Source organism: Miniopterus natalensis, chromosome 16, assembly GCF_054644295.1.
Source record: "Miniopterus natalensis isolate mMinNat1 chromosome 16, mMinNat1.hap1, whole genome shotgun sequence".
Classification (NCBI taxonomy): Eukaryota; Metazoa; Chordata; class Mammalia; order Chiroptera; family Miniopteridae; genus Miniopterus; species Miniopterus natalensis.
Window position 1 is genome coordinate 15193545 of NC_142096.1, and position 72089 is coordinate 15265633.

General features: G+C 42.7%; 1 protein-coding gene across 1 annotated transcript; it reads left to right on the forward strand.

The window, feature by feature from the left end:
* The first annotated feature begins 10478 nt into the window (after positions 1-10478).
* Positions 10479-32865, forward strand: MAL2 (mal, T cell differentiation protein 2). The gene is made up of 4 exons (XM_087825372.1): positions 10479-10622; positions 23387-23557; positions 27686-27841; positions 30587-32865. The coding sequence occupies exons 1-4, from the start codon at positions 10491-10493 to the stop codon at positions 30656-30658; spliced, it is 531 nt and encodes a 176-aa protein (XP_087681498.1). The 5' UTR covers positions 10479-10490; the 3' UTR covers positions 30659-32865.
* Positions 32866-72089: the final 39224 nt, after the last annotated feature.

Sequence of the window (72089 nt, forward strand, 5' to 3'; positions counted from 1 at the left end):
TAAAAACTAAATGAAATTTCTAGAAATGAAAGCTACAAATGAAAAATTGACTGAATGAGATTAACAGCACATATATATCCAAGAGAATTAAAAAAATATACACATAAAATCCTGTGTATGAATTTCCATAGGAACGTTATAATAGACAAAAAGTGGAAACAACTCAGATGTCTATCAATTGATGAATGGATAAACAAAATGTGTTATGTCCATACAATGAGTAGTATTTAGTCATATAAACAAATACAGTATTGACACAATATGCTACCCATGACTGAACCTTTAAAACATTGTGCTATATTCTAACCACAAAGCTATGTTATATGATTCCATTTTTATTAAATGTCCAGAATAGTTCATCTATAGAGACAGAAAATGGAATAGTGATGGTCTGGAGCTGGCCAGGGAAGCTTGTGGGGAAATGGAGAATGTTTGTTAATGGATATGGAATTTCTTTTTGGGGCCATGAAAATGGTCTAAAAGTAATTGTGGTGATGATTAGATAACTCTTTGAATATACTAAAAACCATTGCTTTGTATACTTTAAATAGGTCAAACATGTGATATATGACTTATATCTTAATGAAGTTGTTATATTAAAAGTTAGAAAAGAAAAATATTAGCATTGGATCTCACACCTAGGAAATCATTAGTGACCTTGGCTTGAACAATTTCAGTCTAAGATGAGAGAGAAAATAGAAGCTGAACTATGTTGTGTGTTGCGAAATAAAGAGGAGGCGGGGAGAGGAAGTGGTAATATGCAAACAATGGAAATGGATCTCCCTCTAAAGTCTCGCTGTAGAGGAAAGGGAACACAGTGTAATTTCGAGGAATTTGTGTGATAGGGAATAATATCCTAGGAGTGGGGAAAAGAAAGATACGGAGAGTGGGAGTGGGAAAGAGAGCTGACTGAGCTGGTGTGAGGAGAGGTCTAATCTAGGGGAATAAAAGGGATTCACCTTCCATAGGAGGCTACTCTTCAATTGATAAAGGAAGGAAGACATAAAGAACAAACGCTCTGCTATTGAGTTTTGCACCTGGGGCAGCAGCTTGCCTGTCTGGCTGAGAAGATATGGCTCAGAGATCTCTAAACCTCCCCAGCATTCCCGTACTATCCCTCCTGAGCCCTGGGGTGGTGGCGGTGGTGGTGGTGATGTGTGTATATGTGGAAAGAGGAGAGAGACCATCTTTCTCAATGACAAAGTGACAATTCCCACAAGGAAACCTGATCGTTCTGAAGGCACAACATCTATGGAGGATGATTTAAAGCTAAATTTAGAGATTCTAAAGCAAGAGCTGCAAACTCAACTGTCTGTAAGGTCCAGGGAGTTAATAATAATGCCCAAGGTTTATTGAGCACGTATTATGTGCAGGCATCAGTCTAAACATTTTACATTCATCAACTTGCCTAATTCTCACAACAGCCTACTGAGGTAGGTATTCTTAACCCTACTTGACAGGTAGAAAGAACATTGAGGCACGTGAAGGTAAAGGAACTCGCCAAGGACACCTGCTTAGGAAGCTGGTAGAGCTGACTTGTGCAACCTGGCAGTCTGACTGAGAGCACATGCTCTGAACATGCTACCTACCGTCCTTCTTAAAGAGATATAAACAACAGAAGGGGGTGGGCCTCTGGGGACAGAAGAGCACATGACCACACAGAAGGGGGCAGCCTTATGTCCAACCCATTCCTAACATGCAAAAATGTGGGCTCAGCGTTCCCAGATCATAAGACTTTTTTGAAGTGGAAGATAAAATCTGAACGTAAATAAAATCTAACAATTTTCAAACATGGGCAATTTACTTTTAAAAGTTTATATATTTTATGGCAAGCATGTGTGCAGGCCAGTTGTGGCTCATGATGAGCCAGTGTGTGTCCTCTGTGTTAAAGAGACCTATAGGTGCCCTGGCCAGTTTGGCTCAGTGGTTAGAGCATCGGCCTACAGACTGAAGGGTCTGGAGTTCGATTCCAGTCAAGGGCACGTACCTCTCTTCCTGAATCACAAAACTGAATCTCACAGGACTGGTTTGAATTGTGATTGGAATATAAAGATCATCTGTGGCCCTGCCATGTTCTTACCCTAGGAGCCAAGAATGGAGTTATCCCCACCCAAGCTACATGAACTGAGATTGGGGAGTTGTGGCTTATTAAAGGAAATGTAAAGTTTTAAGAAAGCCAGAAAAGATGGACTTTGTGAACGTTCCAATATCTCTGTGCCAGAGACTAAGGTACCACTCATTCCCTGATTTACATGTAAGAGCCTACCTTAATGCAGTTAAATGGGTAGACACTTGAGAAATCAGAAATAAAACATATACACCAGGCAAGCATTTGTGAGAAATGCATTGTTATCTATGCACACCTGGGATCTTGGTTAAATGCGGATTCTGATTCCGTAGAGTTGAGGTGAGGCCAGCGATTCTGCATTTCTCGTAAGCTCCCAGGCAATACTGAGGCTGCTGGCCATGCTGGTAGCAAGGACCTAGGAGGCAGAAATGTGCAATGGTCTAGGCACAGCTTCACAAGTGGTGTGAGTCAAATCCTGCTTTTTTCATTGTTGTTGGTTTTGGTCTCTATGCCAAGGAGCACAATCTAATTGGTCAAGCTTGGGTCATACGGTCACCCCTAAGCCAAGGTACATTGACTTTTGCATCGCTGGCAGAAAGCAATTCCCCAAAAGCAAAATTAGGCTGCTGGTATCATGAGAAGGGGCCATGGATGCCATATGGTCCTGCAAGGACAGGGGTAGTAAGATTTGCAGCTGGAATCTAAAAATAGATCGCCGAATCAGGTCTCTTCACCGCAGTCCAGGAATACGCCGCCTAGAGCGATGTATCTACAACAGTGCTATACAACTACTCACAACCCATTTTCAAACACTTCTGTCTGCACCGAAAAGATGAAAGGCACAAAGAGAGAAAGAAGGGAGGGAGAGAGGGAGGAGGGAGGGGGGGAGGGGGGAGGGGGGAGGGGGGAGGGAGGGAGGGAGGGAGGGAGGGAGAGAGAGAGAGAGAGAAAGAAAGAAGAAAGAAAGAAAGAAAGAAAGAAGGAAGGAAGGAAGGAAGGAAGGAAGGAAGGAAGGAAGGAAGGAAGGAAGGAAGGAAGGAAGGAAGGAAGGAAGGAAGGAAGGAAGGAAGGAAGAAGAAAGGAAGAAGAAAGGAAGAAAGAAAGCTAGCTCATCAATGTTTGAATGAGAAAGCGTTTGAACAGAGAATGTTGACAGGTTCTCTGTGTGGGAGGGTTCCCGAGACAGTTTAAGGCTGTGAAACAAATTCAATGTTTAGAAGAAAATGATAGATAATTCCACTTAATGAGTGCACAGTGGACTAATTATCGTAATAAAATATGTTTAATTAAAGAGAAGTCTGCTTACTAATGATTGTACTGCCTGTAAACCAGTTTGGAAAACCCCAAAGACAGCTGAAGATAGTACGCAAAGGCTGCAGGGAAGCCTGCACCAGGAGGACAAATGGCCTCATCACGGGTTTAGGGGCAGCATTCCAGCAGCCTTAGGCCCCCGATAAAATGGTCCCTGTTTCCTTAAGGCAATGCCCAGGGCCAGAGGGGAGAAAGTCCTTGGAAATAAAAGAAAGTCTTAAGAGAATCATTTAAATATATTTAAATATAATTTTGGAAAAAGCACATTTTAACATAAATTTGTAGAAAAATGTGAAATTATAACAAGTCTATTCAGATAATTGGTCCTCAACTCCATTCATGTAATCAAAATACCCAGCAAGCCCGTCCAGCGCCGCTCGCAGAGGGATTCGGGAATGACTTATAAAGCCCATTCTCAGGTTCCACCTCAGCCACGCAGCCACTGGTGGCTCGGTGGACAGGGAGTAGAATTGGGAGTTTCAATCCGGGGCCGCAAACGCGTGAGCCTTCCTGCCTCTGACTCCTGTGAGTGTGTAATACAGTGCGTGTGTGAGTTTTGAGGGTGGGGGGTATTATGAGACATATCTTCAAGGAAATTTTAACCTGGGGGAAAACCCATAATGATTCCTTTTCTGGGCATATTCTGTCCTAGAACCATCTACTTCGCTTGCCTCTTACTGGACAAGGGGAGGAAGGAGGCAGTGGTGCTCTGGGCCAGCCGGGGCCAGCTCCTGAGAGCGCACTGTCAGGTTTTTGAGAAACCTTGAGGATGCTTATTAAACCGTCATTATTAAAATTTAAATTACGTAAGTAGGTAAAGTATACTATGATAAAGGTAACAGCTACTGGACAATTCCTAATTCTTTTACTATTTTCTTTTCATCTGTGCTCTTGAGGTGATCTGCATCTGTCACATCTGCCCGGTGGGAAAGACTATGTATTGCTGCACACTCTTCACACCTCCGCTTTCAGTGACTTCACGTTGATAGTTCTAAATTGATCACGGTGGAAATATCTGCACCGTGGAAATCAGCATGTGCTACAAATGAGAGCTGGCCTCTGCCCCCAGTGGTTGTTAAGCATTTACCAGCGTCCCCCTGGATAGAGGCCACGGTGGGAACTGAGTCAGGATCCTCGGTGTGGAGGGTGGCCCTGGAGCTCTGGCTGCTGTGCGGAGCAGAGGGAAGTGATAACAGGTGACTCTGCAGAAGAAACCACACAGATGTGACCTAAATAGGTTGTCATTCTGCGGAAGCTAGACCGACCGAAATTGAGATCCTGGCCAGAAGCGATTGAGATAAGATTTTAGAAAAGCAAACAAAAACAAGGAAGGTCTAAATAACTGGTGGGTGGTAAAACCACAAAAAGTTATTGAACTAAGTAGATTCGCAGGTTTTATAAGGTGGGTCCTAGGCATGAACAGGGAAGAAGCACTTAAAGGCAGGGACACTGATTTTCCACATTTACCCTACGTCACTTCACCTAAAACCCTATTTTTTGAAATTATTTATTTTCCCTCTATTCAAAGCTATTAAGTCTTCAATGTCTGATGTCACACTGAGAAGGAAAGAAGCCAGTCCTGGCTGGGTGGCTCGCTTGGTTGGAGCATTGTCCCATACACCAAAAAAGGTTGTGGAATTGAGTCCTGGTCAGGGCTCACAGCACCTAAGTTACGGGCTCCATTCCTGGTCGGGGCATGTAGGAGGCAACCAATGGATGTTTCTCTCTCTCATTGATGCCCTCCCCTCTCTCCCTTCCTCTCTCCCTAAAAGTTAATAAAAACATGTCCTCAGGTGAGAATTAAAAATAATAATAATAAAAAGGAAAGAAGCCAGGTTAAAACAATTTAAACAAAGGTATGATTGACATTCTTTAATACTAAAATTATTACACCCCCACATGCAGGAACACAGACACACAGGCACACATGCACGCACACACACACACACCCCACAGACAGGTCAGCTAGAATAGTATTCACTGGGGAAAAACAATTGGAGATTGAATTAGCGACAGATGCGCGGGCTCCCAGTTGCCCATTCATTGTAGCAGGCCCAGACCTAAGGTTCAGATGACCTTAACCTTGAGCTGTGAACTTTAAGCTCCATGATTAAAGAAGCACTGGCTCCACCCTGGCACGATTCCCTACTGTGATGTGTTAGAAACTTGCCTTCAACTGTATCCAGCCCCTTTAGTCGTCATAAGTGGTAGGACTTGGTCTCCGCCCGGGACCCTAGGGTCCTGACCTTATAGTTGCAGTTACAGTTATAGTTGCACCAAACTAGCAGTAGGAATGGCAACATCAGGGTTTACGCTCGGGGAAGCATCAGTCCTTCATCAAGGGCTGGAGAGCAACCCTTGCATTTGGCCAGGCTTGCCCATCCTAAGGGTCGGATATAGCCAGCTGCCACAGAGCTTGCAGAAGGCCAGCTCCTGTTTGGAGACGAGCCTGAATCCTCCAAGAGACTCAGGGAATGTTACAGATGAGTTCATCAGCACACTGATTAGCCTCTATTAGATAGAAAGTTCAAGGATTTTCTTTTTTAAGCAGAAAGGTCTGCTGCCTGTTTCCCAGTCTTCTGGAATATTTCATCCTCCTAGTAGAACAATTATTAACAAATTAATACCCCTTTTATGAACACCTGAAACAAGAATAAAACATTTCTTTTTTTTTTTGTTCCCACTGTTTTTGATAAGGGAATCTTGACTATATTCATGGAGGGGGAAGAGATTGAGTGTAAAGTGGAAATGAAAAATGGAAGAGAGAGAAGGGAAAACTAATGGATTAATTTCCGAAGGAGAGTACAAAGGGGAAATAATGAAACGCTGAGATGGGGCCCCACTTTGGGTAAAGAAAGAAACCCTTTCTTACGAAACAGGAAGAAAGGAGGAGAGTAATGGTGACGAAGCAGGGAATTCAAACGTGGAGGTTATTTGGTCAGCTGATAGTACTGGAGCTCCTAATTGTGTCATTCGAATAACTCTCAGCTACTCCCTGCAATGTTGGGGAGGGAATGGAAGAGGGGAGAGTAAAGCGTGAGTCCCAGCACAGCTTTCCCCCAGGTTGCCTTCTTTCCAAACCCTCATTCCTGAGCTTTTCATATTCTTGACAGAGTGAAGGGTTTACAGATTACCTGATTGGTTCTGAATTAGGCCACTTTAAAACTTCTGATTCACAGCTCACTTTGGTACCCGCTGTCTGTCATCTCTTGGTGCCTCCGCTGAACTTTTCAATTTCATATCCCATTGCACAGCACTAGCTAAGGGATAGGAGACAAGTGAAAATACAATCTCAACTTCGTGAAATAGATGTCCTGTGTGGAGTACGCACTCAGGTTGTGGAAACACACTGGGTGGGGGAGGACCCTGCATAATCTTCAATGGCCAGAGAAAAGCTCCCATACGGAAATGCCCTCAGGACCCAAAGGAATGATCTAGGAAACAGATGTGGGATCAACAGTGGTAAGAAGAACGAACGTTCAGTTAGTGAGAGGGGAATGCGTAAAGGCCTGGAGGCAGGGGAGCTATTGGAATTGTAGATGGGTTAATAGGACTTTCGAGGTCAGAGAGTTCATTGGAAGCTACACCCAGAAATACCTTAAACGCATTCTGGGGTGTTTGGAATTGATCCTGAGAACAGTAGTGAATTTCAGAGGAACTGTAAGTAGAAGAGTGACTGTGATCAGTTTTGTGTTTCGAAATCATTCTGATGGCAGCCTAGAGCATACGAGGGCGGGGAAACAAGACTTGGGGTATTCACTGTGAGAAGGGATGGTGCCCTGAGACAGAGTGAGAACAGCGGGAATGGAGAGAAGTGGATATATCCTGGACAATAAGACGGTAGAACTGCCAGATAATGCAACTAATTAAATATATGGCATGAGAGGAGCGACCGAGGGCAACGCCCACACGTTTGTTTTGGATGACTGGATTGATGGTCCTGTTTTCAGTGAAACAAGTATTACGAGTTAGATGTCCTAAAACCTCTCATAAAGTAAAAGACAGCAGAGAAGGTTGGAATGGTTTAGATTTGCTTTCATTCATCGGGTATATTGTCTACTTATGCCAGGCATAGAGACGGGAAAAGTGAAAGAAGCTATGAAATAATACGGGAAAGAAAGGGAGGAAGGGGTGGTGGAAGAAAGTGACAACTGGGAATCCCTAAGGGGCGATCTAGGTCAGATAATATGAATTAATAGTGGAAACAAGGGTCTTGATTATGACATTCTTATAGGAACCCTGGACAAAGTGAGAGCAGAATTAAAGAGGACACACGTAGATGGTGGGTTGAACCCAAGCTGGGGAACATATGGGACAGTGTGGGTAAGTTTATAGTAAAGTACAAGATACCTGGGACTAATATAAGCCTCTCTAAAACGCCTTCCCGTGAGCACAGGGCGAATAGGGAAGTCAGAAAGGCCAGAATGGGGCCAACGAGAGAGCAAGGCACGACTAAGAGCGTGGAGGCTGAGGGGCTGAGAATGAGGGAGAGCTAGGTGACAGGGGCGCAGTCCTCGGAGAGAATGTCAGCACTCAAGGGGGTGGCAGTAACGAAACCCCAGGTGATAAGGGGGATCCAGAAGCTGCGAGGCAAGATTGTTGAAAGTGTCATGACTATGAACATTGACCTTCCAAACAATGGGGTCTGAAGGAAGTCTGAGTCCTGCCGGAGGTCAGCAAACCGTGGAAACGGGGTGGGTGAAGGGCAGAAGGGTGAAGCTGTTAAGAGCTCGTGATGGATTGTGGAAGAAGGGGGGTTGGCGAGGAGGGCGTTTCTTCCTTTGATTCCAGGAGTGTTGCCTTTTTTTTTTTTTTTGATAGAGAGGAAGAGAGGGAGAGACATCAATTTGTTGTTCCACTTATTCACGCATTTGTTGGTTGATTCTTGCATGTGCCCTGACCGACGATGGAACCTGCAACCCTGGAGCACCGGGACAGCGTCTAACCAACTGAGCTACCCGGCCAGGGCCAGAGATGTTGCCTTTATTAGAAGGAAACTGGTATTATTAAGAGAAAACAGGTTTGGGTAGTGGTCATAAGAGGGAGACTATACCAGGAAGGAATCAGTTTACAAGCAGAGAATATATCACAACAATAGAAGGGGGCTCAATGACACTTGTTTTCGTTCCACTGGGCATCGTGGAAGCACGCAGCAGGGGAACAGCAGGGCGGTCGGGCATCTCAGGGCCACAGGGCACGCGGCAGGGACACGGTGAAAACGGGTTCCCTTAGTGGCAATTTTAAAACATGCTCAATTGAGGCTTTTCTGGGTCATTGGCACTCCCAGAAACTCCGAAGTCGCTTTCAGTGTATTCGCCAAAATCGGGGGTGGCAGCCTTACAGCTCCTGAGCAACTCCGTGAAGAATTCTTCGTCGAACTCTTCCCTTTCAACTGTCTTTAGGTGCCTGCTTGGAAATGTTAGGCAGAAAATAAAATTAAGAAGAAAGGAAGATTATTCCCTTCCCGTTGGGTTCTGAACCCAGAGAGGGTTTACTCATGAAACAAATCGGTTCAGGAAACTTTAAATTTCCTGTTAAATAAGCACCACACATTAAATACCAGAGCGGGGTGACTCAGAGGTGGAGAAGATAGGAGGCGTATCTTCAGAAGGTTTCACCCACACCCTGTCTTGCGGTTTTTACCCTGATGCTGCCACCACACCTATGAGTTTCGCTTATTAAAATAATAAGTCGAATGACTAAAATCTGCTGAACAGCGCATCGTGGTAAACACAGTCCCTCAAAAGCTAAACCCGACAGACAGGGTCGGGGTTCAGTCTGGAGAATGTCTGACGATGTTAACTCGTGTTCTTCCACCCTTGTCTCCGCGTGTGCGTCGGTGCGTGTTGTTTCATCTTCAGCTGCTCTTCGAGAATATTAATCTCATCTCCTTTATTTCACTTACAGAATGTTGACATTCAAACCAAAGGCAAAAATGGGAATAAAGTGAGACAGGGAATTCAAAACACACGTAGGCTTTTTTAAAATTTATTTTTTAATTTTTGAATTACAGTTTGCTTTCGGTATTGTTTTGGATTGGTTTCAGGTGTACGGCCTAGTGGTTAGACAATCATGTACTTTACAAAGTGTTCCCCCAACATTTTCAGGACCCACCTGGCCCCATACATAGTTATCACGATATTATTGACTATATTCCGTAGGCCGTACTTTACATCCCCATGGCTATCTCGTAACTACCAATTTGTACCGTTAAATGCCTTCACCTCTTCCACCCAGTCCCCCAACATACCTCCCCTCTGGCAATCACCAGTTTGGTTGCATACAGGCTTTTAAAAATCCCTTCTAAGTGAAATTAATGATTCAAGTTTTACATGCAAAATATAACCTCTGCAACCTCATGGGCACGCAAGAACGTGACAGGTGCATGTGTAAAAATTTAAAAACTATCCGTCATCCTATTAACTATCATTGAGGAAGCGCTTACTTACTACCTGGTAAGCTCTTTCCATGTTCTATCGCGGAACGTGGGCATCTGTCCCAGGCAGACACCCTCGCGCCCATTCCACAGACGAGCACCCCGCACCCCGGCGCGCGAGGCCGCAGGGGGCCGCGGTGCACCGTGCCCGGGGTGCGGGAGCCCAGCCCCGCGCCTCGCAGGAGCGGCGCTAACGATGTCCGAAACGTCCCGCTTCAAAAGAGCCCGCGCGGAGCGGCGCCTTCCAGTTTGGGGCGTGAGCGGTGACCTTGACTTCACCTTCCCAGCGCAGCTCTGAGGCCGGTGGCAGTTAAACCGGGGAGAGCGCGTAGGGGAGCTGGGCGCGCTGGGGGTCGGGTGGCGGGAGGCAGGTGGAAACCAGGCGGAGGGCCCAGGGACCGGACGCCGAGCTCCAGGGGCGCGGGGCGCCGGCCGGCGGCGGGGACCCGAGAGCGCGGCCGAGGGGCCCGCGCCCGGCGGCAGCCGCACCTGCGCACGGGGCGCGCGGGGCGCCGGGCGGGGCGCGCTCACCTGGGCCCACGTGACGGGGCGGGGCCAGCCGGGGAGCGCGGCCACGCCCCTTCCCGCGCGGCGCTCTGACCACGCGGCCGGGCGGCGGCGGGAGCCGGGGCGCGGAGGCGGGCGGCGGCGGAGAGGCACCAGCGGCAGCGCAGCATGTCGGCCGGCGGGGCGCCCGTCGCGCCGCCCCCGAACCCCGCCGTGTCCTTCCCGGCGCCGCGGGTCACCCTGCCCGCCGGCCCCGACATCCTGCGGACCTACTCGGGCGCCTTCGTCTGCCTGGAGATTGTAAGTGGGGCCGCCTGCGGGGCGGGACCGGCCCCCGCGCCGCCTCCGCCCCCCGCGCGCCCCGGCCGCCTTCCCGGGAACGGGGCCCTTCCCCCGCGCGGCCCGCGGCCCCCTCGGTGCCCGGCGCTGCCGCCCGGGCCTCTGGCCTGGCACCTGTTAACGCTGGCACCTGCGCGCCCGCTGGCGACAGAAATGGCCCCGAGGGAGCGGGCGGCGGCGCGGGGGGACCGAGGCTTGGGGACGCTGAGCGCGGAGGGGTGTGGGCCGGAGGGCGCGTCAGAGCCCCCCGGCGGCCGCGCTGGGCTGCGGCCGGAGCCGGCGCTCGGCCCGGCCTGTTGCTCACCTGCCATTTTGTTGGGTGGTGCAAAGGTGCGGCGGACGCGCGGTGGCCGGGAGGCCGCCACGCTGCGGGGAGCGGGGCCGGGGGCGGCGGAGACCGGGGCAGCCGCCTGCCCGCCCGCCGTGCGGGGCGCCCCGGGCCGTGGGCAGGGGAGCGGGCCCGGGAGGCGGGCGGGGAGCGGGTGCGGTGCGCGCGGCGCCCCCCGCGGTTCCCACCCGGGGGCCCCCCCCGCCGCCGCCCGGTCACCTGCGCAGCGCGGCCGCCGCGCGCTCCGTCGGGCCCAGGGGGCGCGCGGGCACCTGGCCTGTCGCGGAGCCTCCCTGGGCTGGAGACCCCTGAACTTTTTTTTTTTTAAAGGAACTTGAGGGAGTAGGGAGCTTCTGGAGCTCGTTGTGGACGGGGGAGAATTCGCAAACACACATTGGGCAACCGAGGTTTCATCATGCCCTGGGAACTACAAACAGAGGGAAATGCCAGCGCCCCTCCTGCGCGCTGCTGCTGTTTGCTCGGTTTGGGATTTTCATCTCTCCCCTCACCCCCCGCTCTGGAGTTTGCGTAACCTGGATTCGGGGCGCTGCGCCCCCGGGGCCGGACGTCTTGTGAGCCCCGGTTCTCTGCCCTGCTCTGCTCAGGTGGCTCAGCGCAGCCGAGCTCAGGTTTTTGAATCTGAAGGAGGAGGTAGGCGAGTTCCAGGCTCTGACATCAGTCATGGGGACCGTGACTGCGAGGCCGGGGGAGGCTGGTGTGAGCCCGAGCCCCGTTCAGAGGCATCTGAATGCTTCGGATGAGGCCCCCGCATCCGTGGAGAGGCGCGGGGCCAGCCGCGTGCTGTGCGCAAGGAGGGAGACGCCTGGAGGACAGTTAAGACCTGGGGAGAGGGCTGGCTTAGGTTCTGGGCTGCTTCGGTTCCGTGTTCCCCAAACTCCAGTTGTCTGCGTACCTCCTTTTAGAAGTGTTTGCCCTGTTCACGTGCCGCTGGTCCTGCCCTATGATTTACAGGATGTTCACTTAGACTGGCTTTCTGAACGTCAGTGCCTACCTTAGTCTCACCCTGAGCGAAAATATACGTAGGTTCTCAAATTTGATGTGCTGGTTAGGTTTTTCTAATATTTGTTCAAGTATATACTTATGTACTTACACGTATGTGTATACATGTAATATATAAGGCTATGTAAAGAAACGTGCATATATGGAATTATATATGTGTATCTGTGCAAAGAAGGCTTGTCCATGTGCCATCCAATCAGATCCCAGCTGAAGAATCACCTGTGGACATGTGACCCTTTCAGGAGCACCGCCTAATTCTGAGAGGAGAGAGAAAAAGAGTGGAGAGGGAGTTCATCTATTTCCTCTCCCCTACCCCCACATCCCTTTATCATCTAGCCCAGTGGTTAGTTCTCAACTCTTGCTGTACTTAATTACTTGGGCAGCTTTTAAAATACTGTTGCCAGCCCAGACTAATTAAATCAGAATCTCTGGGGGAACACCCTGAGTCCTCTAGGTTGTTTTTTGGGGGTTTTTTTTAAGCTCCCAGAGGTTCTAATGTGCAGTCATAGCTGGGAACCACTGAGGGAGGCCTTTATCAGGGCTCTGTGGACAAAACAGCTCTCTCTTGCAGATGTGAGTTTCTCTCTCTCTGCTAGAATTTCTACCACTCTTCATCCTAGGAGGGACCCCAGGCTCACAGAAGTATTCAGTTCGTTCCTCTCACGTGTTCATTTCTTCTAGCTTCTTACTCCCGAAACACATCGAGGGCCCCTGTCTAGCTGCAACAGAATTCCTTTTAAAAGCCATTTCAGTTTACTTTCACTATGGCCAAACATCTCGACAGGTTTAAATCGAAGGCCTCTGTTACCTATTTTACTTGAATATCAACCTTTCTCCTCCCGACCCTGTGCCCTCCAAAAGTAAAAGGACCATAATAGTCCAATGAAACCAGTGACTTTAGAGAAACAAGAGACCACACTGGAGCCAAACCATGGCTCCTGGACTCTCATCCATCTGCGCCACTTGGAGATACTGGGTTATAGGCTTTCAGAGAGCAGGGATAGAGGCTGCCTTGGTACCCCTCTATCCAGAGGGCCCACGCTGATCAGGGTCACAGGTAGACGCTAAATAAACATGTTTGAAGCACCTTTGGTCCCTGCTTTCTTAATTTCCCTCTACTTTTCTGATTCCTTTCGAGTGTTTCGTCTCTCGTGGTTCCCTGTCACAAAGTCCTCATCCTGTAAATTAAATGTGAGATTTGCCAGGAGCAGTTCTAAGCTCTAGGTAATCTCCTCTCTGGGGACCGATTATGTTAGCCCCTTTCCGTGTTTCTAGATGTCTCCACATTTCTTCTTAATTTTAACCTTTCCAAATTCATTTATGTGCATAATTTCTCCATTTATGTCCTGTTGCTCTCTGAAACGTCACAGGTGAAAACAGCATCTGAAAAGGATGGCCTTGGATGTCAGCGGTTTACTAAGCTAATGAAGCCATGATCTTAAAGTTCAGCTCTCACACTAACCAGTAACTCTGTTCGAAAAATTCATTCCCAGTCTCCCCTCCCTTACCCCATTCATAATCTCTCAAGTGGGAGCCATCTGTTAGGAGATATTTCAACAGATACAAAGAATGCCTGCCTGCCCTGGCCTGTGTGACTCAGTTGGGTGTTGTCCCATGCACTGAAAGGTCACCGGTTCGATTCCTGGTCAGGGCACATGCCCGGGTTGTAGGCTCGATCCCCAGTAGGGGGCATGCAGGAGGCAGCTAATGGATGTTTCCCTCTTGCATTAATGTTTCTTTCTTTCTCTCCCTTTCTCTCTCTCTAAAAATCAATTTAAAATTAAAAAAAAAAAAATAGTGCCGCCTAACAGCACAAGAAAAGCAATTTATAGTACTAGCTTCATAGCCAGAGGATATTGCAACCTCACACACATGAAGTGGTTTTCTGAAGTAGGTGTGTGTTCCACACCCAGATACCTAAGTTGTCAGCCCCCCATTTTCGTACTCAGCAGTGTTGACCAATGCATGCTTGCCATAAAGAGTTTCATACTACGTTGGTCTTACAAAGTGAAGCCTTTTAGTTTAGAATGGAAAACACCACCTTCAGAAGTTACCATGTTTAAATCAAAGAGTTTATCTCGTATAATGCCCAAGAAAGGTCAGACGTAACCGTGTTAAACATGAAAAAGAGCAAAGGTTATTATTGAATTCGGCATGTTTCACAGTTTCAGTGTTTAGGAAACCATCTACATTCCCTGAGATATTCATTAACATTTCTCTTTATAGGGGATCTTTTAGGACTCTATTTATGCGCTTCTCACTGTAGTGGTTTGGATGCCACGATAATTTGTATTTATTCAACAAATAATTAAAGATCTGGTATGCACCAGGCCTTATTTTATGCCCTGGGAATAGGATGATTAACATAGCTCCTGCCCATGAAAGAAATTCCTGTACAGTGAAGTGTAAAGTCAAGAAAGAATGGCAGTGCCGTGTTTGAAGTGATAAAAGTGAGTTATGAAAAGCACAGCTGGAAAACAGGGTAGAGAACATCTGGCCACTGGGGGCGCCAGCCCAGGCAGCTTCCACGGAAAGGTGACATTTCAGTTTAGCCTTAAATGAGGTGTAGACCTTTGATAGAAAGAGCGGGAAAGAATTCCAGGGAGAAAGAAGGGCATGTGCAGACCACAGAGGTAAGAAAGGCCATGATGGCATGAGGGTGCTGGCAATGGTTGGGGTTTTCTGTTTGTTTTTATGTGGCTTGTGGGAAGGTGGCAGAAATAGAAGGGAAAAGAGCAGATGCGGTTCCCATTGTCGGTTTGCTGAGAAATGATAGGCCAAGGCATAGAATGGATTCTGTCTGTGATGGGGAGCTGCTGCTGGACAGGGATGAACTTGACCAAACCTGTGTTTTAGAAAATCTCTGGCGAAGTTTGGTAATAAAACAGATGGAAGGCCGTGAGATTAGTCACGGGGTTTATTGCAGTGGTTTGGATGAGGGATGGTGAGACCCTGAAGCGCAGGACGAAGGAAAGAGGAAGGCGAGAGAGAGATTTGAGGCTTAGGAGGCCTAGCAGGTATGTGAAGCTTGACGTGTCCGGAAATGATACTACACCAAACTGAAACAGAAGCTGTAACTTATGCCCGAAAAGCAGATGTTAATGAAAAGATGGGGAGGGAGAGGCTGTGGAACAGGTACGTGCTGTCATGCAGGTAAATCTACCAGAGGGATTTCAGGTTCTCTTCAACCCAAAGCTTTGACTTTAGTTGGACTAACACATAAGTGGATAGATCCACAGAGTTTCCCTTTCTTGCCCCAAAATAGATTTTTGGTTGCAAAGGGAAATTGTGCGTTTGCAGTGGTAAAGAGGGGCTAGCCATGGGTATTTTCCCTCTCTAAAAGGGATTTAATGGTATAGGTAAGATTTTTCCTTTGCCTCTGAGCTTCAAATCTTCATCCCTGTGAAGAGTCTTTAAAACTTCATAAGAGAAAATAGACCAATGGCCCTGCCAGTGGTGACTTTCAGCAGTCATTGGTTCTGACTGGCAGCCCTGTAAGAAATATGAAGAACTGAAGTATGGAAAACTTTAAACCAAGTTGCTGAAAACATTGACCTTGAGCTCCCAAGTAAAAGGTCAAGGAGAGGAGATTTGTTCTGCGGAGCTCTATAGAAATGTTGTACCTGGTAGTAGGAGCTTGGTAGTGGACGTGGCTTATCTGCATTGATATGGATGAATAGAAAAGACTGGAATGACGAAGCACAAGAACCAGGCTGGCGCACCCAGTCTCGTACACCTGCAGCACTTAACAAACCCTCTTTGATTGTTCTGTAGGACAAACTGAGCAGGGTGTGGAAATAGTCTGGAGAAACTGGCCGGAGCAGAGAAGGGCAGCCCTCTTCAGTCCTGTCCAGCTCTTAAAATGTCATGATTCTTCTTGAGGAATTTGCCATTTGACCTGATTTCCTGTGTCCTATTCTATATTAAAGGACCGCCGTATATGGCATTCTTCACTTTCGTATAATAGTTTTCAGAAAGGGGGGAGATAAAAGGGCAGAAAAGAGGCCCGATGTGCACAGTTGTTGCTGATGGCAGGGCCCTGGCGTGCATTTTTAACCCAGGGGATACTAGTTACCTAAAAACACACAGAGGATTTTAAAAATCAAGGGAAATTATTGCCTGGCTGAGTGGCTCAGCCTTTGAGCATCCACCCAAGCACCAGGAGATCTCAGTTCGACTCCCGTTCAGGGCACATGCCCGGGTTGCGGGCTTGATCCTCAGTAGGGGGCGTGCAGGAGGCAGCCGATCAATGACTCTCTCTCATCATTGATGTTTCTATCTCTTTCCGTCTCCCTTCCTCTCTCCTAAATCAATAAAGATACATATTTTTTAAATAAATAAATAAATAAAAATCCAGGGAAATTATAAATCAGAAGAAATAGGAGCCGGAACATATTTCTCCCCTGTAATATGTGCTTTCCATTACAAGGTAGCATCAGCTATTTGAGAAACCAGAGGGAAGTTTGGGTCACCTGGGGAGGAAGATAGTATAATACTTTATAGCATCCTCAAACATATTTTGAAAGCTTTCAAATGTAGTACTGAAAAGCAAAACTTCTTTTGCATTAGGATATTTTATACCTCAGCCTCTTCTATATATGTCATTTCTCATTGCTTCCCAAAATGTATATTGTTTTTCTTTCCCTGATTAAAAAACAAAAACAAAAAAACCCTGCCAACTTGTACCTCTAATTCAGAGCTGTACCAGGGCTAGTCCAGGACCCGTTTGGATGAAAGTCAGCAGACGGGTGGGAGGACAGGTGGGGATTGATGGAGGAGAGCAGTAGGGCGGGGAGGGAGTGACAAGTAAACACTACCCTGGTCAAAAGTTCCAGTGGCAATTGCAGCTGACTAGGCAAACTGAACAAATTTGGGGCCTGAAGAAGATTCACAATGAGAATGAGGTGTTATGAGCTAGACTAGCCAAAGGTGCCAACTTCTCCATAACTTTCCACTCTAGCCTTCTGAGATCTTGTACCAGGTGGTGAGCATTGCCAATGATAACTTAAAAATTGAGGAGCACATGTTCCTGCTTCACTAGATTCATGCCTATTTTCTAACACCCGCCGTGTACCAGGAGGTGAACCAGGACTCGGACAGCAGTGTGTTCCTAGCATCCCCACCTGCACTTCTGGAGCATTTTCTTCCAGAACCACTCCTTATACACACTGGTTGGTTTCCGTCCATTTCAAGTCGAGTACAGAGGAGCATCTTCTGTAGAAAGCACAGTCCTGGGTTCCAAGCATTCAGAGATGCTTAAGACAAGGTCTCCCACTCTGGCTGCACAATCCAGTGGGTGGAACACACACGTGTACCCAGGATTTCAAACCAGTTGTTGTAACCATGGAGGCTCCACAGCATCAGTAACCATGGCAACGCCAAGGGATGGCACCCAGCCAGGGAAACCTTTCTGGAAGACATTGTATCTTTCTAGAATACATGGAGTTTGGTTATCCAGCAAAAATGTTGATGGCAGCATGACCAGTGTAATGGAGTCTGTGCGCAAGGGATCAGAAACAGGCCAGAGTGGAAAAAAAAAACCCAAAAAGCAAATGGTGGTAGGAAAAGGAGCATTGCAGGGGACCAGATGAGCTTGGACAGGTAGGCAGCAGCAGTGTCTAGTTCTGTTACCACTTGACTGCGGTCACATTGTGGGTGAGTTTACTTTCATGCGCTACCTTGTAAACACTTCTGTTGGTTATTGTATCTTTTGACTAAAATATTTTCCCGGTTTAAAAATGTGTATATTTTGGAATACAAGTTGCATATTAAATGGAATTAATTGTAGGTCCTCTCTTCACTAAGAGATCAATTGTCAAACATATTAACCAGTTCCTTAATCATGTTTCATTTATAGGTACCCAGTAAATAAGCATCCACTAAAATAGGAGGGCTTAGCAAGTTGATAAGGTATTCTGAACTTTTTTGGGGGAGGGGACACAGATCCCTTTGTGAAGTTGTGAACGGTGTCCTTTGAAAAATGACTGCACTTATCTACCCAATTTGATATCATTTCCAGGAATCACCCTCCTCCCCACTCCCACCGAACCAATCTGTGGCAAAAGAATAGAAGCCCTGCTCTAGAATGAACACTAAACTTTGGGGGAGGTAGAGGAGCATAATATTAAGATCATAAGCTCTGGGAGCCAATCGCCAGGTTCAAATCCCAGGGCTGACATTTGTTAACTGTGTAACTTAGGGCAAGTTATGAATGGCTCTCTACCTCAATTAACTTATCTGTAAAATGGGACTGGGAGTTATCTGTCAGCATTTGTGGGGATGAGATTGATACAAATAAAGCACAACGTTGCTTGGAACATAAGGGCTGGATAAATGCTAGCTAATGTTTATCTTCGTTAGCTTCACCCTCTCACTCCGACTGACTCCATAAGCCAGGCTGCGAGATTGTATCTTTTTCCTCTGAGGCTTGCTGGCGTGTTGATCGTCACTGCTATAAAGTGGTGAAATACCCACCATGTAAGCAGTAGGAGAATTGGAAAGAGACGCTTCTGTGTTATATACAGAATGTTCTAAATAAAGAAGTATTTCTCCTCAGGGGCAGCTGAACAGTCCTTCATACCTCCACCTTCACTTACCGTCCCCTGTTCTCATTCCAAACACTGACTGGAAGTAGGTCAGAGTCGGAATCGGCCTGTTTACGTAACGATTAATACGAGTATACCAAGACGAAGGTGTCAGATTGGTTTGAAAATTATTAGCTGAGATGTCGGAGGGCATGTGTAAAAAAGCAGGCCGTTAGGAAATAAGTGACATTTGAAAAGAAAAAGGGTATTTGCAAAGAGAATCCTTTGGGGACATAAGAAGGCCATCCAAGTAGGAGACAAGTTGAGAAGCCTGTAGTCCTCGCAGCCAGAATCACAGGAGCTGCTGTTTGCTCAATGCCCTGGGTTTCCCCTGGGCTCGTGCGTTTTTACCAGCCCACGGGTTTTAGTGAGTTCGGGTCAGTGCGATGTACAGACGAGAACTTCCACGGTTTGCTTGTGGGAAGGCCTCAGCCAAGTCTCACTCTTCTGGCCCGGGGGCGCCAAACTAAAGGGAGAAGCCACAAAGGAGAGCGTTGTTTTAGGGATGTAGCAATTTAATATCTGCTCCCAGAATATATTTGAGCACTTGAGGTGTGCCCAGGTACTTTAGAGCAGAGCTTGGTAGGTCAGGGGTGACAGCCACCGGGGAGGCTGAGAGCCACTTCCAGGAAACATTTGCCTTTGCATGACCTGCAGGTCGCGTGTCTTTCAGGTAGAGCTTGAGGTGCAGAGTCTAGCGCCCCCACTTCGTTCCTGAGAGAAATTTCAGAAGGTGATGCGTTGGACATGAGACGGCGGATGCTCACTTGCTGTGGTGTCTTTCGCAGTGTAAATCAAGTCATTATGCTGTACACTAAACTTACAGCGAGCGAGCGCTGCACGTCAGTTATATCGCAGTAAAACTGGAAAAAACAAGTTCTGAGAAATGTGATACATTGGGTGGATTTATACATAACCAGACTTTTTTGGACACCAAAGAGCAGTGGGAGGCAGTGATAGAGAAGAAGTGGGAACGTGGTCCGAATCCGGGATGAGAGCAGCGTGGGCGAGCATGGCCTTCCACCCTGCGCAGTGTGTTCCCTGCAGTCGCCGTGACGCCTGATCAGCTGGTCTCCCTCGGAGTTTAACCATGTTTGTGCTCTGCTGTTCATCTCTGAAAACAAGGCTCCCTCCAGAGTCACGTCTACTTAACAGGGTACTGACAGCGACAGTGTGTTTGGTAAATACTCTTGAGCTTAGCAATGCCCAGAATTAGATGAAGAGAATATGCCAACATTGGTAATGCTATTAAAAGGATTTTTAAAGTGGGAGCCAGGTTGGGAAACTCGGGAGAAAAGGTAGCTTTTGGCAAAAGGAAATCATGAGGTAGGGGAGAGAGAATTGTGTCAAGGCCCTGGTGACGACGGCAGTGTGACCGCGAGGCAGGCGATCTCCAGAGCAGGCTCCGTTGTGTTCTCTGACCCGTCCGCCACCTTCCAGAGCTGCTGTGGGGAGCAGGACTGAAATCCGGATTCCCCAGGGTCTCCGATCTAGGGATGCAGTGTGTTTGTTCATATGCCTTCCTTCCTGCTGACCCCATCAACACACGCACCGCAGATGGGGAGGTAAATATGTTCTTTTCACGGAAGCACTGAGTTTCCTCTCCAAGCCTTTGAGGTGTTGGAAGGGCTGTAATTTTGAGTATGACAAGAACAGTTCGTGTACAGTGCGTCACATTAGCCTCACCTGCTTCGAACCCTGCCTCCCGCCTGCCTCCCCAGGCTCCTCCCAGCGTAGTCTCCCTCTCCCAGCCTCCGGAGCACACTGTGTGGAGCTCTTTTTTTAGCGCTCTCCACAATCTGCCCCTGAATCAGGTTTACTGGTGTCTAATTCTCTCTTGTTTGGAGCTCCCGTAGACAGAGCCTTGCCTTTTTTTTTTTTTTTTGGCCTTTTTTGGAGTGTCCTCCTGTAGTGCCTGGCAGTAGATTTGAGGCTGGCCCGTGTGAGGTCCTGTCCAGGTTTATGAAATATTATATTTCATTCCAAGAGATCATCTACCCTCTTCAGAGGTGTCAGTTTATCAGTTTCTATATCCTATAATTACGCCTATCTGAGTTCTATTTGAGCCTGCCTGCCCCTAATAAACAATGGTCCATTGTTCTTTATTGCCCTTGATGCTCATACCTTCTCAATAAATAACTCTTGAATTAATAGATAGTTAATAATGTCTATTTCTTAAACAGTGTTTAAAGTAACATAGGTTATTTGTAGTGCAAGAGGAAGAAAAGGCTGAGGGAAAACACAACAAAAGGTTTGGAGATCTTATCACCATCAAATATTTATTAAACAGTGTGCAAGAGTAGAAAATATTTTACTGGGATCACTGTGTCTTTTATAGCTACTAAAAGGTTGTGGTTTAATTTTTTAATATGCATTCATATTCATGACTAAGATTTATTTCATAAAGCTTTCTGGGTTGATTGTTAATGTTTGACTTGGAATTAGACTTGAGATAAACCACCACAATTAGAAATGTATTAGGTTGGTGCTTTAGTTATCATAGCTCAAGTGATCATTTATTATGCTTTTTAAAATGTTTTTCAGAGTAGTAATGAATTATATAACTGGGCCTTTTTTTTTTAGAAAGTTGAATTAAAACGTGTGTTTTTAACTTGTTATCTAGATACAGATGATGATTGGTTTTTAATAGCTAGAGCTCCAGCTGTCCTTGTATGGGCGCTGGGTGTTTATTTGTTCACTAAGCAAATACGTGAGAGCCTTGTAGCTGCCAGATACGCACGCTTCTGTGATATCATCTGAGGCTGTGGGAGGAGACAGGTGGGGGGTGGGGTTGATCCCCACTTTCCTGTGGTGTCTTTAGGGCAGGTACATAGCCTAGGTTTTTGTGTTTCCAAGTGTAGCATAGTGCCTGACTGACGGTTTGGAGAGGAATATCAGGCAAACTAATAAATGGCTTCGGATGCAGACACGCCAGGCAGCATGCTGCCAAGCAGGCCTGATACTGCGGTGGGACTGAAAGCCAGGGACGTTCAGTTACAGTGTCTCTCATCAGTGTGCCATTGCCACAGGAAGGAGCATGCCTGGAGCACGGGCTCCTAAGCGTGCGGTGGGGCTCAGGAACGCCTTTTTGGATCGTGTGCTGTCAGAGATGAGGTGTGAATGGGAGCTTCTCAAATACACGTGGGGGAGGGAATGACACTCCTGGCCGGTATGTGTCGGGCCACTCAGACATGAAAGAGCTTTGTCTTTGGACTGTGGATTTTTTTTTTTTTTCCCTATAGTGTAAAATGTGAGAGGCTTAGTGCTAAGAGACAGGGATACAAAAGTCAGGCTAGATCGTAAAGGGCCCGGCGCGCCGTGCAAAGCATGTGTAGCTTTAGTGGCTTCAGTGGTCGTATGGAGGAGACTGACGTTAGGGTCGTGAAACTTACTGTCTTTACCCCCTGGCCATTTCTCCCCTTGTGTGTTCTCTCACTCGCTCCTAGTTGCCCCAGTCATTAATCTGGGTATTTTCCTTGTCTGATCTTTCGCTGTCATGTTCCACATCTGATCAGTCACCAACAACCATCCTGTCTACTTTTAAAATTTTTGTTTAACCTGTTCATGTCTCTCTGTGCTCAGTGCCTCGAGTCTAGTTTATACTCTGTTTCAACAGTCTCCTATGTGGTCCCCAGCTCCATCCTTTCCTCTCCAGTCTCTGTCCCACTCTGGCCAGAGAGAAACTTCTAAAGGCAAATCTGGCCCTGCTAGTTCCTGCTCCAGATGATCTGTGGCCTCCCGTTGCCCTTGGGTGAGGTTCACTCCTTGGCCTGACCTCCAGGACCTTCAGCGCAGTCTCCAGCTCTCACCAGGTCATCTAAGACTCACCTCCTACCCTGGAACAGCCTCTTCTCACCCTCCTACTCCCCCCAGCCCTGTCCTCTGGGTTGTTGCTTCCAGAGAGTATTTTCTGACTTTCCAAATCTGGATTTAGAGCCCTCATTGTGTGGACCTGCAGCAATCAGGTTTTGCCCAGTGATAACATGTATGAAGCAGCATTTTAATCACTTGCTTAATTGTCACTTTGCTATAAGAGACTGAATTCTGATGGTAGAGATCAAGTGTAGCTTGCTTACTCCTTTATTCCTAGAACCCAGCACAGTGCCTGACAGGCACCAGGTGTGCATTGAATTAGACCTATGAATATCTGAAGTACTTATTTCCATGCCTAGCACATAGGAGAGTGTCAATAGGTGATGGCAGATTTTATTGGTTACTATCATGTTCGACAGCTGAGACTTTTATTCTATATATAGGCAATAATTTCACACGTACAACTAGGTCCTGGTAAGGACTGAAACATGGCCATTAGAGGTGACAAGCTAGAAAGTCACGGCTGATCTTTGCTGATAAACTGAGGCATGTTGAGAGCAGAGCCACCGTCCAGCGGCTTGAAGAGTAACACCAAGAAGAGCTGGAGAACAAACAAAGGCGAATTTGTAAAAATGGGTGACTGAAAAGGAAAATACTTAGCGAGGGCAGTAGTTAGAGAGGTAGCGAGGTCAACGGAAATATTTTTAGGTGATGAAAGAATCCTGGGCCTGGTCACGGGCTGAGCACCAGAGGCAGCGGGAAGGCAGGTGCAGACACAGGCGTGGAGTCGGGTCGGGCTCGCGAGGGAAAGCGCTGGGGTGGCACGTGAGGGAAGAAGGCATCTCACATGATAAAGAGAAGAGAATGGGGGGTGCAGGAATGGGGGGCACCTGAGGAGAAGCAGACGTGATGGTAAGAGTGATACACACACGTTCAATTCTGTTGCCCAAACTTACCGCCCTTTTTCTTTTCACCCTTAGCTGTTTGGGGGACTCGTCTGGATTTTGGTCGCCTCCTCCAATGTTCCTCTACCTCTGCTCCAAGGATGGGTCATGTTCGTGTCCGTGACGGCTTTTACCCTTTCCCTCCTCTTCCTGGGGGTGTTCCTCTCTGGCATGGTGACTCAGATTGACGCCAACTGGAACTTCCTGGTAAGGGATTTTTAAGTCTTTTTCAGGAAAATGTGGGAAACTTAAAACTATCTCATTCTGTCCTGAAATGCCTGATCTCTGTTCTACGTTGCTTCTCGCAGGGGTGGGGAACCTTTTTTCTGCCAAGGGCTGTTTGGATATTTATAACGTCATTCATGGGCCATACAAAATTATCAGCTTAAAAGATAGCTATGAAAAAAGCTTCTAGATTTATCAAATTTTGAGTCCCACCTGCGGTCGCCTTGGCAGGGCCAGACCTATATGGCCCATGGGCCGTACATTCCCCACCCGTGTCGGGGAGAGAAGGTCACACTGCAGCATCCGGCTTTGCGGCCCTGCTGGACAGCAGGAACCCAGTTTGTGAGATTCCTGTGTTGATAGAACTGAGCAATCTTTGTGTTACTCCTTTATGAGTTAGATGACCTTTGCTCAAAGACTGTTTTTAGTTCATACAACAAATAAATTGGATCATAGTTATTGAACTATTGGACAGGTGCCTTTGATAGACCCTGTGACGTATATCTTGAAACTTTCCATTGATTTCCGTTTCTGATATTAAATACATATATTCTTTTCAGAAAACAGGTAGCTAAGTATTTTATTCTCCAAGTATTTAGAAAAGAAAGAGGGATGTTTTCTATTTACAGGCATAGCTGGGAGACACTGCAGGTTTGGTTCCAGGCCACCGCCACAAAGTGACTATCACAGGAAAGCGAGTCACACAAATCTTTTGGTTTCCCGGGGCATATAAAAGTTATGTTTACACTATACTGTAGTCTGTTTAGTGTGCAGTAGCATTATATCTAAAAAAGAACGTACATACTTTAATTAAAAATACTTTAATTGGCCTAATTTCAATATTATTGTGTCTCATGGAAAAGGGAGGCCAGAGGATGGAGAGAGCAGGGAAGAGCCAGAGCAAAGCACACATTTATTAAGTCTGCCATCTTCTACGGGTGCTGTTTACAGCACCCCGAAACGATTACAATAGTAACATCAAAAATCACCGACCTTGCCCTGGCCGGTGTGGCTCAGTTGGTTGAGCGTTGTCCCATGCACCGAAAGGTTGCCAGGTCGATACCCAGTCAGGGCACATGCCCAGATTGTGGGCTTGATCCCCGGCAGGGGGTGTGCAAGTGGCAGCCAATCCATGTTTTTCTCTATATATAATGAATATAATAATAATGAAAAAGTTTGAAATATTGTGAAAATTACCAAAATGTGACAGAGATACAAGGGGAGCAAATGCTGTTAGGAAAGTAGTGCCAAAATACTCACTCAGCTCAGGGTTGCCACAATCTCCAATTTGTAAAAAGCGCAATATCTGAGAAGCTCAATCAAGCAAAAGCACAATAAAATGAAATAGTGCCTGCATTTTCAGTTCCTGTCCTAAAAGGTCAAGAACTGGTAAGTTTTAAGAAATGAACTTGCAACCAGCACGATTCTTAGAATTATGACACCATTAAATTGGATCAACTATGCCCCTTTTTTATGTAACATGCTTGTGGTTATGAATTCTCTGGGCCTATCTCAAAATGGCCTAGTAGAGCACAATTTCCAGTTCATGGTGGACAGCGCTCTAACCAAGTTCGTGATGAGCCCCCCTTTGGTTTCCATCACACATCAGTGTTTAGAAGCATAAGTCAGGCCTTTAATCAGGCGTTGTATGTGTCCCTTTCAAGTATAATCGCATTTTACTCAGCAGCTTTAGGACAGCTGTTAGAGGAAAATTATTTGTTCTTGTCTTACTTGTAGAGCATGAGGAGGGCTGTCTTCCCAAATGTTATCAACTGTCAGGGGTTGGTGTAAAGCTCAGGGGGAAGTGGTGCAGTGGTCACAGTCACACACAGGCTTCCAGGTTAGGTCTGGTTTGCTTGGTAAGTGTGTAACCTTGGGGAAAATAGTGACCCTCTGTGAATTTCGGTTTCTTCTTCTGTAAAGTGGTGATAATCATACCTGCCTTACAGATGCTGTTAAGGACTAACGGAATTAATGTATTATACAGTGCACCACTTTGTGTCTGGCCCACAGGAAGGGATCAGTAATCATCGCCATTCCTTAGACGCGCAGAGGCTTGCAGTGGGAGTCTTTGAGAGTTCTTAGGTTGCTGGTACAGTGTGCTCTTACCTTTTGCTTTGATTTCTCACTAGTGATGAGAAAATATTTCCAGTAATTGGTCAAGTGATGGAGATCAAAGGTCCCTATTTAAGTTACAGTAGATGCCTAATCTCTTTCTAAACTCCTGGTTTTCCCATAATATGTATGAATGGATCAGTCAGTCCTAATATTGGTAAGCACCACCGGGCTATTTAGGATCGGGCTCAAAGATGGTATTTGACCAGTGTGGACCAGTAGAGCCCTACAGGATGCTTCGGTACCAGCTAATACACAGTCATTGCCTCAACCTACTGCCTTTTCCCAATGGTGGTGGCTTTCATCACCCTGGCCTGTCCTCTGGGACCTTCCTAGACCTGCTACTAGCCCAGCAATGAGAGGGTTAATTATTGGAGAAGTAGTGAGTCTCCAGGATCCTGCAGGGTCCAGCTTTCTTTCTAACTGGCTAAAGCACATTCCTCATCAATGTTTAAATATTTTTCCAGTAACATCCTTTTTATATTGAGTCTTATTTTTGGTATTGAATACAGTCAATCATATCCTTTTTAATTTATGAGGTTTCCTAAGAAATTAGAAAGATCTACCGGTCTGTTCTGTAAGTCACCTGCAAAGTTTATCCTGTTTTTTGTTTTTGGGTTTTTGTTGTTTGTTTTTTTAGCTGGATTAGTCCATACCTAAATCCTTGCCATGTTTAGAAATGGCTCTTTTTTCCCCTCCTCTTTTGAGATTTTCAACATACTCTGCATTTTTGACCACCTGGTCACTTTTGATAGGTTTTGTAATATATTATGTACACTCTTAGCCAGGGAAATTGTTGAGCCATGCATATCATAGCGTTGTCACCAGATGGTAACAATTTTGAATTGCTACCTTCTGGAACTGTTAGACATTAATTGCTGAAAAAAATAATTGTTTCCCCCTGTGATAACGGTTTAATGTTGTCTATATACCATTCATGAAAGAAACAAGAGTGCATTTTGATTAAGAATTAACTTTCTAGAAGTATGTGTTGTGGATATTAACTAAAATATTTATAGCTTCTAGCTTTTATTGATCTTGAGATAAAATTAACATGGTTGGTAGATGTCTTTAGTATTTTTCCCCAAGATTTCTCATGTTGGTAGAAATGACGAAATAAAAATATAATATGTACTAAGTAAATAAAAAGTGGACTCTGGAACCAGACAGACCTATGTAGGCTTCAGTTTTCCCTCCCAAAGTTCATCTTTGTGTGGCTTTGAGACAGTCACTTAACTAAAAAAAAAAAAAAAGAAGAAATTTCTTATTTGTAAACTGGGGATAATAAATAGAGGTAGTAAGGATGAATGACAGTGAATGTAAAGTACCTTGTGCTGGGAACTCGTAACAAAAATACAAAGCAATGTGTTGATACATTAATTCAGGTAAAATGATGTGAATTTTAATAGAGTTATGCTTTACATTAATGCCACCAGTAACCTAACAGTTGAGTTTTGTATGAAAATTTCTTATACTTTTTGTAGAAGTATATGACTTTATTACTTGTTTTTTAAGAATGTTGGGAGATATGTTATTGAATTCTGTGATTTCACAGGTGTTCTGTATCTAACTGTATAATACATCACAGTAATATAGCTTTTGTATAACTACTATAATAACAAGATGTAACTTAAATGCTATTCTACTTAAATTTTAAGGGCAGCATATGTTATTCCTTTTTATGTTATGTTCATTAATATTGATCTCTGGGGCACTTTAATATAAATGAAAATTATATGCTTTATTATAAAACTCAGTAGGTTAGAAGGTTTGCCACTTACAAGGTGCCAATTACATTGGGCCAGTTTAATTTTCATTTGGATTCTAATAGCTTGGCATTGCTAAAGCAGCCAAAAGAAATGGCTGATATAGTTCAAGATTGATTAAATGCTCTTATCTTCCTGAACCTAAACTTCATCATTTGAAATAAGGAACAGAAAAAATATATATTATTATTTTTAATTGTAGACGTCTCTTTTTTCCCTCCTCTTTCAGGATTTTGCTTACCACTTTACAGTGTTCGTCTTCTACTTTGGAGCCTTTTTACTGGAAGCAGCAGCCACCTCCCTGCACGATCTGCATTGCAATACAACCATGGTTGTGCAGCCGCTCTTGAATAATAACCAGTATAACATAAACGTAGCAGCTACAGTAAGTGTTTGAAGACTACACCTTACCCACACTTTCCTTCTACTGTCAAGGTCTCCAAGTAACTCCTCAGGCAACAATAGTTTTCTTTAATAATATCTGTTAGCATTAAACATATACTAGCCATTTATCTGTACAATAACCTTATGAGCAAAGTGCTGTTGTTACCCCTAGTGTTGTTGATGGTGAAACTGAAGCACAAAGAGGTTGACAGTCATGTAAGATTATAGTGGTCAGTGGCAGTGGTAGGCCTTACACAACAAAGTCTACTTTGTAGAAAGAATTAATTGTGCCTTTTACTTCTTGTAACTTCAGACGTGGTAAGGGAGATACGTTCTTCAGTGTCCAGTACCTATTTTTAATTCATTTGAATGCAGTGAATATTCACTGAGAGCCTACCATGAGGCAGGCCATTTGCTGGGTGTTGAGGACAGGGGTGCATTAGGCACAGTTCCTGTCACTGAGGAGAGTCCAGGTGAGTGGGGAGGTAAACATAGTAGCCATTACAATAGGCGGTATAGAGATAAAATGCCTTCCATGGGGACATTTTTTGAATTTTTTTATCCTTAATTCATATATTTAAGTGCGTTTATCATTTTATATTGACATAGATAATTTGAATAAATGATACAGTATTTCTGTTTTTATAGATAATTTTAAGGTGTCAGACATCTAAATTATTCCCTGAAATCTCTTGATAATTAATATGACTATATTGCAAATGGTTGATTGTAATATTTTTATACAGATAACATATAAACTGTCCAAGACTTCCCATATAGCCATTAAAATATGTCTGGAGCAATGCTGTCCCATAGAACTTTCTCAAATGATGGAAATGTTTTATATATACACTGTCTACTATGGTTCCTACTCGTTAATTAATTCATTTATTTTAATTAATTTAAGTTTAAATAGCTACATGTGGCTAGTAGCTGCTATATCGGGCAGCACAGGTCAAGAGTCTGGATTTTGAAGGGTAGAGGATCAGTGATTCCAAGGCCTACTGTCCTAAGTTTCCCACATTTCTGTTAGGATTGTCAGAATTTGTTCAAGGTCTACAATGACCTAGACTAAAGGTGGGATTGCAACAGAAAGAGGCATGGTTCTAGCTTTGAAAGGCTTACAGATCAGTGATTTTTATACTTTCTTTTATAAGAAATTTAACTGTTTTACTTAATGAAATCTTACATAAAGCCCAATAAGAGTGGAAGGTAAAAGCATACATGCCCTAGTTGAAGTGGGGGAAGGGGGTCTTGAAAGATGCCCATCCTTCCTTCTCGTAAAGCCGCCTCTGTGCACTTCATCATCTCTGAGATGCTTTCATAGGATACTTGTGATCCAAAGATCACAGTTAGGAAACCACTGGCTTAACAGTTTTACAAAGAGAAGTTCAAGGGCTTAGAATTGACAGCATATTTTTCCCCTACCAAGTGTTCTTCCTACTAGTCATCTATTCCCAATAGATTTTCCTTCGCTGCTCCCTTCCCCTTCTTTTCAGTGGTGCAGGCTAGATTCTCATTCTCTCTTGGATCTATGAAGTAGCCCCACATTGATTTATTTGTAGTTGCCCTAAGATCCCACTTTCATAAGAATCCTAAGTGCTCAAGTACTTGATGACAGGCGGTGGGTATCACTAACTGTTCACTAACATTCCTTTGCCCTAAGAGCTCAGTGTCCAGTGTTCTTCAGTGCGAGTCTGTTCTGTGACTGAGTTCCTGTTACCCTTCCCTTTCTCTCTCTTCCTAAGTGAAGCTGCCTTAGCAAACCTCTAAGTGCTTGAAGTGCCACCTTGAGTCCCATTTCATCCACACACTCCAGTGTACTCTGAGTTTCAATAATACTTAAATGCATGAGCCGCTCATTTGTGACATTTCTTTTTGTTTCAATATACCTGAGAGAGAAATTCCTGCTCGCTAATAACAGATATCAGAAGTGGTCATCCTCATTCAGCCGTGTCTAGTTTAGAGATGTACCAGGGAGACAACCAGCAGACGGGTGGGGAGGACAGGAGAATGGTAATCACACTGTGAATGTGTTCTGTAGGTTAATCTGGTACCCCTTCTGCGAGCTGTAGTTTCCTGGTAAAAGATCCCTGCCCTAAATAATTCTTTATTGTATTTACTTGCTTTGTCTTATAGTTTTCTATAGATCATAAACCCCCCAAATGGTCAGGACAGTATCTATTCTTTGTATGTACCAAACATACTGATGTACACATAGTTGGTGCTAAAGAAATCCTTGTCGAATATTAAGGACAGTGAATCAGAGCTCAGAGCAGACTTGAGGACTATGTCCCATGCCAATGTGAGGATTTATTCCTACAGGTTATCTTGGGTCACAGAAATGATCAGCTCCATCCTCAGGTCCTGATGGTTGCACTTCCCTTGGCTGTGAGATCACTGTATGAATAGATACTCATAATGGATTTTTGAATACTATGTGAGTGTCACAAACACTTAACAAGTGATTCCATTATGTGAACAAATGTTCAACCTAAGGCTGTCTACAAATGAGAAAATTATTAGAGACTAGAATCTTTAAAAGGTCAGTGGTGTGAGGAGATAAAACAGCAGTACGAATTACCAAAAAAAAAAGATGAATATAAACGGTTTTCATAAGTGTGGAAGTATTTTTAGGTAAGTTGGTTAGGGTACGTTGGTTAGTCTTCAGATGATTATAAGAACAAGTGTTTTCTTCAAGTCAATGTTATCAATCTGATGAGAATTTTTGTTTCTTTTTTCTTAGATTTTTGCCTTTGTGACGACAGCTTGTTATGGTTGCAGTTTGGGTCTGGCTTTACGAAGGTGGCGACCGTAACACTCCTTAGAAACTGACTGTCTGTGTGTTAGTTTTATTTGTCTACTTCCTGTGTCTGATCAATTTGGGTACCATTTTGTCCAGATATAGCAAGAGTCTGAAGTTTAGTATATGGAGAGATTCTAAATACAGTTTTGGTTTATTTCAAGGATAGAATTTTAATTTTATTATGATATTAAACATCAAAATGGCCTTTAATTTTACATCAGTCTTTTTTTCATTTTCTTCTTTAAAGAAAAATTTCTTTTATATCCATAAAATACATAGATATTGTTTATGAAGAAAAGGTATCTCTTTTGTTTAGTTGCTAAGTCATGTGAACCTTAATTTTAATAGGTAACTAAAACTCCCTAAAAAATAACATTTCAAATAGGCTTCCCACTGAACTCTATCTTTTAGTATAAAACAGAAATGGGCACCCTTTTTCTTTCATGGCCCAAATGGTAAATATTTTAGGCTTTGTGGCCCATATAGTCTCTGTCACAACTACTCACCTCTGTTGTTGCTACATGAAAGCAGCCATAAACAATATGTAAATGAATGAGTGTAGATGTGTTCCATTAAAACTTTATTTACAAAAGTAGGCAGTAGGCTGGAGTAGGCCTGTGGACTGCAAGCTATAGCTCTCCGACGCCTGGTGTGAAACCTTAGTTATGTGTTCTGTGTTTTATTGAACTGATCCCGAAAGGTATAAAGCTACTTAGACAAACCACATAATATTTAGTCTCCTTATGCAATAATCACACTGCCTTTGTGTTAATAGATACCCTTGAAGGGGCGAATAGTTTCTCAAGCTAATTCAAGCAGAGTCTTGAGTGTAGGAAAAAATGATTTATGAAGTGAACCCTAGTTGCTTAGTCCAACTTAGGGTCTCCTAATACCTGAGCAAAACTCTTATCTGGCATCCTTAAAATGAGATCTCCAGAGACCATTAACCACGACTGGGATTGGTACCCAGCTGCTTGTGTCTAACTTTGGATTTATTTATGCTTCAGAGTACAGTTGTTTGCCCTGTGCATAAATATATGAATATCTGTGTGTGGATATGTGAGGCTTTACCAAATCAAGCTCTCCAAAGAGTTAACTTTTTACTTCTAATTATTTGACATTACTTTCTAAGTTGAATCTGAACAGATTATTAAATATAACTAGAAGTTGTGGATTCTCACATGTGTTGATAATAGCCCTGAGATCTATGTTTCTGCATTGGTGACAGATGCACAGAATCCATTTTAAAACAACACTCATCACAAAAACTGTGTCTGGTTGAATAGCACAGGAAAGTGTTGTAACCTCCTGTAGAGACCCTGCTTGTGGAAAGGTGCCAATGGCTCGAGTGGGAGAAGTTAGGCCCCAGCTCCCCCCACACTGTTCAAACAAGATACTCACCTCTTGCCCAGAGAGAGCTACTTCTGGGAAAAGAGGACTCTGTGATTGTTCTGCACTTTCAACCCTTTGCTTCTTGTGGCTGTATCACCCCCTAACAGTGCCATGGACAAGCCGGGCTATTAGATTCCATGGAGCATGGAACAGCCCTGAATGAGGAGCATGATCAGTGCTCAAGGGTCAAATGCTGTTTGTGTCATAATCCCCTAGAAGGAAGAATCTTATTAGCCTGTTTGTGATGTCATTATAAAGATAAAAGACATGTTTCAATATGTGGCAAGAGGATATCAGTCATAGGACTTTATGCTCATGCCGATCTTTTCTGTCATATCGACTTCCTTGGTTTTCTAGCGCCATACCCCCCACTTACATCTGTATTATGAACTGTATATTACTAAGTCATAAATGTGCCATAAGGATATATAGTCCGTTTTGGTAGGAATTGTCTAATTAGTCTACTATGTTTAGTCGTGAGATTTATTTTGTTTCCAGAATATGAGCGATCCGTGCTTGCTGGCATTAACTTAAATGATTTCACAAAACTGCTTGATGGCACTTTGTAAATGGATTGCTTCTCGGTCATGAAGAACCAAGCCTAAAACTCGTCTAACTGTGAAGACTTCAGTTTGCAGATTAATCATGTTCTAGATTTGTGAGTTGAGTGGCAAAGCACTTGAACAAAAATTATGGCATTTGACAATTTCTATATCTTAGCTGTAAAAATGGGAAAGTGTTGGTTGGTTTTGAAATCTGGTAACTCCATGATGAAAAGAAATTTATTTTATAAGTGTTATGATGCTAATAAAGTATTCATTTGATAATCTTTTTTGGTCATCTATTTTTTTATTCAACTCACTTTGAAATTCAGTTAAAGGTTTGATGTAAACTTGACAGATTTGGAACTTCTAGTCTCATAATAGATAAAAGAGTTCTGCTTTAAACATTTCAATGTAAAAGTCTCTCAGGAAATGTCAGTAAATCTTTTTTCTTTAATAAAGGTCAAAGAGGTGAGTCATTGGAAGTAATATTACAAAGGAAGTTTCAATTGTACTGTACTTTATTTAAAAAGTGTTTATGTAATGCTTAATATATGCCTGGCAGTCTTCTCAGCAATCTTTTTCAACAATTAGCTCATTGAACCCCCATCATAGCAATTCTATGGGGTAGATACCGTCAGCTATATCTCATTTTAAAGATGGCAGAAGTAAAACACAGACCTTAAACACCCAGGGTCATGTCCCTAGCAAGTGGGAAAGCTGGACTTTAAACCCCAGCATTCTAGCTCTGAAGTCCAGGCTTAATGACTAGGTAGCCCTCAGTTTTCCCAGATTTTACATATTTCATACATCGAAAAAGATGACCCTTCTTTCCTCCCAAAGAAGTTTTTAGCAGGATGTTAACAGTCATTTATGGTAGATGTCATCGTTTAGGCCTTTGTGTGTGTTTGTATGTGTGGTAACCAAGGACTCTCCTCCTTCCACTGTGTTCCTTGGCAGTTCAGCTGGGAGTGTGTACCATCTGGGGGTAAGGGATTCTTTCTCAGCCACTCCTATGTTTTTCTTTGCTCGATCAAGCATCCTTAAAATCCAATCCCATCGGTGCTCCCTGGCTTCTGTTAATACGTGCTAGTTACATTTTACAAGTGCTTTGGGGTATTATCTCTTTCTTCTTTATTAGACCCAACATGAATTAAGCTGTTTTTCAGTTTTGGTCACTTGGTAATTGCCATTTTTATTAAATTCAGGATGGCCAAAGAGCATGCAATGTAAAACTTTCTTTCCTAACTTTTATTTTAGCTGTTCTTCCATGCAACCAGGAGAGGGCAGTCTAATTACACTTTAGATACTCGGTAAGCGGTTGCTCTGGCTGGGAGACTTCAGAAAGATATCCCATTTCACTATGATGTACTCTTGAGTCTCTTTCCTCAGGGTACCATGTAAAACCAAAGTTTAGGGCCACATGTAGCATGCCGCTCTAAGCTGAGCGCTATTGCCCCTTTTAAGGCACTAGCCAACACTTGATCTTGATCATTAAAAGCCTAGATAGCAATAATTGTAATCACAATGACTGTTTCCACTGGAGGGAGATGGGGAAACAAAACATCAGAGCCTTTCATGTCCTTGAGACACTCAACTCCATTACAATTAAAAGTCATGTTTTCAACACCTTTTAATATCTTTCACTGTTAATCAAAATACAGTTTTGGAAAATACTCACTGGGCTCCCATTGCAAACCTTGGCCGTTCCTTCTGAGGTTGGGCACCGATTTCACTTAAAACCTTGGCAGTGAGTGAATTATTAATAACATACTTTAGACCATGTGCATTTCATGCAATGATCAAAAATGTTTTATAGTGCTGCATATTGTAACGAACTATTTCTGTCTCCTTGATAAATGTCAGTTGTTCTCACAACCGGCTCGGTTGGAGGGTGCCATGGAAAGAGCACAGAGTTTGAGCTAGGTGGAATTCGTTTCATATTTCGGCTCAACCATGAGGTTTGGGGCAAGTTTATTCATCTCTGGGTCAGTTTTTTCTCCAGTCTGGGAGAAAATGCTCTGATTTTACTGAGCAATAAGAATTGAAGCAGGAGCTGCTCCTGCCATCGCTTTTGTTGCTGTTATTTTGACCAAATTACCCAATTACTAACCAGTGACTTCCCTCCAAAGGGTCGTGGAGCCCTTGACTTGCTCTGGTAACACAGTCATTAGCCCCAATAAATCTGCTTTTTTATCGAGTCACCCAGTTTTCAGTGTTAAGGAGGAAAATTCAAATTTTGTTTTCATTCGCACACACAAAAAGATATATCAAATTTCCTTTTATATAAAATCCCATTCTATATGCCTGCCTTCCCTTCAGAAATACCAACACCAAAATAGTAAGAAGCAGTAACACACTTAGTACTTCACTTCTAGTTGACTGAATGTGTATAATAGTTCCTTCTTAGGAACCTAATTTGCTCTTTAAAAAATCATGTTTGCAGCAAATACCATAAATATAATTAAAGTCTTTTAGGTGCTTTGCATACTGCACAGTTTTATATATGCAAATTGCATGCAGAAATCAAACTCAATTTAAACAAAACTCTTTCACAAATATGATGTTATTTACAACAGGCTTCTAAGAAGGCAGATATTAACATTCTACCGAGAAATCAACTGATGCTAACAGACAACACCATTTGTTCTAAACAGATCTCATAAGACAGATTTTCAGACTCCTCCTTCAGTATCTTTCTACAGAACAGCATTGTTTTTATAGCCCAATTTCAAGCAATTGAAACAACGGTACATTTATAATGGATCAAGAGGTGAACCACCCCTCTCAGCAAGTGAACCAGGGGCTGGGGTCACCCCTTTAATACTTCAGTACAATACACATCCAACCTCAGAGGTAACCAAAGCTCTTCGCAAATTCTTATGTAGAATGTGGGGTGGAGTTAGCCTCTGAGGAGACCCCAGCAGCTAAAAAAAAAACTAACGAATTCTTTGACCTTTAAGCTACTAACACCTTCAAGTGGCTGCTTCACTGTTGGAAGTCACAGTGAAACTCAGCAAGACTATTACTATATTCGTGCATGACATCACCTGGATGGTAAGACCTGGGATTAAACTTCAGTCATTGCAAAGAACTGAGGTATAACTATTGATCTAGTTTTCCAATATGGGTGGCTGACATTTATGTGTTGGTTAGCATACTCTTTTTTTTTTTTTTTTTAATCCTCAACTAAGGACATGCTTAGAGAGAGGAGGTGAGAGAGAAAGAGAGAGAGAAGAATATCCATGTGAAAGAGAAGCCCTGATCGGTTGTCTTTTGTATGCGCCCTGACAGGATCAAACCTGCAACCCCAATTATGTGCCTTGAGCAGGAATCGAACCGGCAACCTTTTGGTGCACAGGACGGCACTCCAACCAGATGGGCCACTCTGGCTGGGACAGTTAGTGTGTTCTTTATTATCTTAATCCTAAATGAAGGACGAAGCTGGCATTCTACGTAGGACCAATAGCTAGTAAGGGTTTGCTAATGAGAGTGTCAGCAGGGGGTAATATGTATTTTTTAACCTGCGCCACGATACTGAGAGCAACTGTGGGTGAGAGTGGCAGGCTAGGAGTTGTTGTATGCTGTTTCATTTGGTCTTTATGACAACCCAGTGAGATTAGGACTGTCACTGTTAAGCCAGTGCAGATGGAAAAGAAAAGACTCAAGGAGGGGCCCTGCGCTTGCACCAGAGGCTTTCACCGGGAGCTAATGAGCACATGAGGTCACAGCGAGCTCACGAACAAATCGTAACGGGCCTTGGGTGATAAGCTATGTGTTTAATATTCTAATCTGTAAGGAACTCTGAAGTGCAAAGAAGTGTTTTCATAGGATCGTTCTGGCTGCAACGTGTAGGGACAGTGGAGGGAGGGAGGGAGGAGAAGATGAGGATAGGAGGCAGAGCTGTGTGTGTGTGTGTGTGTGTGTGTGTGTGTGTGTGTGCCCACACTCGTGTGTTCATTCATTCAACAATTTTTTGAGGGGTATCAGGCGTTTTTTTTAGGCAATGAGAATATGAATTTCTTGGCTTTTTCTCACAGTCCTATGAAAGGAAGTAGACATCCTAAAGTAGGTTATGATCGGATTGTGAACAGTGCTGTGGGTGTGCCAAGGAAGACGCTGATCCCAGCCCGGCAGGATCAGGACAACTTCTTGGAAGAGCAGGTGTCTAAGCTGATCTGAACGACTATAAATTCATTAGCACTTGAGGGTTGGAGCAGTTTTAGAAACGGACCATATTATGTGCAAAGGAACAAAATGGCTTGAGCATGTGGGAAGGACTATAAATAGTTCTGGTTGGGGCTTGCATGGGTCCCGCAGCCGAGCCTGGAAACTAGAGGCCAGGTCGCTTGCAGTACAGTGTTTCTAGAAAGAAGCCGTGGACTCGGTCCTGAGGGTGAGGAAAGCCCCAGGTTGGAAGCAGAGTCATGACTTGCTGAGATTTTTGCTTGAGGAGAGTTCTCTGACTCGGACGGAAAGAATGGCCTGTAGGGAGTGGGGCCTGGAAACTGGGAGTGAGGAGGCCACAGAGGAATCGGCTGGAGGCGGTGAAGTGAGAGTGGCGGAGCACACAGTGGAGACAGAAACTCACGAGGACAAATGAGGTACAATTGATGGGACCTGGTCACTCTCAGGATTCTGTCTCAGGCTCTGGAAACTGAGTTGAGTGTTTTTGTTTTGTTTTGTTTTTCAAAAATCTGACCAGAACTAATAGGAGACTCTCTTTAATCTTTATCTCTCAATGTAAACATTCATATATTGTCCAGCAGAAATACTGATGTAAATGATTACAGGGTGCTACTTTGTACCCCACTTTTGGTAATATATGATGCATGTTCTGCATTTCTTTATAAAATAACAAAAAATTTAATTCCAAAACACTTTAAGGATTTTAGATGAGAGATTATGGACACCTAGAGTTATAGCACTTTATTAAAACACCTCAGAAAATACACGTCTTTTCCAGCTTAAGCACTGCCGATAGGAGCCATATATAACATTTATTTTGAGTGCGAAACTCTCTGGCAGAAACCAAGTTATTGCACCAAACAACAGTCTATTTATCGCTCTCTATGGCAACTATCACCGCCGCTCCCGCGCTCCGTCAGAGCGCTGAGCAGAGACGGAGGGTGCTCCCGGGCTTCCGAGACGGGGCCTGTCCTGGAGCTGACCTCGCTCCCCCGGGCATTCGCTCTGCTTCCTTCGCTCTGCGACCCGGGGGCTGCTGGCTCCCTTCTCTGCCCTGCACCTGGGCCTGCTTCCGTTTTCTTTTCCATGAAGTCTTAGGCCAGGAGAATCTTCCCATTCTCATTTGGCAAGCTGAAGATCATTACCATTTTAGAGTTGGAAGGAAACTCAGAAAGAGCACTGAGTTCAATCCCCTCCTTTTAGAAATGAGGAGACTGAGGCGCAGAGAGGTGAAGGGACTTGGCCACATCACCTAAGTAATTTATGACAAAACTAGGATGTCGGTCCAGCTGGCTACTTCCCTTTCCCAAGCCAAGGTATTCCAGCATCGGATGAATGGGTGCAGTAGGTTATATGGTGGACATATTTGTTTAGCTTTGTCCATTTGATGGATTGTATGTTTTACTCTCTAATTTTTCTCTGGAATATCACTTCCCCATTTTTAATTCCTGTGGTTCAAGCAAAATTCGCTCAAATCCCTAGTTCTATGGGTAGAACGTAACTGGAGCCATGTCAATCAGAGAATCGTATCCTTCAAGTGCAGCGATTGGCTCAGAAATAAACTCCTGACTCAGTCAACTGGGAATTTTGGTACAATTGCTGAGACGGGGCGTAGGCACATGTCTTTAACCCCCATTGGACTTCAGTGGAGCCTAGAAGCTCATGGCTTCAAGTTAACGCTAACTTGCCATCACATGAAACCAAGAGAGGAAGTCAAAGCGTAGAAATGGAAAGTCAGAGTTCTGATGACACGGAACCTCTAAATTCTTCCAACCCTGATAGACCTCTGACTTTTTCAGTCCTATTATCAATGAATTTCTTCCATTGTTTAAGCCCACTCTGGGTGCATTTGTCACTTACTCAAGTGCCTTGCCCAATAAAATGAACTTTTATAAAGTCTCTTCAGACATAGTTTTCAACTTGATGATTTTTTTCCTAAAGGTCTGTTTTTTTCTAGAATCTCAGAAATTCTATAACTTGCTGAAATGAGGTGAAGTGAAGAAGTATGCATTGTGAAATCCTTACATCTCAATAATGTGCTGTGGTTTTCTACTCTACATAAAAGACACCATCGCTCGTTATATTGTGGATGTGTGAATGTTAGCTTAATTTGAAACTTACACTAGCATCATAACCTTTTATGTTGCAAACTGAACTCTTCGCATCAGGCTTTTCTGTTTATTTGTGTTTATAAGATCATAATTTCCTGTTCTGAAGAACAAAGTGAGTTTAAAAGGTTTTTTAATTATTTGTTTTTAAAAATAATTCTCAAGAGGTTTCTTAAACTTCAAACTACTATACAAGAATGACATGGTAATGAGCTAAATGTAAGTGAAACAGAACCTTCCAGATTAAATTTGCCTTCAAATCCACATGAATTAATAAACCAAAGGGGAATTTTTTGATTTGTAAAAAAAACCCCATGGAGAATGGATAATACTTAACATGTTGGTCTATGCTAAACTTGGCCATTTTTATTGAATAATTACCTTTTTTGCATATGGAAAGTATCTTCCCATGGCCTCCCAAACGGAGTTTTCCTGAGTAAAACTGGTGGAAGAAGGCCTGAGTTGGAGAAGACAACTCCTCCACCACATGGGGCAAGCCAAAACTTACAGGGCAGCTTCAGGTTTAGGAGACAAGTACATGTGTGGCTTAAAGCATCAACAGGGATCGATTATGTCCATCTTTTGAAAGAAGATTCCTCTGCTCTCATTCAGCTTCCAAACCACCTGCCTGTTCATTTCTATTCTCTATTCTGGTTTTGACAAGCTGCCTCTCCAGATTTATTCCATGCCACTCTCCTCTTTTGTCCTTCTATTTAGCTAAATATTACAACCCTTTCTGTATCTTGAACTTGTCAAGCTCTCTTATACCCCAGGGCCTTTGCACTAGCCATCCCCTCTGCCTAGAAGACTCTCTTCATGGCTCTTTACAAATTGGTCTGTGTGATATTCTCAGAGGGACCTTCGCTGCTCATTCTATTCACACAGCCTACACCCCATTACTGTCTCACCCCGTTACCTTCCTACATAGCTGCTACAATTGTATGCATCCTATTTATTTGTGTGTGTTTTTTGTCTGTCTCTCCCATTTAGAGTAGAAGCACCTACAGTGCAAAGATAATTTCCCTTTTTCTTTGCTGCTATATCTCCAGAGCCTTAAATAGTACCTGCACTATATTGTACAAACAGTAAATATTTGTGGAATGAATGAGAAGGTAAAGGTAGAATTATACAAATACGCTCCTTTCCATCTTTTTCACCAAGATTTCCCCTTTACCTAAAGAATTATCTGTGGAAGGGGATGGTTAGTGTGCTTAAATATTAGCTCACCCAGCTAGGGCTGCAGGAGGAAGGCTACTGGAAATCTCCTCTCTGTCATGTTCTTTTCTCTCTGGGTCTTGGACACACTTTTGCAACATCTCGTCTCTCTTCACCAATTTTTTTTTTCCACCCAGCTGATTCCTACTGTCCTTTAGAACCCAGATCAGAGTTTATGTCCTCTGAGAATCTCCCCCAACTTCTCGAGGCTGTATTATGGGTCCCATTTCACCATGCATTACATTTCATAGACTAAACCATAATTGTCTGTTTTCTTGTATATCTCACCCTCTGATCAGATACCCCTGTAGGCAATCATTATCTATTATTGTAACTGTACACCTAGCACATGAGTTTATTTCTAACATATAGCAGGTGTTTATGTAGAGACACTTATATCATATATTGTCCAAACACATATTGAGTGGACAGATGTATGAATGGATGAATGAAAGGATAAATAAATAAAAGATCTTTTCCAAACTTATAAACTACTAGTACGATTCAGTCTTCATGTTCTTCAAGGTAATGATTTCCTAGCCTGGCTATGCATCGGAATCACTAAATTGGGCTATCAGATACTGGAGCTAAAGAATGTATATTTTTAACAAGATTGCTGGGTGATTCTTATGCAACCCTAGCCCCGTTGATCTGGATTTAAGAAACTACACATCCGCAATGATCATCTTATAGACTGTATTCATTGCTATACACTTTGTTCTGGTGGAGGAAAATATTAACCCTCCCTTTGAAAAGTAGAACATATTTGCCTTGGAGTTAACAGGTTGCATTAGCTGTAGTAACAGAATCCTGGGTACCCTACCCAAGGATTCTCAGAAGAGCTCAGCATGATATGAAATGTTCGGAGGTAGGTCTATCCAAACATGTGCAGGGTTCCCCCTCTGGATAGTCATCTCTTTGATCTGGAGCTTGCTCCTATTGGCTCACTCCTGTGGCCAACATTTTTAAGATAAGAAAGATTTCTTAGAATAAGCCTGCAACTAGGAGCTAGAAGGCAAGGGCTCTCCTTGGGGAATGCATTGCTGATTTTTTCTTTTTATTTATTATTGCCACATTTCCTATCTTAAGCATTTGATAAAGCTTGACTGTCCTGAAAAGTTTTAAAGTTATGGCAGGTTACTGGGGATTTTTCAGTGTAGTCTGATCCAACTATTCCTTTTGAAGTGGTGCCTATAATACAATGCCCTTCACCAGAGGAGAGAAAAGAAAAACAGCCTGTCCCCTTGAGAACAGGAACAGACGTCTTACAAACATAAGTCGAAGCCTCCTTCTGAGTGGTGGATCTGAGGTGTTCAGAGCGAGCGACCAAGTCCGCAACCAGCCTCTGCACCTCGTCCACCCGCCTGGGCGCCAGGACGGGCAAAGGCGCCTCTGCTGGCTGCTCAGAATCGATAGCCCCTGGCCTGTCCCCCGGCAGATGGGAAATCGCTGCAGAGGGGGAGTGTTTGCAACTCCCATGAAGGCAGGAAAGTGAAGGTCAGAAGACAGACTCCGCCAGTTTATCGTGTTGGACAGAACACTCAAGTTCTGGGCTCGATATTTTATCCCTTCATAAAAATAAGTCTTCCAGTACTTGCCCCGCATGCCAGGCCTAGTTCCGACAACCTGATGACGCAAAATGTTTTGCATTCCTCGGTGGGAGCTCTTATCTCAAAGGTCAAGATACCAGCCTGAGCTTGTTTTGTACTTGGGATGAAAATTTTGACATTAAAATTTTGACATTAATACTTTTTAAAATCTCTCATACAGGCTAAAGATAGATAAATACCCATCTAAGGCTTTGGTGATTTCCCCCACAGGCACTTGGGTATATTCTGAGCGAGGATTAATGACAGGCTTTGTGTCTCCGTGTAGCAGGAAACTATATATATAAACCAGGAGGGTCTCTCTGTAGAGTATAAATCAGAGGGGCAATTGGAAAATAAACAGCTGTGCATCACAGCAGGGAGAAGCATGGGTGAAAGTGAGAACAAGAGGATGACTATATTTAAGTAGAAAATCTAGACTACGAAAGGGAAAATCTGATGCAGAGAATCTGGCAGAGATTATAGATATTTGAAGATGTCAGGCAGAAACAAAAAATCTTACTCACCAGCCCACTTAGAAAGATTTAAGCACATGTCGTTTTAACTTTTTATTTGGAACTAATTTCAGATTTACAAAACTGTTGCAAAACTAATAGAGCAAATTTTCATTTACCGTTCGCCCATCTTCCCTAATGTTAATTAATATCTTGCATAACAATAGTATCATCACTTAAACCAGGAAGTTAACATTGGTTAACAATACTATTAACTAGCCTACAGTTTTTATTCAAATTCCACTGATTTTCCCGGGTCACCCTTTTTCTGGTGCACCATCCAATTTAGAACCCTGTAGTGAATAATTGGTCATGTCAAAGTCCCCTAAAACGTGACAGTTCTTGAGTCTTTTTTCTCTTTTATTGCCTTGTCACTTTCAAAGAGTACTTGTCATTTATTTTGTAGAATAGCCTTAATTTGAGTTTGATATTTCCTCATGTTAGATATGAGAGATTAATAAGAGTATTTATTTTGGACAAGAATACCAGAAGGAAAGGGGGTAGGGGAGGTAGAAGATGGTAGAGGGGCGATAAATGGTGACCGAAGGAGACTTGACTTTGGGTGATGAACACAGTATACGACATACAAATGATGATTGTAGGATTGTACATCTGAAACCTAAATAATTGTATTAACCAATAAATTCAATAAAAACCCTCTTTTAAAAAGGATATCACAGAGGCGATGCTCTACCCTCTCAGTGCGTCAGGTCAGGGGAACCTGATGTTGACGTGTCTGATTGGGGTGATGTAAACTTTGATCACTTGTTACCGTGGTGTCTTTGCTGTAAAGTTACTTTTTTCTCATTGTGATTAATGAGTAGATTATCACAAAAGACTGTGAAATAATGCAAATATCTTCTTCTTATAAAAAAAACTTTATGATTTAGAGCCGTTTTAGGGTCACAGCAAAAGGAGAAGGTATAGAGATTTCCGTATACCCGGCCCCTACATCCCCCGCCAGAGGGGTGACTTGTTCCCGTCAGTGACCCTACACTGACACAGCATTAGTACCCAAGGGCTATGGTTTACCTTATGGCGGCTCACTCTTGGTGCTGCCAAACTGTCTTCCAAATTTGCTGTACCGTCTGCATTCCCACCAACAATGAGTGAGAGTTCCTGTTGCTCCACAACCTCACCAGCATTTAGTGTTGTCTGTGTTGTTCCATATTTTTCCATTCTAATAGGTGTGTAGTCATGTCATTATTTTCATTTTCATTTTCCTGATGACATGATATGGAGCATCTTTTCATACAAATATCCTTTCCATCATATACTTTTGCCCACTAATTTTAGCATTTATCAAGGGTTCTTATCTGCAGAATCATTGCTATAGTTTTGCCTAATGATAATTTTTCTACTTTCCTTATTTCTTCCACATTTAATAATTAATAAGAATTTCAGTGACACTTAATAAAATGACTTTCTTAGACAAAGAGGCCATGCTTTGTAACAAGAAACTTATTCTTGCCCCATGGGAAGAAGCTTCACATACCTGTGTTCTTTCCACTGAAGATGGTGTTTTCAAGCTTTCTTAATACTTGGTATAAATAGAACTCATCATGCCCATTGTGGAGATTAATGGAATTTTTATTTAAATGGGCACATGCCACACAGTCTGAAATAGCAACTTGATAAAATTTCATTCTCATAATTTTAGGTTCTTGTTTATTTAAAAAGTCAGCAAATATCTTGAATTCCATATCCAGAGCTAGGTACTATATTAAGCACTGGAGATATGATAGATACTAATACAGGCAAGTTCCCAACCTTTATGGAGTTTTCATCTAACGGTCAGTTAAGTTCACTAATTGAATTGCATTTGGTTCATAAATGGAAAAGAATAGGACTCTGTAGATTAATAAAGGCACCTAACCTAGTCTGGATCTACAAGGGTGCCTCAGGGAAGTAAGAGATGGAAAGATGCTACTGTATAAAGGTAATACAGGGTGTGAAAAATAGAGAAATCATGAATTTAAAGAAATCATGAAGGGGAGACTCTTTCAGGCCACTTGGGACATATTAGAACTATTGACCCGATGAGCAATGGATTTTAACAGAGGGTCAGTATATTCATATTTGTGATTTCTAAAGACAACACTGGCCAGCTGCGTGTAGACTGGATTACAACTGAGGCAACAGAGGATAAGAAAAGACCAGTTAAGAGATCACTAAGGCAGGACAGGCAAGCGATAAAAGTAAAAGAAAAAGGGAGAGACTTGGGAGATGAAAAAAGACAGACTAAATCTGGACTTAGTAATTAGGTGTGAAAGACGAGAGAGGCAGACACGTAGAAGATTATTCCCAGGATTCTGGCTTGGACAGCTGAGTACCTGCTGGAGCCTTCACTGAGATACAGCAAGTCGAGAAGGAAGTTTGTGAGGGGAGCTCATGACTTTAAGCTTGGACGTAAACAATTTGGGGATGTGTAAATGTCAAATGGGAAGGTGGATATACAGGTCTTTCTCTCCTCTGGGTTTCCAGAGTTTGTTCCCTGCCTGTGAGGTTCTTCCTCTGCCTTTCATGGCTTCGGTCTCCTTCAGATGTCACTCTCTCCAGTCACCCTAAATACACTCTCCCCTTACTCTTTGTGTTTCCTGCTTAGCATGATTAATCTCAGCTTTCAATTGGTTCCTATTTGAGAATCTATTATCTTATTCATGAAATGTAAGCACCATTTGTCAATCCCATAAATATTTTGAAAGTTTGTGCTGTGTTGCTGATGCTTTTCTGGGTGCTAGAATATAGCAGTGGTCAATGCCCCACCCTCCCAGAGATTATATTTGATTTAGATAACCAGTCAACCAATATCAGAGTGCAACAAGGACAATTCAATTTAGTTTAATTCCAAATAAAACAAACAACAGGGTCTAAATCTGGAGGGAAATTATCCATCTTGCTTATGTTATTAAGATTCTTTGCTAAATCTCTGTAATATTAATTTCAACAATAATCAGAGGGGCTCTGGTGGGCAGAGAATCATCAGTGTGGAGACATTGAACTTCTGTGGGCATGTTTACATCTCCTATTCTGCTTTTGACTTATAAAGTGGTGGTGACATTTACTTGTTTTCTTTAGTCATTCTTCCTGTACATTCATGTAGGTGTCTCCATCTGGAGCTTTATTTTAAATCAGCTTTGAATGCCAGCCAGAACTTGCAGAACACTCTGAGTCTCTTTTACAGCAGGCTCACAGAGAATGGTGGCTGTTCCTCCTGAACCCAGGCTCATGCATGGGGAACCCAAACCCCCTGAAGGCTGCAGAGGACGGATGAGAAATGCAGTAAGAGTGGACACACCATGAACAGACCACAACCCAGGGCCACATACGAGATAGAAACTCACATCTTGTTTGAATAGATGGAAGGACAGACTTGCTAATACTATGGAGCTGTTCACCACAAATTATCTGTTTACACAGATGACCTATATACAAGATTCTACCTAAAAGGCCAAAATTACATGTATTGCATTGAACCTCAGAATCTTAGAATCACTGCCACATAGCACCTCATGGGTGGTAGATATTCAAAAGTCAAAAGCATGAATTCCTCATACAATGTGCCCACCAGGCTGTCCTCCAGATCATGTTTATATACCTATGGTGCCAAAACACTCATTGCTTTTCCATCTAAAGACACTTCAAGCTGTTAAAAAGCTCTTACTTGTGCAATTCAAGTGTCTCTAAATCTTTAATATTCATTAAGTCTCAATTTTCATTAATGCAAAAGCAAAATGACTCAAGCCTTCATATTATAAACTTGGCAGGTTTAGTTTCCCTCCAATATCCCCAGGGATGCTTTGTGGATGCAGTGGTCTCCTGGACCCTCTCATTCTGGATTCCTGCTCACACTGAATGCACCATTCAGGTTCTTTTATTTCCAGAGGCAGCTGCCCACCTGTCACATCATGTCCCTCAGGTGCCGATCGATGGCCTTGGCCATAGTTCAGTCCCCAAAGCACCAAGTACTCAAAGCTGTTTATGAAACTTTCTATTGCAAATCGGTGCGGTCACAGAAGTAATTATTAGATATTACAGTTGTAAAACACTTGGTCATCTTCAACACGGGAATTTAATTCTCACTGGCCATTCTCCGCATTGTCTCTGGTCTGCCACTATCTGTCTCACCCGCTCTGTCAGACCATTTTTCCTCTTTTTCTTTCTTCCAGCCTAGAATGTCCAGGGCTGCCATCTAAAAGCACTCGATTCTCTCTTATTTTATTATGGAGAGCAATTCACTCTCTAGCTTCTCCTACCCAGACTAGTTTGGGGTGGGAGATTATATTTATACAATAAGATTGTGTTATAGGGTGTTTTTTGTATGCAAAAGAACAATTTTCTCATTTAGATTAACTCCCTTTCCTTCACTCCTAGGGTAACCAGGTCAAATTGTAACGACCTCTAAAGTAACACAAATTTCTTCCCTAAACCCTTACACTGGCCTGAAATGTGTCATCTTAATGTTTCTATGTACTGATTTTAGTTCTTTCATTCAATGATAGTTCATTGGTTTTTATCCATGTGCCAGCCTCCATGCTCAGTACTGAAGGATGTGAAGACCCAATTTCTGCCCTCAGTCAGATAGAGACAATGCAAAGGCAATGAAAATATAATACAATAAATGTTCTTCTGGAGCTAAGCGCAGTGTTTATAAACTCAGAGGGAGCCTAGAGAAAGGCCCTGTGTCTAGCTGCAGTCCCAGTCCATTCTACTAGAAAAGCACCTTTGTGAAGTCCAATGACAATTTTAAAAATTCCTGTGTTCATGGCATGGTGCATGCCAAAGGAATAAAGAATATCAGGTTATGCAAAAGCAATATGGTGTGGCTGCAGGTGCAATAAAGAAAATGAAATAACTAATGAAGACACGTGGAGGCGGTTAAGTGACAGAGCCCTGGAGGACGGGCCCGCCGCAGGGTGCGGTCACTTCCTCTCGGTCAGCGGGGGGACAGAGAGATGGGAGAACTCTGCCTTTTATCTTGTTTTGTTTGTTTCCATTTTGAGGCTGAATAAATCTGAAGCTGGGTTTCTGTCTGTGAGAATTGGTCTGTGTCCAGGTCACCTTCACACCTAGGGAATAGCCTTGAAAAGCTCCAGATTCCATGTACTATCCTTCCAGCCCTCTGTTTCGCAAAAATCTTTGCTCAGCTCCTCAACCTCTCTGCTGCTTTTTGTTTGTTCGTTTGTTTTAATTTATCTCTGTTGCTGAAAGTATTAGAGGTGTCCCTTTTTTGCCTTGAGAGAAAAGCAATGCCTAGCATGGTGCTTTCGGCCCTTCCTTGCTCTCTTGGATCTGTGTCCACAAATCCTGGCTGTCTTTGTAGCTCTCAGATACCTTCAAATATCATTATTTTTTCTTTCTTTTCCTTTTTTCAGCTATTTTGGTTGTTCTCAGAGAGATGTTTGACCTGATACAGCTATTCATGGAAGTCTAACTGTATTTTTTCACCAGTATTACATATAATTCTCTCTACACCCACTCCTATCGTCAGTATCTAAAGATTCTCATCTGGGATCATGTGCAGTTTTAAAACATCAAGGGGGGTTAAGGGCACCACTCCCCATCTTCACGGTCCTCCATTCATAGTCACGGGTTCACTGGCAGTCAGACCTTGGCAGAGGCTTAAAGAATAATCTTCACAGCCTTAAACTTCTCAACCACTACGGCCTTCTCTTTTCATTAAATCATTCATTCTTTCCTTTTCCCAAAAATCTCCTAGAGAAGTTTCACATTTCCCTGTGTAATTCATACATTGACTTCTCAGGATTTTTGCTAGAAGGTAAAATAGATATCCTTGGATTTGCATAAACACATTCCACAGGCATCACTGAGCCTGAAAGTGCCCTGTTCTCCATGGCACCTGACAGGTGACTCTGAATGTGTCTGTCAGTTGTTGAGAAAGGAAGAGCGTGGCCTCAGGAAGAGGTCACATAGCCAGTTACCCAACAGGAAAATAAGCCTTTCATCTACAAGATAAATGTGACCATTTTAGCAACTACAAAGGAAGAATTATTGGAAAATATGATGTTCTTTTTAAACATTGAAAAAATCCCCTTGAAACTTACCAAAAATAAATACTTACACTATCCTGAACTGGCGATTTCTTGCCAATGCAAGAAGCTAAGGAAAAGGCAAAACAGAGCAATCATTCCACTAAAGAGCTGTGCTGTTTTGGAGGACTCGGCTCAGCTCGTGATTAGTGTGAACTACCACCCCCTGGAACGAAACCTGAGATGATGGGTGATCACTATAAACCCTTTCCTTAAGGTTGAAATTAGCCAGTGACTGCATCCAAGGAGGTGAGCCTGTTTCCTAGGGAAAAAACAACTATGCCATGTTGACTTAAATTTCGCAGAGTGACACAGAGAGAAGCCCTTCAACAGAAAGCAAAGCAGCCATGAAAAATATCTGTGAAATTTTCTCTCAAAATAATCTTTTCTCCCCCCATAAAACTGCATATCTCAAAGAAATTCTAGAAGAAGACGCGATCGTAACTAGGATCGTATTACTGGAAAACGGCTTTACTTTTATAATATACGTAGAACATCTCTATTTCCCAATTTTCCACAATAAACATTCTTTTACATTTATAATATGAAAAGTAGCATTAAAAAATCTTTAAAAGCTTTGAGCTGCTCCCCTCCACCCCCCACCCCTGGCCCTTGGCTCCCTGCTAACAGCTCCTACTGGGGCCGAGTGAGCTTGGCAAGTTGACTAAAAGGAGCCATTTATCACCAAGTTATCATCTGAAGCTGCTCCAGCACGTCCTGCTTCACAGTGACAGGACATCACTGTGAGTTCACTGCTTGCCCCAAACTTAAAAATATGTGATAACCTCACCCATCAGCAAGGTTGCTCTTTCTCATCTCTCGAAGTAGAAATCAACTGGGACTGTAGCCTACTGGACTCTGAACAACAGGAAGAAGGCCAAGAAGTCAATTCTCTGCTTTGTGATCATTGTAGGAAAAAGCCCATTCTAACATGTTTCACATGCGTGTGATTTATAGTGTGGATTAACCTGGAGTCAGTCTATACATAGGAGCCAACTGGATGATTTAAACCCAAGGGTACCAGGCAAAAATATCTTCCCAATAGCTTATCATTTATATTAGTCATTCCGTTGTATTATCCTAAAGGATCTCCTAGCTAACATTCAACGATACAAGCTCTTGTGCATATAAGAGCTTTAAATGCATTATCTCATTTCACTAAACCAGGTGCCTATTATTATTGCCATTTTTAGTAAGGTTTTTGATAATTAGAGAGATTAAGTAAATGCCCAAAGCCACAGGGTTAGTGAATAGCTCTGAAACTCAAATTCAGATCTGGCCTGATTCCGACACTCATCACCATTTTGCTAGATTGCCTCTTACCCTCGCCCCTAGGAAATTGCAGGAAAGGCAGTAAATGCGTGAACTACTGAATAACCTCGGCAAGTTACTTAACCTCTGAGTTCAGGTTCCCTTAGTTATGAAATTGGCAGAGTAACAATACTGACTTCCAAGGGTTGCTGTGATGCTTAAAATGCGATAATGCACACAAAATGTTTGTGACACAGCCTAGCATTCAGAATGCACAAAATAAATGTAAGCTACTATTTTGTGCTGTGAATATTATTTCCTTTACCTATTCTTACCACTTGCAATATAACAACTCTAACAAAATACCTATTAAGTATTAGAGACATCACTGTTTATTGTTCCTCTATTCAGGGTCTACCTATAACTAATCTTATGTACAATCTTGAGTACAGCTAAGCAGACTTCCATTTAGTTTACATTTTCTACCAGGTCTTTAAGGAACATGGGAGGCTTTGTCAAAGTCTAGAAAGACTCTGTCAAGGCCACTTATTTTCATCGTGTTTCTAATCAGTTTAGAAAACTCATTTAAAATGAAGTAAAAAGCCCTGGCTAGTGTTGCTCAGTAGTTAGTGTCGGCTGGCACACCAAAGGATCGCAGATTCGATTCTGGGTAAAGGGCAGGTATCTGGGTTACAGGTTTGATCCCCAGCCGGGGCCGGTGCAGCTGGCAACCAATCGATGTGTCTCTCTCACATCAATGTTTCTCTCCGTCTCCCTCTCTCTCTCTCTGCCTTCCTCCATCCCCCCTCCCTCCTTTCCACTCTCTCTAAAAATCAATGGAAAAAATATCCTCTGGTAAGGATTAACAAGAACAAAAAATTTAAAAAGAGTACAGCTTGCTCCGTATAAGGTGGAAAGGCACTTTAGGCTTCTCTAAACTAACAGACCAAAGCTTAATCTCTATCCTTGCTTAGAAATCTGTGGCTCTTCTTTTCTTGTCTGTCACATTGAATGATATTACCATTACCCAGGCACTCATACTAGAAACAGGGAAGTCATCAAGTGTGCTCTTTGTCACTTATTTTCACAGCAACACCTAAGTCAGTGTTGGAATGAGTAACTGGGGACTATAACCTAGGCAACCTGACCCATAAAACAGGCCGTCAGAGCAATGTATGAATTTCCTACTGCTCAAACTTATGTCAACACTGGAAATCGTCAGACCAAAGGAATATGTACAGGAATGGGGTTTTGTGGTGCTGAACCAGGGTGAGAGAGTTGCGTTGGCATCATTCATTGATATGGGGGCACTAAGTCGAGTCTGGATTCAGGGCACTACCTCAAAGGTCGTGGGATGGCTGTATCACTCTGCTTGGTTGGTTGATCAAACCTGGACCCAAAGGTAACATTACACAAAGTAAAATTTAAATGCCAGAATATTGTTGCATATTGTAAAATAAGGTTTCGCAAGATTTAGAATGCTTTGGAATGCTAGAGTTGATGTTTCAAGTAAAATCTGCTCACCCAACTCCTAACCACCTTCCTTCAGTGGGTTCAGAGAACACTCTGTTCACCAAGGTTGGGAGAAAAACATTTCTGAGGGAGCTCTAGCATCTTCGAAGGGCTCTTCTCTGCAGCACAGGAATGTGGGAACAGCTACCATCCAACTTCTCCCTCATTTCAATCAATTCTCTTATTTGATAGGCTTGCAATTAATTTTTATTCTATTTTCTGTAGTCTGTGTGGGATTGCAAATTTTTTTAACTGGGCGTTTCTTCTTTTTCAGCTGACTTTAGAAGCCCTGTTGTAAATACCTGTACAGTGATCCTTCAAGGGCACCTGCATGATACTAAGAATACAAAATATCAATTATCTAACATTTAATGGACACAGTTTGTCTGCAATATGCAGTGAAACTAGGAGAATTTTGTACAAATTATTTTTTCCTTTTATTCTTCAATGACTATGAACTATAATGTAAATGAACAATGAAATATGTTCACATGTTTAGGGTTCATAATAAAAGCAAATAACACTTAACAGATTACTTTAAAAAGCCAAAAGGACAATTTAAGCCACTTAGAAGTAATTAAATCATTGCTTAAGTGAATTTTAGTTAAAAATAGGGAGATGAAATTTATAGTCACTGGTCCCATTTGCTGGTGAATGAAGATTAACTGGAGTGAGCTGGTGGAAAAATATAAGTGAAAAAATAAATGTCTGGAGTGTGCAGGCTTCACTTATTGGCACCCAGCACTTCTAAAACAAATGACCATCTGAAACCAGACAAGGCATCAGGATGGAAGATTCATTAGTAACCTTTCTGAAGTCCTTTGGTTGCAATTCTATAGTTCTTGATAGTACTAGATGGTGCATAACAACACCTTTTAAAAATACGATGTGCCTATTCGGGTCATCATCACATTCACCAGCAACAGCAGCACATTTGTCTGCATTATCTAAAATCTCTTCTAAAGGTTTCCCATCCACTCTTCCACTGAGAAAAACAGATTCATCCTTACTGTTATTAAAAATTGCTTTGAGACTAATCAACTTTGCCCTTAGATATCAGCAAACTTACCCTGGGCTTAGCTCCTGCCAGACCCTTCTTCACAGAGCAAATAGTCCTAAAGATCAAGAGGATGTGACTACCCAGTGTCTCTGCTCCTCTCTTAGACCAAAATCTGGGTACCTAAGACCCTGGAATTTCTTGCTCTAATGGACACAAACCCACATCCCAGGTCTGCACAGGCCTTTCTCCAAATTGATCTTGCAGAAATTGGATGGCACATGAGGGATGGCCATGCCATAGCTCTTTGCTAAACCTGGGCTTAAGAAAGAGTCAAAGAATGAAGCTTTGAAGTATGGGCTGGAGTGTTCACACTCCTGTGTGCGAGGCCCCTCACAGTGTGAGACGGAGCTGGCTCTGGGAAGTTTCGGTGGGCCGTGGGCTGGACTTTACCCCAGGCTCTGCAAGTGTTTGGGTTGGGCCTGACAAAGATCCTTAAAATGTAAAATCTTACAGTTTCTCAGATTTCTTAAACCATTCTTGACTTGCTTTGAAATTCAACTCCCCCACCTAATCGCCCTCTTTCTCCATTGCCTTCAGATCTTTAGAGATGTCTAGTGCCTTCTGCTATCTCAACATGGTGCTAAATGACATCTCATGCTGAGTGTAGCTCTCAATCCATTACATAAGGCATTTCTCTAGTTATTAAAAATATTATGCTGTACTCAACAGCGTGGAGCTTTCCAGCATCAACAAAGCTTTCACAATATTTATTTTCTTATCGTATGCACAATAGACACTGACATGTGGATGGCCAAGCTTCGTATATTTAATGCTTTCGCTTTGCTCAGTATCACCTCCAGCATTTTTGTGCGTGAGCTTCTCCAGACAATTTTTTCTTCCTAGTTTTTTCTAGCTCTCTTTAAAAACGCTTTTATTTAATCATGTGGGGAAGGTGATAGCAAGGACAAAAAAGATATAGAACAGACTCCTCTAGCCCAGATTTCAATCCAAATGATTTTTGCCAGCACATATACATAGATCTGTTAGCACCGATTTCAACCAAAGTACTAAGTTTAGGGTAAATATTTTACAAGTAGTTATAATGAACATTTGGATAGTGAGTATTCACATAGTGAGGGATACCTGCACTTCCCTCTCCAATTTACTCTCCCTGCTGCCAAAGATTTGTGTTCCCAACATGAGTGCTACTCTAATTAATAAATTTCCCTCTTTAAAATTATGAATAATTCCCACAATTTATGAAAAGGACACTTGAATCATGAGTGTAGCTTTCAAGGCCACTCAGAACATGACCACCTACCTCCCCAGCCTCACCCTACCCTCCCTCCATTATGCTCTAAACCACACCAAGCTCCTTGCTCAAGCAACTCATGCACACATGCTGGTTCCGCCATTTGGGAAGCCCTTCTCCAGCTGGTACCATACTTACTTTCACTTTTCTCGAACCTCTGACGCTTCCTCTCTCATCCTCACACTCGGCGGCTAACTTTGCTTTCTACTTCACTAAGAAATTTGAAGTCATCAGAAGGGAACATATATGAACTCTCGTCACCATAACTACATGCTTCTTAGCATCTGTGCCTATAAATCCTGCCTTCCTTTGTGTCACTATAGATAAACTGTCCATGCTTCTATACAAGACCAGTCCCTTCTGTTCTTGTTGACTCAAGGTCAGCTCCACTGAGCTCTCCCTTCAAGAAAAACCTTTGTTGTTCAGTTACAAGGAGGGAAGTTGGATAATAGCTTTCAATTTAAGTCTTTGGATCTATCTCAGCTTTCAAGGTAAGATTCTGGCTTCCTAGGTAGCCCTCAGCTAATGACAGACTACTAAGAAGCGACTAGTATCTAGGCATTTCCTCCCAACATGCCACTCCTTCAACAGGAAGTCTTTGCTCCAGAATCTCATCTTGCTTTACCTGAAGCTCTCCATACTCAATCCTGCTCCCAGTTCCTTTCATTCCACAGGTGACTGAATGCTTCCCCTATCAAATCTTTTTTCTTCTCCCTTTATCTTCCTGACATTTCTTAAAAGGGGGTTCTTTCACGCCTAGCTTCATCTAGTCATCTGCTTCCTGAAGGACCAGAACTACCAGATATTCAGAATGGTTTCAGAACCAGATTTGAGGACTGAATGTCTCACCACCCAGCTGCTAATAAGGACACCAGTTGTCAGAGCTTGATCAGGATACCTTCAGTGAAGTAAAAGAATTGTTGCAATGTGCATCTCCTACAAAAAAAGAAGCAACTTCTTTGGGTTCAGAAAAAAAAAAAAAATATTATACCTAGGGGTATTTTCTCTCCTACACACTGATTGACATGAAAAGGAGCCACCTTTGAGTGGGACCCACAGCATAAAAGGGTTGGGCAGCAGGTACAGTCTGGTATAAGTAGCCCTACCACTAGGGCTATACCTTCTAGCAGACCCTATATTATTGAAGCTGTCAGCAGTGGAAAAAGGCACAGTGTGGAGTTTCTGGTGGACCACCAGAAGAACTACAAAGCAGGCTCCTGAAGTTTGATGCAAGGCCATTCCATATTCAGGGGAGATTTATTTCCCCTTTGAGGACAGCTCCTAGGGAGTTACTGAGCCCTGGTAGAGATGGAATACTTGACCATGGGATATCAAGTAACTGTGCCAGAACTTGTCATCAAGAGCTGAGTTATGTTGGAAACATCAAGTCATAAAATCAAACAGGCCCAGCAGCAATCCATGCTCAACTTAAAGTGGTAGGGACACCCACTGTTAAGCACTAAAAAGACCAAAGGGCACGAGTAAGCTGCACAGTCGCCTAAGCATCACCCAGCCCCACATCACCATGGTGGCTGCACACCCCTCAATCAGCTCACACCAACGGACACATTGAGAGGTGCGGGTGTTTACAAAACTCTCAGAAGGAGGAATAAACAGCCTGTACTTAATTTATGAATAGCTTAGTATATGGGGCCAAGCCAAGATTGGATGGTGCTGTATTACAGCTACACTCAAAAATGGCCCTGAAAGACAGTGGAAAGGAAAACAAAATTTATTAATGAGCAGAATCTTCAATAATACAACTGGTTTATCTATTTATAATGGAACTATACGTGGCCTAAGGTGAAATATATGTGAAATCAGTGGTAGTGGCGTGTGACCTGGGGAGCAGGTCAGGGGCCTAGAAATTAAAAAAGAATGAAAGATTGGAGGCCAAAAAAATTCAGGTGTATGAGAATGTATGTATGCGAGTGAGCACCAGGTTAACACCTTGCAGAGGGCACCCGCCATTGAAGAGACACTAAATAGCCAAGAGTTGCCATTAGCCAGTATTGTCACCAGCCTCCCTTGAACTGACATGGTGGTTCCATGAACAGAGCGGCTACAACAAAAAAACATGAAGACTATACCGGGGCTCCCTCTTACCAAGGCCTCGGAATGTCTAACCTTTAGCGATGGAGCCTGAAAGCATACCCTCCATAGGGCACTATTCCTTAAGGAGACTGAGCAGCCCCTTGGTAGCAAGATAACTGCATTAGACCCCTGTGAAGCTCTGTCTGCTGTGCATCTGGCTGCACCTGCCTCGTGAGAATAATAGCTGCTATTTCTCTTCCTCTCTGCAAGCCTCATATGGATGCCTCTCATTGGAAAACTCTAACCAAGAACCCAACTGGAAAAGGGAATGTAGTTTTCACCTTGTTTTCTGTGATGTAGTGATGTAGAGGACACCTTAGAAGGTGGTGGTGATGAGACCAAATTAACAACAGATACTCATGTATTGTCCATCCCTGTGTCGACCTGGCATTTATACAATACCCCTATTGTTTAAAATTAAACTCCTAAGTCAAAACAATAATACACAAAAATGAGAATGCTGACGACTGACTTTATAACAATCTTACAGTATGGCATGAGTATTAGTGATGGGAGGAAAAAAGAAATTTGATTCAGGCGAAATAAATAACTGATGGGAGAGTTACCAATGTTCTTTCTTTGTCATGTTTAAATAAATTGGACACCTTTAGAAGAGGCAGGAGAGCACAGTAGTTGAAAGCACGGACACAGAATCCAGACTGAGTTTAATCATAGCTCCCCTCCTTACTTGCTTGTGACATCGGGCGAGTTATTCAGCCTCTTGGTGCCTCACTCTCCTCAATAAAATGGAAATTATAACAGCACCTATTTCACATGGTCACTGAAATAATAAAGCGTTCAGGAATGTAAAACCTAGACCAGTGGCTGCCATACACTCCATAAGTTTGGCTGTGATCATTCCTACACTGAAGACAGTTTGTAGTTATGCTTACAGGCAAAAGAACAACCTCACGACCTCTCAGGATGTCTTTCAGGGCAGAGTTTCAGAGATTTTGTGATTTAACAGTTGCTAAAATTGCCCAGGCCTGAAAGTTTTCCCACCCTTCCACTTCATGCTCATCCTCACAGACCTCTCCATACCAGGATGCTCTTAGAAATACAGGCGCCATCACTGACTCGTCACCATCACCCTGTCGTCCTTCACCATCAATCAGTCCATCTGCTCAGGTCACTTTCTAAGCGATCTACCTTGTTCTTTTCTCTTTCTTCCATTTCAAATAAAAAATTCCATGCCTTTTCTGGATTTGGGGATTCTTTCGTAAGCCTTCTTCCTAGACAGTAGCTCTGGTTCGGTCCAGGGAAGAGTAACGTCAAGCATCCTCCCGGGATGGAAATTTCAAAGGCCCGAACATGATGCCAGCTTTCCAACTTGGAACCCAGAGGGCCAGGAGTTCCATAGCTGGTGCACACTCAGCACTTTGCTCCCTTGGATCACTGGTGCACAGCAGATTGAACCTCTTTTAAGGACACAGCTTGTGTTTTACTCATCTTTCTGTCTTTCCTAGTATCTGGCACAATGTTTTGCTCAATAAGGGATTGGTAGATGGAAATAAATAAAATAAAATGGAACTTAATGTTCTTGGAAACTCATGAATTGTTTAATTGCCTAGCAATGAGGTTATTTTCTTTTTATTTGAATAATATTTATTATGTTTCAATATAGAATATTTTTTATAATATCACAATTTGGAGATAGCCACCATTTTCACTTCCTTTGCATTTTATTCTAATATTTTGATACATTTTTATTTATATATTAATATTTTTTTGTATGCTTAGAGGTGTTTTTTTTAACTGAATTTATTTTTTATTATTTACTTCAATAATATAGGTTACATCAGAGCTAACATCTTTAACTTGATAAAGGCTAAATGTAAAAAACCTGTGAATCTTCTATGATTGGATAAATATCAGATAAATCCTCTTTATTTGTCTAAAACAAGACAATAGTGTCAATAGTATTCATCTACTCATTCATTCATTTGCTTTTCAACAAATAGTCATAGAGCCCGTTCTGTAGGCCAGAAACAGCTACATGCATTGAGGATATGGCAGCCAGCAAAGCAGCAAGCAGTAACAAAAATGCCTGCCCTACAGACATTGTATTGTAGAGGGCAGAGAGAGAAGTAAATAAATAAATTGATATATGCCACAGATTGTGTCCATTTTGAATGTCCTGAGAAGGGGATATCTAAGCAAAGACTTAAAAGAAGTAAGTCATGAAGATTTTTGAGATAAGAGCTCTCTAGGAAGACATGAAACTAAGTATGAAACAAAGCTTTACCTAGCAGGAGGCAAATGAAGGGCTTAGGTTGCAAAATTTAAGAAGCACCCACTCTCGCCTCATGCAAATGCAATGGCTCCCCGTAAGGCCCTGAGGCAAACTCTACCTGGCAAGTTTCAGGATCAGTAAGGTGTTCCTCGTGCCTGAAGCAAGGGGCCAATGTGGGCATCTCGCTGAGGTTGGGGGGCACTATACGGCCCCCTACGCATTGCAAGGATGTTGGCTTTGATCTGATTGAGATGGGAAGCCATTGGATGGTTTTGAGCTGAGGATTGCTCTGAAAAATTAAAATAAAGGAGGAATAAAGATATAAAAGAATGAGATAAAACTATATTATTTGTAGGTAATATAATTAACATAGAAAACTTAAAAAATTCAACGGGGGGAAAAAAAGCAGCTAGTTGTGTACAAAGGAGTCCCCATAAGATTCTCAGCTGATTTTTATTCAAAGTGATGAAATGTATAACTACAACCGATAATACTCTACCCAGAAAGGTTACTGTTCAGAATTGAAGGAGAGATCAGTTCCCCCACAAGCAAAAGCTAACGGAGTTCGTCACCACTAAACCAGCATTACAAGAAGTGTTCAATGAGCTTCTTTAAATGGAAAAGAAAGGGCCAAAACTAAAAAATAAGAAAATTTAGGAAATTAAAAAGTCTCACTGATAAACACTTAGTAAAAGTTGTAGATCAACCAATATAAAGATAATATGAAGGTTAACAGGCAAAAGTAACAAGATCATGTGTAAATACAATAATAAATTAAGAGATACATACATACACAAAATGTAAAATATGATGACAAAAATATAAATGTGAAGGGATGTAAAAAAATGTAGTGCTTTTAGAATGCATTCAAAATTAAGCAGCCATCAATTTTAAATAGAACAACAAAAAATAAAGATAAAGGAATCCAAGCAAACCACTATAGAAGGTCATCAATGTACAAGAGAAGAGAGTAAGAGAAGAACCATAAATAATCAGAAAACAATTAATAATATGGCAATAACTACATATCTTTCAGTAATTACTTTAAATGTAAGTGGATTAAGTGTTCCAATCAAAATCAAAACCCACAGAGTGACTGAATGGATAAAAAAGAAGACCCATCATGTGCTCTCTGTAAGAGTCTCTCTCTCTCTCTCTCTCTCTCTCTCTCTCTCCTCCTGTGACCCTATGTGGCCCTGGGAGGGCCTCCAGGACTTGTGAGTAATAAATCTTCTTTTTATTTTTATCAAAGTTCCTGATAGTTGTTGCTGAGTCGTGTGTTGCAATCATAGCAAGAACCACAAGGGCTGGTTCAGTCCCAATATTGGTCCTGGTCTGGAATGTCTGTGGGGGCTTTCCACAAATTGTACAGGCTCAGGTGACTGTCCCCAGGCATTCCTAGCTGACAGCATCACTACCTATAGGCTGAGACGACACAAACCACATTTGACAGGAATATGGGGAAAGGCAACTCATCTGCAGAGAGAAGTGCAGGCAAATGCAGCGACCTGGATTTGCAGGTGTTTGGCTTCATCCAAACAGAAGAAGTTGAAGAATTTAATATCATTAAATATTAGCAAACCCTAGCAATACCCTCCTTATAATATATCCCAGAGAGGATGTCCACAGGTCCATAAGGAGGCGTATCTAAGAGTGATCATCCCAGCCTTGTGTGTGGAAGTGGGGAGGCGATGACAACCTAGGTATGTGTCTCTGGATGGATAGGTGAGTAGACAGTGATGAGGGTATTCAACAGGGCAGTAAGCAGCTCTCGGGAGCAGCACAGGATACAAGCATGCAGAACAAATGTTGATGGAAAAAGAAGTAGGAGTAATATGATATAAGTACCTTGTATTTATGTAAATTTAAAATACATCCATATATATATATATATGCAACATAACATTCATTTTTTAAAAACCATGCGTCTTTAAGAACATTAGTTGGTATCCATACATGGAAGATGTAAATGGAGAGAGATCGGTAATAATGGAGAAAATAATAAAGGAAATAAAATAAGAGTAGGGAGCTGCAACTAATGACAACATTGAACCTGTAGGAAATATGATTAACTCAATGCTTTATATTGAGGCCTAGATGAAAGAAAGAAGAATTTAAGTAAAAAGAATGATATAACCAGAAAGAAGACTAGGTCATCTTTAAAGTTTCTTCTTCCTCTCACATTCTGGTTTTCTATGATACATGAGATCCTCTGCACTGAGTAAGCCCTGAGAGACCATCTGTATCATTTTCCATTAACGGGATGAAGCCAAACACCTGCAAATCCAGTAAATTCAGACCAACTAGGCTCGGGGGAGCTAGTTTCACATCATCTGTCAACACAGACATCAAAGAGAGGTGGGAAATCAAAATCACATGTCTCTGGGCTGCAAGCCCTGGCGAGGACTCCCCGAACACCAATCACACAAGTTCGCAGTGTCCTCATAGCCCGCGGCATCTGTTAATTGCTTGGAGCTCCATGTTCTACCCTGGAGGCCTACTGGTGTTTCAAGTTCAGTTAACGAGAGAACCAAAAGGATAGACAGGTAAGCTAAGAGCATGGAGTCCCTGAGTAAATGTTCTGTTCCACGAATCCAGTGTGGTGTGCAGAAAGCTACAAAAAAACACACCGTGAGTTTTTTATAGCTGATTTTAATCCAATAAAGTTTAATTAGGACCCCAGAGAAGAGTTTGTGGGGAGGTGAAATCCTGCCCAAAATGATAAAAACAAAAAATCCTTAACAACTGGAATGTGCAAAAAGGAATTATCAAACACAGGATGTAGTTAGGTTCCTATTCCTGTGCACCTTTCTGATACAATCAGATGTTATGAAGAGTTAGAGATGGTATGAAGGGTATTTATTGCTGGGTAAGGTTTTCTGAGCTACAAGTCTCTTTAGAGTCCCCTTCTAGTATGGGGATTACACGGCTCCATGGTGTGTGTGTTGTGCGAGTGCACACACACTCAGAGGCCATAGAGTATTGGAGGTGAGGTGCCAAGCAGTAAGATGTTGGTTCGGAGGATGTTGAATGAAATTATACCTTTCATCTTTATAGAGCTCTTTCCTGCTCTGTAAAACTCTGGAGGGTTTTGTTTTATAGTTTTATAAAAATATTTATTCACCCAGCCAGTGTGGCTCAGTAGTTGAGTGTCGAACCATGAACCAGGAGGTTATGGTTCAATTCCCAATCAGAGCACTTGCCCAGGTTGCCGGCTTGATCCCCGGTAGGGGTTGTGCAGGAGGCAGTCAATCAATGATTCTCTTTCATGATTGACGTTTCTCTCTCCCTCTTCCTTCCTCTCTGAAATCAATAAAAACATATTTTTAAAAAATTTTATTCAACAAACAGCATTTTCCGGCAAAAAGAAAATGTACAGGAAGAATTACTGTACACTGCTGCTACAGAAGCAATCTATATATAAAAAGATGAAAAATAAGTGTGATTTGCTGATTCTATTTTACTGCACCCAAACCAAACATGCACGCAGCTGGCATTCGCTCCAAAATAAGAGGAAACGAGGCTGGGACCGGAATAAAACTGCACACAGTGAATATCTACATCGCTGAAATTTACATGCAGATTTACCCAATAAAAAGTCACCTCCTCCCAATGGCATGGGGCCCCTTGGAGAAGCTTCAGGACCTCAAAGTCAAAGACTGTGGACTAGAACAGAAAGCTTTCCCTTGGTGGATCTATAAACCTCGGAACTTGACGTCAATGTAATTGGTTATCTTGGGAGGTGGTCACCTACTCGTCCCTGTGTGCCGTAGCTTCTAAGCGAGGAGGGATAGGAGACTGAATTTATTACTGAGTGTGTGTCCTTTCTAGTTTCTTATGTATTTGTTTTCAAACAGTATATTGCTGTCTTTATTGAGTGTTGGGTAAGGCCTGTCAACAAATGTTTATGTCATCTTTATAAAACCCTTAGCTAGAAATCTTTTAATGCATTGCTATGTATACAATCCTAAACTTCACTGATATTCTGATATTTAGATTAAGTCTTCTGGTACCTGAAGAGAGAGACGAGTAGCCTACGTTATCAAAGAGTTGAAATCCATATAGTGGGATTGGTTGGTTCTGGCCTTCACCTCATTTCAGCCAATCTGTGAATGGAGCGGGACAGTGCCTATAAGCCAATGTTATAAAATTCACTTTGTTTCGCTTCCATTTCAAATGTAATGCAAGTGCCTTTCAAAAGAGATTTGTTTTGAAGCCAGCTCTTCCATATTCTATTCGGTTTGTATATTTATATGCATGGAAATCCAATTTGATCTGATGTTGATGTCTAGCTATTCTATGAGTAGGGGACAGAAAAAAAAAAACTGGTTAAAGATAAAAATTGACAGAGGGGAGAAGGGCATGATTTGTGAGACTGAGCTGTAAACAGCACTCTTTTTCCATGATCAGATTGTCATTAGAATTTCTAAAGAGCTGCCAAAGACCAGGCCTGTGTCCTGCTTAAATTTCATACGGCTTGATATCACTCTCTTAACATATGCTCTGCCCCACACCCCCACCACCCAAAATACATTGCATCAGCTGCTCCAACTAAGGGACACATATTAATAAGTGTGTGGAATATTTCCACACAACTCCAACATTGAAAAGTTTCCAGGGTCCTTCCACGCTCTGTCAATAGTTATTCTGCTTTCATTTTGTTAGAATTCGACTCCCCAGCTCCAGCGTTTGGGTGTACAATAGCATAGGAGTTTCACTTGGGAATATATAAAGGCTAGAATTTCTCTATGAAACATACTTGTTTTTTCATCTGTGTCTACTTGTTCAATAGCACAAATATTCCCCAATATTCCAAGCTATGGATCAGGACATGGTTATAAGATATTGAGGAAAAGTTGGAGAGAACAGAAATGAATTTCAAAATGATGAAAATAAACATGTATTGAAAGATTAGACATGCCAAGTACTTAATTGGACAATTTATCTCCATATGCTTAAATAATTCTCATAATCATTCTCTAAGGTGGAAGTCATCCCCATTTTATGACAAAAGGAACTCAGAGAGGCTGTGTTAATTGTCCAAGGTGATTATATAGCCATTAAATGGCATAGCAGGTATTGAAAACATAGGCCTCATTACGCCTAATCTCACATTCCTTCCCTCTAACGCTCTCCCTTCAATGATCAATAGTCCAGATTCAATGGTATAGTGATCAGAACAACGGAAAAGAGAAACTGGTAGAAAAAAAATATTTTAACCATGGGCTTCTTTAATCTACTTGGAGAGTTTTCTTTGTTAGAAAATTACGACAACTGGCCACTTAAGCTGGGGAAGGTGAGAACATGATGGTTTGAGAGAAGGAGAAGCTTAACTTCTCTGCTTAAGAAGAAAGCAAGAATCTGGAGTTGAAATAAACAATAACAATGGAAGAAGAACAAAGAGAGAGGGAGCTGGATAACATTACAGTGCAGTGGTCTGCAGCCTGTGAAGAAATGCTATCCATGAGAAATCTCCAGTAGCAAATTTTCCAAAAGATTTCATTTTTTTGTAACAAGGAATTGTCTAAATTCAGTGGTGAAGTGGTTTGCTCTGTATCTCTACAAAAGCGTCCCTTATCTTTCCAAACTTTTGGTAAAATGTACTCCACTCACAACTCCTGTATGAGAAAAAAGGGAGTGCTATTCCACACCTGCATCAGAAAAGGGTAGTGAGAGGAGTAAAACTTAGGACTGAGAAAGCACAGGAAATCAGAAACAGAGATGCCTGTGTGATGGAGGGAGACCACTGTGCACCCCATGGATATAGAAGGGGAGATAAGTTAGTTTATATAAATGTCAGGGAAATCACACACCCTGAGTTAGGCTTGATCAGCTAGATCGCATTGTCAGCCCACTAAGTGTGTGTTAGGAAAGGAAATGCCTAGAAAGCTATCATCCCCTTTCAATCACTTCTGACACATAATTGTGATTGGAAAATGGTAGCAAAATTCCTTTCCCGCACACCTTCTATTCCCATTGATGAAACCATCTGCCTTTTACTTCAAAGAACCATAAGGGAATTAAGAGAATCTTCTTAGATAAAAGCTGGGATCCATGGTCTAGGAAATTTGGAGTTCAGTCAAATGTGCTATCTACCATCAATGGCACTTCCATTGCTTAAGTTAGTGGCACTCTTACTAGTAAACAAACACTCTATCTCACTGCGTTTCCAGTGCCTAAAACTCTATCTAGCACATAACACCCAATAAATATTTTGTGGAGTGGATGAAGGTAAGGTCTTCCTATTAATATTACATTAGACCACTGAGGCTTCACATAGCAGGTGTATTTTCTCTTCCACACAAAGAAAACCATGCCTTCTGGTGATGTCCCTTGTCTAGGATGAGCTTTATCTGATTCCTTCAATAGTTTCTAAAAATAATATATTTTATTGACCTATTTTATTGCCCCCCCTCCCCTCCCAGTATGTGGCCCTCAAAAGTCAGTATTTCAGGTGGGTAGTCAGGGGTGCAGGGCAAGGGAGTTGCAGGGAAGAGAAGCCAAATTTATCTACCATTTGTCTGACTTGCTTTCTCAGAACCTTCTGATACTCTTTTATAGCAGCATTCTCCCAGATGCCTCCCCAAAGTGAATTTAGCAAATAAGTCCTTTGGAGGCCCACCCTCTTTCTCCCCATTAGAATGAAATACGGACCCTGGCTGGGTAGCTCAGTCGGTTAGAGCATCGCCTCAATATGCCAAGCTTACAGGTTCAATCTCTGGTCAGGGCACATACAGGAATCAACCAGTGAATGAAATACAGCTTGAAGCTTGAGATATGTATCTAAGGATATGGTTTAGGAAGACAAAAACTGAAAGAAAAACACTTTGAGCTCAATTTCAAACTACAAAAGCTTGGCACCCTCAGTATCTGCGGGCGAATTCCTTAATGATCCCTTTAATTAATTTGGAATTTCACCAAGATGTAAATTTACCCATACCTATTTTTAAAGACAAGAATATTGATTTTGGATCAGCAATAAATTCCTGTAATATCTGTCCTCAGTAGAAAGCCAAGACAATTCTAGCCCATTTCTTTTCGTCCTAAAAACGCTATGCCAAAACCATCATTTGTTGGCGGCATATGTTCTGATTTATATTCAATGAGAGTTGTAAAAGGCTTTTATAGAGGAGACAGCCGAGTGACATTTTCCTATAAATCACGACCATTTTTACTGCCACAAAGTTCTAGGGCTGAACTTCAAATGTAACCGTGCCGTAAACTCTGTGGATGGAACCGCATTCTTGCTGAATGAGAGGCATGTTTCCCTTGCCCCGTGAGCAACTGCACATTCCTCTCGGTCCCTGGCAGACGAGCTCATCCCAGAAACCCAGGGAACCACGCTCAGCTCTGATGCAGCAGCCCAGCCCACGAGACGCAGGTCACCCAGGTCACCTTTGAGTTCAGCCTTGCTTACAGCTTCATGAGTCACTCTCAGTGGTACAGATCCTGGGTGTTGAGCTGAATAAACTAGGCATTCAAGGCCACCAGAGTGAGGCAAGAGTGACGGAAAGCTCATTTCGACACTCATCGGTATTGTGGATCGGAAATATAACCCTATAGAAAGGAATCATATTGCTTTCGGTGTGAATCCTCGTGAGAATTTCTTCTGGCCATAAAATGTCATCTTTGTGCATAACTCTCCTTCACCCTCCAGTGACCACAGCTGCTGAAGTCAAAGGTAACTAACTCACTTTGATAAGAAAGCGCTGGAGAGCCGAGGAGAGGGAAGGGTGCCAGGGATTGGAAGCTCAGAATTTTCTTTCAACTTGTCTTAGTCAAAAGAGCTTGGGTTTAGAAGGCAGAAAGATGGCTTGTGTGATTTCGAGAAAGATACCAAGCCTCTTCATGCCTAGATTCCTTATCTATATGTAACATATGTTCTATTCAAAAATACAGGTGGAAAAATGTCACTGTATTTCCCCCTCAAGTCAAAATAAATCCAATTTGAGTACCTGTTCAGTAAGATTATTGAAAGCTTCAGCATTATTTTTGGGAGCTCTCTACCCCATTCTTTGTTGGTTCCAGAGCCCAGACTTACGTGGCACAGGGAGGATGTGCCAGAAGTCTTGGTCTTCAGTCCAAAGTGGCAACCCTGTGACTGCTTCTGTCCTAAGACTGTCATCCATTCAAAGGTGTGCACCTTGCTGGCAGGGTCACATTCTTCATGCCGCCTTCAGATACAGGGGTCTTTTTCTAGGTTCCCAAAGGCCTGCAGTTTGTGCCCAGTCCCTCCTGATGCCAGCACCATCCCTTCCCTCCATCAACCATCTTCCCACCTTCACAGTGTTACACTGAGCAGGAATCCTCCAATCCTTCACCCTCCATCCACATTTGCAGTCGGCCAAAATTACCCACCTGGCTCAGAGCAGGCTCTGTTTCAATTCAGGAGAACCACGGACTGCATCCTTACCTTATCTTTGGCAACACAGCCTCCTATTAAAAGCCTTTGCATGCACAAGCCTGGCCTTGCACACGTGCTGGTGCAAGCACACGCGGGCACGGGCACACTCAGAATGCACTGGCCCTTGGGAATAAGGAGAGCTCAGAGCTGCTGAATTTTCCTGGAATTAATGAGGAGAGAGAAGATGCTTTCATTTTACTTTCTGGTGAGGCCATTGTAAGGTTGTGTTTGCTGGGGGAGGGGAAGGGTAATTACATTTCATTCTTTATGTGAAATATGGGGAAAATCTCATCTACTCCCTTGGTATTAATCACCCATTAAACACCAACGGATTCTAAAGCTAGACCTCCCATCTTTCTGTCCCCTGAGCTCCAGATCTGTGTGTTCAACCCTTCTCCAGGCTCCTCGCATTGAAAGCCAAGCTCATTATCTTTACTCAGCGCCACCAGCCTGCCCACTCTCCTGTGTTACATACATACCGTCCTTCGGCCAGAAACATAGGTGTCATCCATGGGCCCTCCTCCTAATCAGCCCACACCTAATCAACCACGGGTCCTATTTATCTTACAATCTTCACTGGCATAAATCTGCTCACGTCTCTTCTACCGGTCCAGGGCAGCCCACCATCATTTATTTCTTGGGTTGCCACTGTAGCTTCTTAATTGATTTTCCTACTCCCAGTGTTCTGGGCTTGCTCCCATCCAAACCATATTATAACCAGGATGCTCTCTCTAAAATGTAAATTGTTGCAGTGTGTCTATTGTAATTCCACCATAATCCTTTTGCCTGAATTTAATATAGCTCTCTTTCTTTCTTTTTTTTTTTTTTAACTGAGGTAAACCCTTTTATTTATTTATGCTTCTCCATTTTGTTTAAAACAATAACAACCACCTTAATATTAACTGACAGCCCTTCCCCCTGACCCTTCCTTGGGCTGGGGGTGGTTAATGGGGAAATAGCCCCCAGGGGTGGGGCTGAGCTTAAGAGCCCCTCAGGGAGGTAATGGAGCCCGAATCCCCTCCCGGGGACAGGGCAGCTGTCATGTATGAACTGGGGAGTTAACAGCCCATCTTGTCTCCATGTCCTTGCCCCCCAGCCGTCAGTTCATGAGACTAGGGCTGGCAGGACACAGAGGAGCAGCAGGAATCCCCTCCCCACATGCTTCCTGACCCTTGCTGGCCAAGGGCATGCATGTTGGTACAAGAACAGCTTCAAGAGCCCTGTTGACTCCTACTTTCTGTTGGTTCCATTTTCCTGCTATGTCCTTTTGCATTTCTACTTTTTTAAAAAAGCTAAGATACTGTAGCAAATATTAAAAAGACAAAAATATAGTAATTCAATACAATACAAGCTTTCTCCGCTCCCTTCCATAACAGTCCTGAGTTGGTGTCAGTTCTCTGGGGATGGTTCTACTGCAAGTTGTTATTCGGGGACCCCAGCTGCATCCACCGTGTGGCTCTGCCATCTTGCAGGGTCTCCCCCACATCTGCATCCAATCTGATGCAGGGGAAAGAACATGGGGATGGCATGGGAAGGATTAATGGGCCAAGCCTGGAAATGGCCACACCCACCTGCAAAGGGGGCTAGCTAAGTGCCTAAGAAGGGGGCATGGATTTTTGTGGATGGCCAGTATATATCCTTTAAGTTAATAGAGAGTGAAAACTATTCTTCCTCACTCCTTCTGTTTGTTAGATACAGTTTCCTAAGAGCAGTAGACGTGCAGGTGTCTGAGGGACAGAAAGGTGATAGAATAATTAAGAACATGGGTTTCTAAGACATACAAGTTTAAATCTTGGCTCTGGTGCTTTCTGCTTGAGTGACTTGGAACAAATTACTTAACATCTCTGAGCTTCAGTTTGACCACCTGTAAAGTGGGAATACCAATAAAACATGGATTTTTTGTTGTTGTAAGGACAGAGGGAAATTAAATATTTAAAGCAATTAGCCCAGTACCTGTCAAAAAGCAGTAATGTTAAATGGAAGTTATTATTAGCATAAGCTATTGACTGGGTGCAGTGGCAGCTAGAAAGACAGACTAGAAAGAACAGCTTTGGAGTCATTGGATTCTGCTCTGTGACATTTGCCAAATTTGTGTTTTCATCAATAAAATGATCATAACACCTTATACCTCATAAAACAATGTGGGAAATGAAACACATAAAATATTTTACATCACATTCTGTACATAATAAGCCCTTATACCTGATAATTACTATTAAAGGAGTAAACTTAGTGTGTCAGGAAGAAAAAATTATTTACACGGTAAAAACTTTTTTCCCCTTCCAGGGGGAATAACGGACAATTTCAAACTCTCCTCTCTCTCTTTCAACTCTTGCTAAGAATTTTAAAAATGTTCAGACCACAAAACTCCAGTATGCAAAAAATTTAAGTATTTTTCCTCATTTCCGTCCAAAACTCCTATGGCACCTAGAGCAGAAATTGGATTTTGCAATTTCAGGGGGAATTCGGCCCCTGAGGGTTTTCTTAGGCAATGTTTGCTTCAACACCGGCCCCTCACCGTGGTGGCCTCCAAGAGTGCAAGGCCTCCGAGTCACGTAACATCCAGAGTAAGGCACCTGGTGTGAGTCCTCAGCTTCCCCTGCTGACTTTCACCGACGCTGGCAAAGCCCCGTTTGATCTGGAGCTTTCTTAGGCTTCCTTGGCTGTCCTTGGCCCTCACTGCTGTCATTTAAATCTGGTCCCTGCCTTCCATCCACTGCTGCTCTCGTGATGACTGCAACAGCCTCGTGGCCTGGGTGGATTTTTCTACCACAATGTGCTGCAGAGATCTCAGCAGAACTCCCTGATCTCTCTCTGCCCCGCTCCCCATGGAACCAATGGGCCTCTACTGTTTCTACGTCATAATCACTTGGGAAAATATCTGCAAGCCTGCTGGTTCCCAGGGTTGAGAGAGAAAAAAACCTAAGTGTTGCCCCCTTTATTTGAAGATGCCCCAAATTAATTAGGAGGTCTATCTTTCCCCTCTTGGGGGATTATGACTAATCCCAGGAGAAGGGATGAGGCAGAGCCCCTCTGAGAGCCATTAGCATCAAATTAATTTGCTTCCTTTCAGAATCTCTTTCCTTTCCTAGCTCATGGAATTTTTTAAGTTTAAAGATATTAGTACATACTCACTTTTGAAATTTAAAAGTCATCAATTTTATACCTTGATCTCTGTTTTATTGTGACATTTCTTTTTTGAGGAAAAAAAAAAGCTTAGGGCAGACTCTCAGGTTAACTCCATGTCTATATCGGGTAACGTCTTTGTCACTGAGAAAACAGAGGAGTCATAGAAGAATGGCATTGTCCCATAGTCACCAAAATCAAAACACTTCGCGCATCTGCACCGGTGCTTAGTATCTTTATTCTGGCTCTACTGAGAAAGTTTTCTTACCCTATGAGAGAGCAGCCCCTAGTCCTCTGGGACCGAGCCTCATTTCCTTCTCGAGGTCTTCTCACCAAGCAATTCTTTTTCCTTCAAAAGCAGCATTCAGCAAACCTTTTCTCTGAAGGCCCAATAGTAAACGCTTCAGATTTACTGGCCATACAGTCTCTGTTATGACATCAGGAATCTGCCGTCACAGCAATAGACACTACGTAAATCAGTAGGTGAACCTGTGTTCCAACAAAAGTTTGTTTATGAACACTAAAACTTGAATTTTGTAAAATTTTCAAAAGTCACTAAATATTAGTGTTTAAAAAAATGTTTTTAATTATTTGCAAATGTAAAAACTATTCTTTGGTTTTGGGCCATCAGTAGTTCACAAAAATAGACAACAGGTAGGTCAGATTTGGTCCATCGGCCATAGTCTGCCAATTTCTGCATACATTATATATCTCTCCTTACTCATCAGAATATTGACAACCAGTTATTTTATATGTTCTAGTGTCTTATGTGTTTTTTAAATTTTTATCTTCTCTTTATTCTTCGAGTGTTTCTAGCTAGTATTGTTTTTCTGTTGAGCTTAAAATTTTTTATACGTTTATCCCACATATTTGTCTCCCAATTATTTTTCATGTCATTCTAATGTAGTTTTCATCCCACCATTATGAAAAAAATCTTCTTGTGTAAAGCTCGCCGATTAGCTCTCCTTTTCAAAATCTAATGACAGTTCTCAGTCTACATTTTATCCAGCTTCTCAGCAGTTTCAACACAGCTGACTGCTCCCTCCTCTAAACATTCTCTTCTTGCTTATGTGGCATTTAGTCCACCTGCCTCAAAGGCCATTCCCTCTCAGCCTTTGCAGAAGACCCTCCACTTAGGTCACAATTCCTGGGCATTCTACCCTATTTTCACTCTCTCTCCAGCTATCCTCATAGCCTGAGCTATAACGTAGAGTCTGACAATTCCAAAAACGTATTCCTCTTCTGCCGAGGTCATTCCTCTGAGTTCCAGACTCATGTAACAATGATCTACTTGGTATGTACCTGCACTTGTCTAAGAGACATCTCAAAGTTGACGTGGCCAAACAGAACTACTGACTTCTGTCTCCACCTAAATCCTATTTTCCACCAGCCTTCCCTAGTTAGCAGCACCACTGCCTACTTAGATACTCAAATCATCTTTTACCTTTATTTCTCTTTTCCCCTCGCCTACCACATGCAAATAATCAATAAATCCTGTCAATTCAGCCTCTTGAATATATTATAACTCTACTTCATTTTCACTGTGGACTCTCATCCCAGCCACCACTTTGCTTAATTAAATTATTAAAATAACCTCTTACTAGTCTCCCTTCTGCTCCCCTATAGTCTCTTTACACAGAACTAAAAGTAATACTTTTGATACATGAACTAAATCATATCACATATGTGCTTTAAAACCTCCTATGGCTCTCCACTGCCTTTGAAATTAAATCCAAACTGCCTCCCATGGTCTGCAAAATCTTGCAAGACCTGCTCTGTCCTCACTTCAGGGCCTTTATATGCTATCTTCTTTGCTAGGGACATTCTTCCTATGGCTATTTAAATGTTTGTCTTGAGGACTTCCATGGGCCCAACCCAAAGGAGCCTTCTACCCAGACATTTACTCAGTAACCTAGCTTAGCTCCTGTTACTGGAGTATCTACTCAATTATAAAGCTTAACAAGTTATCTATTTATTGTGTTTTATTTATTTTTTTATTTCTTTAAGTTCTATGAGGTCAGGGATCATTTCTGTCTTGTTCACCATTGTATGCACAACGCCTTGCATAATTCCTGATAATGTAATGGGCAGTCAAAAAATAAAAATGTGTGCTCATTTAATAATTAAATTTTTTAAAAAAATAAGTCTTAGAATGTTAGATTTACCAAAGACTGCTATATTTAATCTAACCCCCTCATTTTACAGATAAGTAAACTAAACCCAGAGTGCTGCGGATGAACTGAATAAAATCATAGCTTAAATGGAGCTAGAATCCAGTTCTTTCATTTCCAGCCCAGGGTGTTGGTTCCACATCACAGAAAGTAAGGCCAAAAGATCATGGGAGTAATATTTGTTCCGTGTTTCATTTATTTTTCTTTATTAAGGTTAATGTTTTCAACCTTTAAACAAGTTCCTAGAGGATGGGGACAGTCCTTTTAATTTGCCTAATGCAGCAAAAAGAATGCAGCAGCAACATTTTTCCAGACATTTTGTTTATAGCCCTAAAGTCAATGTCCAATAAAATTTAAATTGAATATAACCTACTTTTAATATTTCAAACCGTAGTTGGTTCATGTTTTCCATATAAAATCTACAGTTTCATCTTCGCATTTTGCATTTCCAGCCTCTTTTTCCACCGTCAAGCGGTCTGGCTCTGCCCTGAGTGTGGCAGCCAGATGACGAATGCTCTTCCCAATAACCCCAGGAGTGGTTTCTCCTTCTGCACCGGAGTCGGGCAGCCAGCTCGGAGAGTGGAAAAAGCAGGGGTTAGAGACCGGGTCCCCACTTTACAACCCTGGCTCTGCCACTAATTCCGTGTCACTCTGGACAGTTTGCTTGAACACCCTGGCCTCGGTCCCCCGATCTGTAGCGTGAAGGAAGAAGCAGCAAAACCTCACCAACGCTTCCAGTTGGCT

Bases quoted from the DNA above. Each gene is read 5' to 3' on its own strand.
- MAL2 (XM_087825372.1), top strand. From the start codon at position 10,491: ATGTCGGCCGGCGGGGCGCCCGTCGCGCCGCCCCCGAACCCCGCCGTG. The intron at 23,558-27,685 runs GTAAGGGATTTT...CTCCTCTTTCAG, and splicing joins ACGCCAACTGGAACTTCCTG to GATTTTGCTTACCACTTTAC. The intron at 27,842-30,586 runs GTAAGTGTTTGA...CTTTTTTCTTAG, and splicing joins ACATAAACGTAGCAGCTACA to ATTTTTGCCTTTGTGACGAC.